A 72,089-nucleotide genomic window follows, 5' to 3' on the forward strand; every position below is an offset into this window, starting at 1 on the left:
GATGCCAGGATCACCAATCAATCCAGTTTTCGATAATTTCCCATCTACAGTTGGCCCAGGATTTGGACGGTTGTGATGAGATATAAGCTTGCCACGTGGACAGTAGAGAGAGAGAGATGGATGCTTACTTGCAGACGAGAGAGCAATGGATGAGATCGATGCAGTCGAGCTGTGAGAAGATGCGGTTTATGACATCCATCGGAGCTTGCAGAGCTGCCGGACTCGCGACGAATTCTATTTCTTCCATCTCTCTCTCTCTCTCTCTCTCTCGATGATTGGTTGAAGACTCCTTTGTTAGTTCTGCATCATTTTAAAAATGGTGGTGATTCTTCAATAGCATACATGGGATAGTTGCACGGCAATAGAGGACCGTTGACAATGAATGAACCGTACATGGATGACGAATGAAAATCTGCATTGAGCGAGACGACTATATAATCATCAGATTTTGGGCTACTAGCCTATTTGGCTTTTGAGTATATGCATTTATTGGATGGTTTTGATTTCTTTTATCAAAGTAATTTACTAAATATGACCCAAAATGTGGGTGTTTTGGATCGCTGTAGATCATTGCCATTTGGAAAGAGGATGGGTCTTCATCGTTTTAAAATGGTGCTAAACTAACATTTGAGTATTAAGTAAGAAGGAAGCACATGGAAACCTATTAGGTTTGGCCTGACAGTGGGGCCCACCTTAACGTATTGTACTATATATCCATGCGGTCCATCCGTTTTTCCAGCTCATTTTAGGGCACAAGCCCAAAAATGAAGTAGATGCAAGTCTCAGGTGGAACACACTACAAGAAACAGTGGTGATTGAACACCAACCATTAAAACTCTGTAAGTTGCACTGTAATGTTTACTTGTCATCCAACCTGTTGCACCTGGATGAAGGATAAAACCAAATGTGAACTTGATACAAAACTTATTATGGCCATGAGAAGCCTTTAATGGTCAATTACCACTGTTTAATATAGTGTAGTTTACCTAAGATTTTTATGTGCTTCATTTTTTATCTCATGCCTTAAAATGATCTTGAAAATGGATTGATGGGAGTAGAAAAACTACACATATATCAAGGTGGACCCCACGCCAGGGCTACACTATTAGGTGAGGTCAGGTTGCACCTAATCCCATGTAAAAGTAAATTCAGGAAATTAGCAGCACATTCCAAGTGACCCGATATAGATTGGGTAGTCCATTGGATAACTTGCAAACATGCTTTGCATGATTCAGCACCGGCAACATCATGTGGCTCCAACAAATTTCAGACATGCTTTACTTTGTCAATGCTTGATTCAATCAAATCACAACACCTCTTATCACAAATATAATTAAGATAATTCATGCTTGACACAAAATGCTTGTCACCCCTTGTGGGAACTTTCAACTATGAATAAAAACTGATCACCGCCGTGCAATTTTTATGGAACAAATCAAATCAAAAAAAGAGTCTTGAACTTTAAAGCCATGAATTCTTTTTCTTTTGTTTTTTTTTTTTTTTTAAACATCAGAGTCCTTATAAGAGATCTATGGCCTTGTATAACTGCTTGTCCATGAGATTTCAAATAGCTATCCTGAATTCAACTTTATGTTTCGATTAGTTGTCTCGAGTTGAAGTTGACTATATTTGATTTCTTATGGGGAGAAAGGGATAAAAAGAAAAACTGATCAAGGACCTTCTTATTATGAGAACTCGGATTATGTATTGGCACTACTTGTATTTAGGGGTGTACATCGAATCGAACCGAGTCGAGCTGGCCTCAGCTCGGCTTGGCTCGGCCAGTGGCTGACCTCAGCTCGAACTCCGCTCGGCTCAGTCCTCGAGCTTGACTAGCCAACTCAGCTCGGTCCTCGAGCCTGACTGGCCAGCTCAGCTCAGTTCGATCAGCAGCTCGGGCCAACTTGGACCGAGTTTGAGCCAAGATCAAGCCGAGTTCACCATTGAGGCATTTCCACAAACACCCAAACTGCAACTTCAAAATCTCACTGTTTTATAAACAGAGGCAATGGTTTTATATATATTTTATCAAACACCTTCTAAGCAACATAAAAACCAGAAAAAACAAAGAGAAAAAAGGTATTTGTTTCTCGTACATACCTTCCTTGCCACCCGCCACATTTCGTTGAGTCATTTTATCAAACAGTTGGTGAGCAACATCAATGGCAAAGTAACCGAGTCACGATCCGAGTTCGATTCGAGCTGGATTTGATCCGAGTTCGATTCAAGCTGGATTCGATCCGAGTTGAGTCGAGCTGGGGCTGCTCGAACTCATTTTTGAGGTTAAAAAATCAGCTCGACTCGGCTCGAACTCAGCTTCGAACCGAGTATAATCGAGCTTTTTTTAGTCGAGTCGAGTCGAGTCAAGCGAGCTAACCAAGCTAGCTCAGTTCGTGTACACTCCTACTTGTATCGAGCTTGGTATAGACATGATATAGCAAGATTTGATTGGACAATAGAACATTGTCAAAGATGGGCCCAAGTAAAGCATGTTTGAAAGTTGTTCCCAACAACAGCTTACTATCCAATTACATTATGCCAAATCTTGCTTGTACCCAACTCAATACAAGCAACAACAATACTTGATTCAAGTCCAGCTCGGGGCCCCTCATCTGCCACATGCCCTCACAAGTAAGGTTGTTAACAGGTTAGGCCTAGGGTTGGCTTTGGCCTTGGTTTTTAATTGTTTGGGCCGGGCTTGATAGGCCATGTAATATACTTGACAATTTTGAGAGGTATAAAAAAATATTATGATTTTCTTAACCAAATTTGATCATTGAGTGGGTCATTTTACCATTTAAACTTAGATCTATGTTAATATGTCCGTTAAAACACTAATACACACCATGGATCATCCATCCATACTGAAGCTCAACCTTTGGATTGTCAAATTAACCATCAAAAGTTGCCAAGTTAATGGAAGGATCGCTTAGATTACTGGAATTGACCATTCAAGCACATTTACAGCTAATAATCACCATTTATTTCATTCCCTATTACATTAGTATCAAGATGATATAATTTTCATAATGTAATCTTAAGTACATATTCAGATATAGGGCCAAGAATATGAATTGATAATCTAGCTTGACGTTAACCAATATGCAAATAAATGATTTCATTATACTTTTTATGTTTAAATTATTGATTCATATGACAAAACATCTTGATTTCATTATACTTTTTATGCTTAGATTAGTGATTCATATGGTCAAACATTTCACCCATCACGCATACTTAGAACACTTAAATTAATTTTGTTCATAAACATATACATCATAAGCATCAAGATGACACCTTTTGGATTAAATAACTCACATATAGTGTACACATGCGTAGCATGCACACACTTATATATATACCCTCGCACATGGGAATTGAGGTGTACTCTTTTGGGTGCACCCTTCGTCATCCACACCTTATCTTTCGTATTTTTTTTTTTTAACCCCAAACACTGGAACCACTGTGGGTAGTCGAACTTATGACCTCATGTTGAAACTCACATGAGTCTACCACTAAGGCATGAGTAAGGACCCCATCCACACCTCATCTGACTAATTTTACATTGTATGCTCACTTTGAGTCTTAGTGTGAATGGCCCAGATCTTGTGATCAAACTGTGGGACTCGTGGGGAGGTAGAATGTGTACCAAACACCATCCACACCCTAAATTACAATGCGGATTGCCTACTAAGTAGGCTTCGCGTATTGAGTGTACTCTTTGAGGTTCACCATGATTTAAGTAATTCATCCACTTCGTCCATCCATTTTACTAGATAATTTCATATCTTAAGTCCAAAAATGAAGCATATCCAAATCTCAAATGGACCACACCACAGGAAACATTGTGAATTGAACATCTACCATTGAAAATTTCTTAGGGCCCATAGAAGTTTTGGATCAAGCTTATATTTATGTTTTCCCTTCATTCATGTTTGTATGATCATATGAACAGGTTGGATGACAAATAAACATCATTATAGTGCCTAAAAAGATTTTCAACTGGGGAAATCATTATTCTCACTGTTTCTTGTGGTATGATCCACTTGATCTTTGGATATGCTTCAAGTTTGGGATCAACCCTTAAATTATCTTTTAAAAAAAAGGGATGGACGGTGTGGATAAACCATATATATTGGGCCCAATTGAGTTTACTCAATATGATAAGGGCATACTGAGTAACTCAGTACACAATTCGATTTCCAAATCCTCTCTCCTCCACATTAGGGGTGCACACCGTTTGGTTTGGTCTAGTTCTGGGGTGAAACCGGAACCGAACTATTCCTTGCGGTTCCAGGATTTTCAGAACCGGAACCGGACTATTAGCACCCTAGAAACGGACCAGAACGGGACTGTGAAAACCGGTTCGGTTCCGGATCAGTTCCACGGTTCTAGGCTTTTTATAATCCGGCCTAATTGCATGTTCTATTTTATAATTTAGCCCATGTCCATTCGTGTTGTGATCCACTTGATGAATGGTTTAGATAATGTATATAGTGTGAAAAAATACATTTATGAAAACAAGCAAAGGATGCATTGTAAACCATAAATCATGAGTCAAATATACAATTAAAATATATTATAAACTCACGGTTCCAGGTTCGGTTCCATGGATCGGATCTATGGTTCGGATTCACGGTTCAGATCTACGATTGGGTTCGGTTCTACATACTCCTAAATCGGAACCGAACCGAACTAAATAGTTCTTTAATTTTTGGAACTGATGCACTGTAGAACTAGACCAAACTGGACCGTTTGGTCGGTTCCACGGTTCTACCAGTTCGATGTGCACCCCTACTCCACATTACCAAAAGATCAATTTTTCAAAAGAGGTGTGCGGAAACCCCCGTACGCTACCCATTTTCACAGAAGAAAGAAAGAAAGAGAGAGTGATAGGATTCGATGAGGCCCACCTCGTCATCACGGAATCTAAGCCGTCCAACGTCATTCTTGCACCCATCTAAGATATTTTTCTAATTTGGTTTAAGATTTAATGATTAGAAATTGATAAAATCACTACCGTCGAAAGATACGCAAGTGGGCCCTTTTGTACATCAAATAAATAGGAGGGCCTCACCACGTGGGACCCACGCTGCTGCATGGCAGACATGTGGGCCACCACATGCTGGCCACACGCTGTCCACGTGGGCAACGTTGTGGGCCCCACATACTGCCATGTGAGCGGCAGCGTGGATCCCCATGCTCCCACATCAGTGTGGTAGGCCCCACGGGGGTGTTTGCTCGGGCACTATATGGTGCAAATCAGTGGGCCTGACCTTATGTACACTGCACACGAGTTTAACCAAGTCAAGCTTGGCTAAGCTTGGCCCGGCTCAGCTCCGGCAATAGCTAACCTTGGCTCTAACTTGGCTCAGCTCAGTCCTCAAGCCTGACTAACTTAGCTCACTTCGGCAAGTCAATGTGACATTTTCTCCAATACATAGAATGCATTTTGGGTGGCTAACAGTGAAGTGTGAACTGACAATGGGGTGTATTAACAAGCTAACAAAAAAAACATACACATTTTTAATTTTTCATAGAGTGTAAAACAATAATAATAGCATACAAGTATAACATGGAGCCGACAACATCAAAATCATGATTTGAGGACAATTTTATAATGTAAATGTTTTTTTTTTAGTGATTTGTTTCATATCCATTTCTTCCTCGCCGCTAGCTTATCTCGTGGAAAATGTATGAACCCGAAACAACACTTTGAGTCATTTCATCAAACACTTGGTGAGCAACATCAATATCAAAATAACTAAGTCACCGAGCTGATTCAATCCAAGTCGATTTGAGTTGAGGTTCGATCTGAGTCAAGTCGAGCTCAGGCATGCTTGAAGCTCAAAAACGCAACTTGACTCGGAAAACTTTGTTTCCAATAGAGTAGAATCAAAGTTTTTTGAGTCGAGTGAGTTAATTGAGCTAACTCGGTTCATGTACAACTCTATCAGTTACATGTTCGTTGATTTAGAATTTTTCCTTTTGATATGATTTAAATTTATATAAATCTATTTCTTAAATGTGTAGTTGGACCCATCTAGATTCATGCCCATGATAATGGCCCTACACATTATCTTATACCTATCTTTGGCTTAAATCAAATTTTTGTAACAGAAGAAATCAGATATGCTTTTGATGCATGGGGATTCACCATTATCAAGGGTGAGATTTTTCCCAAATCATTAACTACAGAAGTAAATCAATGATATAGATCTGATAATATATGGTGGGCCCCACATGTTAAAAATAGATAATGTATATATCTTATCAAATAGATCCATTCTAATGGGTTGTGGTTACGATCAAGGTTGGTTCATGTATTAGTACAATCATCATGAGATGTGGCCCACCACCACAAAATCAAGAAGTGTATATGGCGTAGTGATATGGACCTCGAATGTGGAATAATATTAAACTTGATGAGTGAAAAAAGTTTATAGATAGATCATATCATATAGTGGGCCTTACCAACAAGTGTTCCCGATCAATCAAGGTGGGCCCACCATGTGATCTGGATTCAATTGCTAGAATAAGATTAATGTGTATAAAAATCATGATTACGAGAATTGTTTTATACGTCTAACATTTTGGGTAGGACCATGTGTGGAAACATGATTCTAAGTGGACTCCACCCTTTAATCAACCTTTATGTATGTTTAGAGATCTACTCTCATATGGAGTTTCGATATTCTTTAGAGGTAAGAATAAGATCCAATGATCACAAAGTAGTATCGCGTCGAGTCCCACCAAAATTAAAATGAACAGCTTTAAGTGGGCCCCACCTCCTACACTTAGTTGAACGGTAAATCTTACCCATTAAGATATTGGATTAGATTTAAAAAATAATAATAATAATAATAAAATCTTGTAAACTAAGATCGTTATGAGTTGATCATAATCCTTAAGTCAATCTTAGATCTGAACCATTAGAATTTGGGAAAAGATCAAAATAATGATTTAGATCATTAAATCATCAATCGGGTCCAATCTAATCGTTGATCAAATGTCCGATCATTTAACTGAGGGATTAGACTTAATGAAATTGAGATCCGTTCAATCCATTGTTAAATTATACTATCCAATTAGAGATCAATCAACATCATTGAACCAAAACTATAAATAATAAGAAAATGAACAATCAGATCGGATGGATCTTAACATCCAAGTATTCCAAAGGTAAATTTTGACCATAAAATGGATTTAATATAGCCTATATTACCTCACACCATCATCATAGCTCATAAAAGTGCACTTCTTAGTGCTTTCATTTAGCTTATTTTTCTCGATTGACGGTATATGAGGGTAAGCGTCATAACCGAATACTCGCAACCCTGGGTAGTCTACATGATGACTATTCCACACTTTTTCTAAATATTTACAATCTATTGGAGTAGATGGAGACTGATTCACTAAGTAACAAGTCATATTAACGGTCTCAGTCCATAGGTCCTTGCCTAACCCAATGTTGCTCAACATACTTTGGGCTTTATTTAAGAGATTCCGATTCATTCGTTTTACCACATCATTCTCATCTGGTGTGTGCCTGACCGTGTTATGTTGTACGATCCCCCATATTTACAAAACTGATTGAATTCTTTCGAAATTAATTCTTTACCATTGTCTGTCTTTAACGCTTTCAATTTTCGCCCTGATTGTTTTTTACCATTGCCTTCTAGACCTTAAAGGTGACGAAAACATAAAATTTATACTTTATAAAGTAAACCCACACATTTCTACAAAAATCGTTGATAAATGTAACAAAAAATGACAAACCTCCCCTAAAAACCGCAAGTGACGGCCCACACACATCAAAATGCACATAATCTAGAACACCATGATTGTTTATCATATATACAATGATCACATATATTAAAATTAACATTTTTAAATGCAGGAATCAAGCAACAATAAGAAAGTACCTTCATATCGCACTCACTTATGTGGTCTAAACGCATATGTCAAAAACGTGCCGATGTGAATTTTGTTATAAACGTTATAACTCTATTCATTTCGGTAATCTCAATCAACTTATAAAGGTTATCACTCCATCGTCCCTTCATCACAATGAGTCCTCCCTTTGAAACCTTCAAGACACGATCAAATCCGGTGAACTTGCACCCAAGTACATTAAAAGCCCCTAAGGATATCATATTCATACTCATCTTAGGAACATGTCTCACATCTGTTAGGATGCGTTCCATTTCATCAAATATCTTGATACATACCGATCCGATTCTAACAGCTTTACAGAAAAAGTGATTGCCCATAAACACATGGCCATAAGCACACTCGTTGTAACTAGTAAACCAACTTTGCTGAAAGGTCATGTAGTATAAATCTCCATAATCTAAAATCCACCCATTGTTGAGATACTTAAGTTTGGATACAGTCAGAACATCACAACCACCCACCTTCTCACTGGATTTCGTTGTGTCGGCCTCTTTCGACGTTTCATATGATTTTTCTCCCTCATGGGTTTTAGAATTCCAACAATCATTCTTCATATGCTCATGTCTTCTACAGTTCCAGCACTTCATCTTCCATTTGTCCTTTGACTTTGACCGTGATCATGAGTTTCTCTTCTCTCACTTAGAAATTCTTCTCCTAGCTACCAACACATCCATAAAGAAACCACCATTAATGTCTTTCTTTTTCAACTACTTCGAATGAAGAGCTAAGATGACGGTTTCTACGTCAATGGTCTCCCTACCATGACACATAGTGTCTACGAGACACTTTTATGACTATGGAAGAGAGTTCAACAAAATTAAGTCTTGGTCTTCCTCGTTAATCTTTACTTTTACACTCGTCAACTTGCAAAGTAACGAATTAAATGTGCTGATATGTTCATTAATATCAGACCCCTCATTTATTTTTAAATACACATGATTAGATAGAGATTTTGCCATGTACAAGCCTTCTAACTTCTTCTAAAGCCATGTGATGGTCTTTTGATCAAAGACAGTATAAAAGGCATTGTTGGACAAGCACAATTGAATCGAAGTTTTTACTCCCTCATCCAGTTCTTCCCACTATTCTTTGGCCATGGTTTCAGAACGTTTCGCTACACTAAAGAGTGCCCGTTGCAAGTATTGTTCAATTAGAAGGCCTATCGTCTTCACATTCTATAGTTTAAAATTATTTTTTCTGGTAAACTTCTCTGTTTTATACTTCACATTATATCCATTTATCAACATGTTTCAATTTAAACTCGAATATCAACGTATAGCTTTGATACAACTTGTTGGATAAACATAAAAACTAACCTTGAATTCGAATCAAACATGCAAAAGATAAACGCAACAAAGCATGTATAGGAACGCATGATTTTTACATGGAAAACCCTTACAGGAAAAAACCATGGCATAAAGCGACAACAAATCTACCATGATAAACGAATTACAAGAGATGGAATCACTTCCTGATACGAAATCCTTCAGAAAACCCTAACCTCCATTCAAAACCCTCTTAAAATATTAAAGCTCCCTTGATCATACCATAATCTCATATTACACTTATATTTACAGTATAGCAACCGGAATAGGAAAACAATTCGAGCAATTACGCAAAATCGAGCGCATCACAATCTAAGCATCTATTGATCGACATCAATTGAGCAACACTCAATTGATTGAGCACCCATGTTCGATCAATCAAACATGCTCAAAACTATTTAGAGAGTTTACAAGTATTTTTCGAATTGTGTTAACCAATCAAGCCCCCATGGTCAATCAATCGAACTTGTCCAAACTGTCTAAAGACTAATCCGTATAATATGGAGCTCACTCAATTTATTGATCAGTCTGGTCGATCAATCAAGATCCCTGTTTCATGTACAATTTGAAGACATCCAAACAAATAGCTTGCGGAGCTTATCATGGTGTATATGGCATTTAACTTATTCATAAGTGTTTACCTGTCATTAAAGTTAAATGTACAAAAACAATCCTGTCAATTAAACCATCATATGGGTTATTACATAAATTCCAAAGCTTTTAAGTGATTGTTACATATTTTCTATGAGTTTAATTATTAGATAAGCTAAACTTTTTGGGCATCCCATCATTATACTTGGGCTAACCAAATGCATGGGCTAGATGGCATAAACACAATATCACGAGCTTCATGGGAGTAATAATGTGCAAGTAGGTGTACGAATAGGTGGATACTCCTTCCACATTGATGAATAGATTTCACACACGGGTGAATTTTTAAGATAATCATATTTCGTAAGAACTTAGAGGAGCAACTTTTCAAGTTTTACTTTATAATTCAACTTGTAATTTATTTAATTTTTCTCGTAAAAATAAAAATAAAAACAAGATAGAATCGGTCTAGGTAGGGGCCTTGTGGGTCTATCGAGATATATGGGCTTTATCTACACCATTTATCTATTTTTTTCATATAATTTTAGGGTGTGAGCCCAGAAATATGCAAGCCTAAGGCTCTAGTGGACCACATGGTAGTGATTCAACACCCACCATTAAAAGCTTCTTGAGAGCCATAGAAGGTTTGTGTCAAGATCACATTTGTGTTTTCCCTTTATCCAAGTCTATATGGCTTCATGAACATGTTGGATGATGTCACACCCCAAACTCAGAAAACGGGCTCACAAAATTTCTGATCATCGAATCTGGCGCCGACAGCCTCCGTAGTGCCCCATTCTCAGATTCCAGCACTCACGTGCTCGATTCCGATCTTGGATCCTATAAGGAGAATTTTTAGTATGATTTTTTTTTGTAATGGAGCATAACCACAAGTATAACCAAGTCATAAAGGCAACATTATCATCACATATCCACTAATATAATCATTTGAGTACAATGCTGAAAGGGAAATACATAAATCAAAAATCAAGCTCCAGAAGACTGCTGCATGCTCCAAGCTCAACACTGCTGGAACTTAACATTACCTGCACGCATCTATCATGCATAAGCTTATAGAAAGCTTAAAGGGTGGTGTAAGTGTGTGCATAAGATAAGTGTCAAGTATACCATAAAGCCCATAAATCATACACAATCAGAATAAGTAAAAATACTGACAAGATCATGAATCATATGATATTGGAGTAAATGGAAATATATTGGTAAGTCCATGAGTGCGATCAGTCGTACCAAGGCTATGCGATGCAAAACATAATAAGATAATAACAGATGCTGAGGATACAAATGCAATATGCAAACCCTGACGAGCCACAAATACCATCAACCTCATCTAGGCTATATAAGTGCAAAAACATAGTAACACAAAATACTAAGTACTGCGTATGCAATGTAATATACGGTGCGAATGAAATGAGCATGCTCGAATATGAAGTCGGGATGATAGTACTTAGTATCGCAGGCTATAGGGTCCACCACAAGGGACTTCTATCCAAACCAGTCTCATACCTAAATTTGGATAGTCCGACTCAATGTGGTAAACTCCTGATCTCAGGTTAGTCGCGCGCCCAACCGAAATCCTGGCTATGCGAAGGTACATGTAACAAATAGTTACGCACCACTAGCCCAAGTGGATAGTAAATGAATGAATGAATATGCAATTTCTGCTCAATATGTCCACATATCAGTACGGTTGCTCTCTGGAGAAATCACCGGGGTCTATTACACTCCACTCCGACTGCCTCCTCCCTAGCTGCACAACCCAGTGAGTGGAAGAGACCTCACTATCCGCCTGCCAATATCAGGCCCGGCTCGTCGATAGCGGACCCATTTACGAGCTGGTCATACTCAGCCTAGCTTATAGCCCCCTCACTCAGGCAGATAAGGCCACACCCTCTCCCAACCGACCACGACATAGTGGGAGACGCGACCTACTAGTATTTGGCACTTGGGCTGGTTGTGCATAACTATTTGTTACGTGTACCTTCGCATGGCCAGGATTTCGGTTGGGCGCGCGACTAACCTGAGATCAGGAGTTTACCACATTGAGTCGGACTATCCAAATTTAGATATGAGACTGGTTTGGATAGAAGTCCCTTGTGGTGGACCCCGTAGCCTACGATACTACATACTATCATCCCGACTTCACATTCTAGTATGCTCATTTTATTCACACCGTATATTACATTGCATCCGCAGTACTTAGTATTTTGTGTTACTATATTTTTGCACTTATATGGCCTAGATGAGTTTGATGGTATTCGTAGCTCGTCAGAGTTTACATATTGCATTTGCATCCTCAGCATCTGTTATTGTCTTATTATGTTTTGCATCGCATAGCCTTGGTACGGCTGATCGCACTCATGGACTTATCAGTATATTTCCGCTTACTTTGATATCGTATGATTCATGATCTTGTCAGTATTTTCGCTTATTCCGATTGTGTATGATTTATGGGCTTTATGGTATACTGGACACTTATCTTGTGCACACACTTATACCACCCTCTAAGCTTTCTATAAGCTTATGAACGATAGATGCGTGCAAGTGATGTTAGGTTGCAGCAGTGTTGAGCTTGGAGCGTGCAGCGGTCTTCTGGAGCTTGATTTTTAATTTATGTATTTTCCTTTCAGCATTGTACTCAAATGATTATATTAGTGGATATGTGATGATGATGTTACCTTTATGACTTGGTTATACTTGTGGTTATGCTCCATTATAAAAAAAATATTCATACTGAAAATCCTCCTTGTAGGATCTTAAGATCGGAATCGGGCACGTGAGTGGTGGGATCCAAGAATGGGGCACTATGGAGGCTGTCGGCGCCAGATTCGGCGATAGGGAATGTTGTGAGCCCGTTTTCTGAGTTTGGGGCGTGACACCCGGGGTCTATTACACTTGACACTGACTGCTTCCTCCCTAGCTGTATAGCCCAGCGAGCGGAATAGACCTCACTATCCGCCTGACCAGTAGTCTGTTAATACCTACCTGGCTCGTTGATAGCGGACCCATTTACGAGCTGGTCATACTCAGCCTAGCTTATAGCCCCCTCACTCGGGCGGAAGGCCACACCCCCTCCCAACCGACCACAAAACAGTGAGAGATGCGGCCTACTGGTATTCGGCACTCAGGCGCTCATGTCCACTCGGTCTAGACGTTGGGGCACCTTCTGGCCTCAGAGATTCTGAGATTTTCACCTAAGGACATCCTAAGTGCCCACAGTGCTAAAACCAAGTATTTTCGGTGTCCCATTTTAGCCATCCACGATGTGCCTATGGAGGCCACGACCTTGATGTTGCTAGGGCGTACAATGATCAAGTCACATATATGCAAGATGCATGAGTCATAATATCCAGTCATGTAGCAATCCTGTGCGTACGATGCGATAATGTGGGCACTCCGTCTCATAAGGAGTCCCGTAAATAGTTTGCCCAATGGCGTATGCTATGATTAAACATTCCTCATATCAGGCATACATATAATGCGTATGGGTATGAATCATGGAGTTATACTAAGCATTTTATATGGTGATGAACTATCCTCACAACGAAGATGAGCCTTGATGGCCTACGTACAACAAGTATGGCCCTATTAATAGGCCCTAGGGAGAGTTATAATGTGGATATTTAACCAACATTATTCTTACAATGTGGACGTCAAACCAACATTGCTTCCAAGGCATAGCCTGCCATAAAGGTCTACACATAAACCTTGGTAGAATCACATTCAATGGGCCTCATGTACATCCCATTGAGCCTCGACTCATGAGCCTCCAATACATCAAATGGGCCTCACAACATGGGCCTCTTGTATATCAAGGTGGGCCTAAATGGATGGGCCATAACTACATCAAGGTGGGCCTCCTCAAATGGGCCTTATAAATGTCAAGGTGGGCCTCAACAACATGCCACAAATACATCAAGGTGGGCCTCCTCAAATGGGCCTTATGAATGTCAAGGTGGGCCTCAACAACAGGCCACAAATACATCAAGGTGGGCCTCCTGAATTGGGCCTTATTAATGTCAAGGTGGGCCTCAACAACGGCCCACAAATACATCAAGGTGGGCCTCCTCAAATGGGCCTTATGAATGTCAAGGTGGGCCTCAACAACGGGCCACAAATACATCAAGGTGGGCCTCCTTAAATGGGCCTGCCTTATGAATGTCAAGGTGGGCCTCAACAATGGGCCACAAATATATCAAGGTGGGTTTCCTCAAATGGGCCTTATGAATTTCAAGGTGGGCCTCAACAACGAGCCACAAATACATCAAGGTGGGCCTCCTCAAATGGGCCTTTTGAATGTCAAAGTGGGCCTCAACAACGGGCCACAAATACATCAAGGTGGGCCTCCTCAAATGGGCCTTATGAATGTCAAAGTGGGCCTCAACAACGGGCCACAAATACATCAAGGTGGGCCTCCTCAAATGGGCCTTATGTATATCAAATGGGCCATACCCAAGATAAGTGATGATAATTATTTCCACCATTAAAATTTCCAAGGCCCACGATAATGTTTATTTCCCATCCAATCTAATCAAAAGGTCACACTGACCTGAAAAGGGGTTTTAATGGTGGATGGTCAAACCCACTGTTTTCTATAGTGTGGTCCACCTAATCAATGGCCGGATGGTGTGGCCTTCTGAGAGGTATTTTAAGAACCAACCTATTCATAAATTAACATAGTGATGGATGAATTGAAAATAAAAAAATATAAGCTTTAGTGGAAACTGCTATGGCTCCTAAGAAGTTTGAATGGTGGAGGTCACTGTCCACTATTTTATATAGTGGGGTCCACTTGAACTATGGATCTAACTCATTCTTTAGCTCATGCCATGAAATGAGCGTTAAAAATGGATGGACAGTTTGGATGTAGAACATGCATTATGGTGGGGTCCATAGATGGATAGCGTTGATGATATAAGGGGGGGCCCATAGAGCCTAGTGACGCCACTCCAGCAGGTTGCTGGAGTGAGGTACACCAGCCGTCCCACCCAGGGACGGTGTGGGTTACAATACATGCATCAATGGGTCCCACATGGGGCCCACCATAATGTTTATAAGCCATCCAATCCGTTCATAAGGTCACGCAGACCTGAATGAAGAGTAAAAACAAATTTCATATTGATTCAAAACTTCTGTGCTGACCCAAAAGGGTTCCAATGGCAGACGTTAAATCTCCACTGTTTCCTGTGATGTGGGCCACCTGAGCATCAGATCGGCCTGATCTTTGGAGGGGGGCCACTTCAGGGAGGGGCCCACCAACTGAATGAGGTGGATACTAAAAATACATTATGGTGGGGCCCACAGCTGGGACCGTGGGTCCCTGTCCACCCGCCTACACGCGCAGGCACTGCCTGCGCCTATATATATATATTGGAAAACCTGTTTTTCGGGGGTTTTTCATACGTGGGGCTCACATCAGGTAGATCCACCCTATCCACTGGCTCCCATGGCCCTAGACAAGCTAAACAAGCCCAATATTGGAGGTGTTTTAGAGTATAGAAACATCAGGTAGTTTTTCAATGGTGAAAACGTCGTTTGTTATGCTATGGCCCACCCGAAAGCTAGATTGACTTCATTTTTCGGCTCAACACCTAAAATGGGCTGAGGAATGGAATAGACGGCATGGATTAAATACATACATCAAGGTGGGGCCTATACAAATGGCCCTTCCCAAAGCTTTGAAACAAGCTCATATTTGTGTTTTCATTTCACGTCCAAGGACGTCCCTGGACGTGGACGGTCTGTGCATAACACATGTAGCAAGGTGGGCTTTGCTCAGGTGGGCCACCAAATGATGGATGGTGTGGATACAATACATATAAAGTGGGCCTCACCTACAAATGACTTGGATCTAATACATGCTTCATGGTGGAGTCCATCCAAGTGGGCCACAAGGCCATATCATCACACACAAAAATAAATAATTAAAAAGAGAGGGAGAGAGAAAGAGAGAAAGAGGGATACATGTGATGGAGGGACCCCGGCACTACGTTTCAAGCATCCAATCATACATCAAGTGGGTTCCATTGCATGTGGGCCCACCAAATCAAAGATCAATGGTGGAGATCCCTTCTCCACCAAGATGTAAGGTCTAGATGACCCCCTTTTATACTAGAAAGTAAACATCATGATGGGGTCTATGGAGAATGGCCCCATCATGGAATAACAATAAAAATCAAAATGGGTCATCGGCCACATCTAGGGTCCCAAGTGAGATCCATACCATCAATCGGTAGGCCTTACTTGGCCCATCATCAAAACATAGAAAGATCTAACCTAATAAGCACCCACTGTTCGATCTTCTCGGTCCGTTGGAACGCCGGTCTCCTTATGCTTCACTTTAATGGAGGGTGATGAGAGTTGAATGGCTAGGATGAAGGTTTTTGAGATGTGAAAGGTGGGTCACACAAAGTCATTTTTCTCTCTTGGAATGCATGGACGTGCATTTTTTGCTAGCTTGGGAGTTGTGTTGAGAAATGAGAGAGAGAGAAAGGGTTGTAAGAGAAGTGAGGGATGGGTGAAAGGGTGAGTGATGTGTGATGTGTACTTGACATGTATGGTTGTTTAAGAGAGAGGGTGAGAAAGAGTTGACTTGGTGGTTGCTTGACTTGTGGAGAAAGAAAGCATGGGTTACTTTGTACTTGACATAAGGTGATAGATTGATAGATTGATTGATTGATGGAACATGTTGTAGAGATTCTCTTGGGATTGCAAACGCACGGCGTTTTCTTCGAAATAAACTCCAGCTCACATCTCCCTGTCAAGGTATCGGATCGGTGCGCGAGTTGCGGCGTTGGAACTACGGCGATGGTGCGGTCGCAATGGTACAAGTCTCGGATTAAGATGACTCAAATCTACAGGATACGACTTAGGGTCACACGCAAACATCGATTATACGTCGCAGGTTGCCGAAATTCGACGGGAAGGATCGCGGCAGTCGACGGAACAGTACGGACTAGGATACGGGCCTTACAAATGACAAATAAACACGACGGTAGTCCCTAGGAAGGTTTCAACGTTGCAACAATGAAAATTGAACTCTCACCATTAAAGTTTTATTAGGAGCCATATAAGTTTTGGAGCAAGCTCACATTTGTGTTTTCCCTTTATCTAGGTCTATATGACCTTATAAATAAGTTAGATGGAAAATAAACACGACGGTGGGCCCTAAGAATGTTTCAATCGTGAGCATCATTATAATTCCTCCTTCCTATGACTTAGTCCACTTGAACCTTGGAAACTACCTCATTTTTGGGCTTGATATGCTAGAATGACTTGAAAAAACTGATGAACTATATGAATAAAGCTCATTCATCGATGTAGGCATAAAGTCCTTTGTTGACACTCAATGTGTTTTGGTCACGTGTGGTGTGTGTGGGCATGTTAGAATCAATTGTACGGCTCGATTCAACTGAATAACTTGACCCAAAGCACCAAGATATGCAGATATGTCGAGTGCGATCATTTATGACCAATATCTGAAAAGATTTGTCACATATTCAACCACTTACAAGATAATTATGAGATAATCAAGCGATTATTGGAAGCTGGAGTTCTTCCTTCGAAGATGGTTACACCTTGCCTTTTGTATGAAAAGACTTTTATAAGCTGAAACCGTTAAACAAAAAGGAAATACTTACAATCCAGTTACACAGAGCAACTACAAGATGACTTTCTAAAAAATGAATTGATTATATTGATACCAGGAATAGTCCAACATAAGCATGAACTTGAATTATGGCTAAAGAATATTGCTAATGGATTACGACTAGAAATTATTGTTAGTAAATTATTGCTACTCTTATGATATAGTTAAGCTATGATAAAGAAAGAAAATTTGATTGATTTGATTGTTTTGGTGTGGGATAACTTACTTTGTTAAATACCTTGCTATTTGTATACCTCTTCCATGATTATCTCTTGGGCATTTTTTTTTTCTTTATTTAACGGTTATAGTAGTTGATTCGTTGTCACATTGGTTTTTCAGATCTTTTCACCTCTGGGCTTCTCGATCGTGCCTCATCATCATATGACCTGTATTATTATATTAGTGTCAGCTGTGAACGCGGATTGCGTCCTACCCCGCCCGAACAGTAATCCATCCGGGCAACGCTCTGTGGGGCCCACCACGATGTAAATGTTTTATCCACGCCGTTAAAAACTTTTATCAGATCATTTTAAGGTATTATCCTAAAGATGAGTCAGGTCCACATCTCTAGTAGACCACATCAAAGGAAGTTGCACTGATGATGGCACCGCACCGTTGAAACCTTTCTAAGGGCCAACGTGATCTTTTTTTACCATCCAACCTATTAATAACGTTATTTAGACATGGATGAAGTGAAAACACAAATATCAACTTGATTCGAAACTTCTCCAGCTCCTAAGAAGTTTTTAATGGCGGACATTAAATCCCCATTTTGTGGTCCACTTAAGCCTTGTACGTACCTAATTTTTTTTCTTACCTTAAAATAATCTGATAAAAGTGTTGAATGGTGTGGATAAAATACTTACATCACAGTGGGCCCCATAGAGCCCTGCCCGGACTGATTACTGTCCGGGCGGGGGTAGGACACAATTCACATACATCAACTATAATCCCACGGAAAACATTTTAAGTATCTTTAAAGATCTTTTGGATGCATTTCATTTTCCCTACAATGTCACATCCTTTTTTAATTGGATATTTTATGAATAGTGAACAATAAAGTAAAACATTCATTGGACTAATTTCCTCTTTGAGGGGGGTAGGACGGAATCTGCTTCCACAAAAATCACGCTTGATACACAGCATCCCAAAAACATGTGAACATGCGAACATGTGTGCAACCCTTCTTTCTATTTTAGCACATGAATTAAACTCGTACATTTGGCTAGTCCACCTCATCCAACCTTTATCATGAGTGGCTTATGTTTAAGAAATCGCACAAATTGATTAAATCTTATATACTACTTCACTTTCTTTACGGATTATCATTACAGATTTTACGCTTACACAATCATGTTTTTAAGGGCACTGATCAGATGGCTGGGGTTGTCCAATCTATGCTATTTTAAGCCATTTGAGATCTATAGTCGAGGCAACTGAATGGACGGTCCTAAATAATTGAGAGATGGCTATACCGTATTATTATACCATGTATGCGGCACATATCTGTGATGATTTGGACCATGCATTTTTCATGTATCTGTTGAGTGGGCACAAAAAATTCTCTTATGGAACTTGTTTTTACTAAATGGATGTAAGTATTCACTATCGTCGTTTGTAAAAGCCCGTGGAAGAATTTGGAGCGTCCAAACTCAATATTGTGATTCTTGGGCCATGGCCTACTCACTAATCGAAAAACCGTATGAATGCTCTTGATCTTGTCCGTTTTTGCTATGCACAAGCTAGGACCTGCTTATTACATGATCTCTTCGTTAGGAAGAACCAAGCCTATACATCTGAGCCACATGTACACTAAATTAAAAGAATAGTATTTGATCAACGGTCCTTATTCCCCGTATACGCATGACGAACTTGAAAATCATGAAAATACGATCATAAGGTGGGCCAAACGTGGGCATGGATGTGAACCATTGGTTGACTTATCCTCACCATTCATCTGTTTGGTACATGTGGGACCCACAAGACGATCATACAATCCTACGCGTGTGCCTACTTTCCTCGTGCGAGGTGGACTTTTCAATTTGTGACATTAAAAAGGAGGTGGTTAAGAAAAATAAATAAAACAACAGCTAGGATCTTCCAATCTTGGAATATTTCTAGGTCGTGGTCCACCAACAAATGTTCTGCGTTAGCAAGCCATGGTGTCACGCCCTAAAATTCGGTACCCGAGTTAGCCAGACCTAGGTCCGAATCCCAGGTCATGATTTAATATTAAACATTCACAACTACACTTAATCAATCTCATTACAATAACAACGCTCATCAAATATAACCTTTAACTATTACAGCCTAAACTCACTTCTAAATTCTTATTATACATTTTTTTTTTCCATCGGTACAAATAAAAGATAAGTAAATTGATGATTGGATCTTCACTCCACTTTGCCCTTAACTAAACTTTGATGCCCTGAAACACTATTATTTTGGGTATGAGCACAACCGCTCGTGGGATCTTATCAAACCAAATCTGAAATTTCTAGATTTATATTAAATAAATAAATAATAAAATTACTTTCTTGAAATTCAAAACATGAATCAAAATATTGAATATTAAATATGACATGAATGCGATGTTGGAATCATAAAGACGTACTGAATGCTACACTATCATGAATTCAATAATAAAATTAAATAATCATCACATCTTACAACACCGTACTTAGGTGTATGGTTACGTTGCATTAACGCCCACACACTGGTACCTCGTGGTGAGGAACCCATTTATACGTTAGCTGGTCAGACTACTGCTCCAGTTGTACCTCTGACGTATGTCCGCGCACACAATTGTACTCATACGCCGTACACAAAGGAGACTCCGAAGGATCCAACGGGTTCTAGGGTCTTTCACCCAAGGGACACGATTGCCCTACTTGCTAGCTTTAGGGTCTCTCACCCAAGGGACACGATTGCCCTACTTGCTGGCTTTAGGGTCTTTCACCCAAGGGACACGATTGCCCTACTTGCTAATACCACAATCATTTCCTCATTTTTCTTTCTTTTTCTATAATTCCGTAATCAGTAGAGATGAATGCATGTTATGAATTATTCTAAAATCAGTAGCGAAATAATTTAATTATTTAAATCCTGATACAACAATGCAAGTTCTATACAAATGTACAGAAATTCGATGCCGTAAAAATTCAATTCCTGAAATTTACTGAAACATCAAGATATTTTCTTTGCCCCCTTTTTTTTAAAAAAAAAAGAAAAACAAAATTTATAATCAAATTATTAATATTATTTTAAACCAATTAATTTAAATCAATTACTTTAACACAGATTTAAGGTCTAAATCTTAACACCAAATTAGATTAAAATCTAATTCTACAAGTTAATCAGATTCAGTAAATGCTAAAATTTAGAAAAGTAGATATTAGGTATAAAGAAATTTGACAATATTAATTTGAAGTCATTATGTCAAATAAATAAATAAATATTCTAAAATACATAAAATCAGAAAGTTTATAAATGGAGGAGAATCACCCACCTGATATTTGGACCGTCGATTTCTAGACTAAACCATACGCCGACGACCTACTTAGCGTCGCATGCTAGACCTGACCCATGCTTACGCTCTTAACGAGCTTCTCCCATTGACGCAACATATAGCATTAACTTGCTATCTACACTCGCTGGATGCGTGAGAAGTTGAGTTTCAGGACACCATCTACCAAAAGAAAATAACACTTGAGTGGTCTATTTAATGAATGGTTTGAATTTCAGGTTAGTCTATTTAACCATGACTGTTTCCAATCAAGGCTTTCTACTGTCCGTGTTGTTGGGCTGATATGGTATGTAAGATGAATCACTGTTTTACAATCGAAAATATCAACAATATAAATTTTTATTTCAAATTAATAATTTTAGATATCATTTTGTTAAAACTTTAATAATTCAAATACTTAAATAAAATATTATTTTTACTATTATTTAATTTAGGAATTATAATGAAATAATGTACAAGAAATTTTATTTAAATTCTAACTTTAATTAAATTAATTTTTTTCACTTAAATAATGTTAAATATTAGCATAAAAATATTTATTATTTTTATTCACTAAATTTTCAAAGTAAAATTTTTATTTTATTTATCACATCAACTTAACAAATACACACACACACACATATTGAAATAACTTGATTATTTTATAATAAATTTTAATTTCTTTTTGATAATTTATTGAGAATGTATATTTAGGTTTAATCGATAAATTATTTAAATTTTAATTTAAACAAAAATTTTAAACTATAAGGAAAATATATTTTTTTTTAAGTTTAAAAATCTAATATTATATTTTATTAAAATTTTAATTTAATAAAATTTTAAATACACATTAATCACTGGAATTCCAAAATATAGAAATCTAATCAATTTAGTTTCAATTCCAAAATTTTAAAAATTTTCTTAAACTTAAGTTCATTTAAATTTAATTTAATTAACTCTTCAAATTTTAGAATTAAAATTTGGATTTTAATCTTTACAGAACAAAAATTATCACACTGATTTATATAATATAACATTAATAATGTAATTAAATTATTATTGATAATTTAAAATTTATTATTATTATTATTATTATTTATCTAACTATTTAAATCTAAATTTAGAATTTTATTATTATTTATTTTTAAATCTAAATTAAATAAGGTTAAAGAAGATATTAATTTGAACTTTGAATACTATTATTATTATATAAATTATTTGTTACAACATTATGTCAGTATGATTAACCTTGTTTTATAATTGACTATCTAAATTAATAAATTTACTTTGGTTTGATACATTTAATATATTATTATATTACTTTTATGTTAAATTGTTAATATCATCATTTACATAATTTTTTTTAGAAATAATAAATTATATTTATTACAACTTTTATATATTATCAGATAACTTTTTTACTTATAACATAATCATATAAATAATATTAAATACTTATGTATTAATTATGTAATATAATATTATCTTATACATGTTTACTTTAATTATGTTATATATTTTGTCATTAATTTTTTTTTTGTAACCTACAATTATATTGTATTACTACTATATTATTATGAAACATAATATTTATATTTTACTATACCTTAATGATCTTATAAACCTTTTTATTTTATTTTATTTTATTATATATCTTATTATATATCATATTAATACTGATTACATATTACAATTATATAATTTATAATTTGTTATTATTATTATATATTTTTATTTTATTTTTATAATCATATTTGCTTATATATACTTATCAATCTTACATCACTCATATTCACAATTCTGCATAATAAATCATCAATACTTTAAATAATTAATTATATATTCTGTTTGTACTGTAAAATATTGTGGGATATTATAATTTATTTGAAATTTAATTAAAATTTTTTTTTAACAAAACATTTAAGAATTAATAAATTAATCTTAAATAAACTATTTATTTTATTCTGTAAATTTATTTTATTTTATTTTATTTATCTATAAATTATTTCAGTATTAAATATTTAAAAAAGAATAAAATAGAAATTCCTAAATGACTAGATTCCCTATATAAAAAAATAAATTAACTAACAATAATCTTTCTATGAAAATTTAGATTAAATAAATATAATAATAACTGAAAATGATAAATTTCATGTTAAGATCACCTACCTTAAAGTCTAATGATCCGACCCCGCTTTAATCTCTCTCTCTTTATTTACATAGATCTTTCTCTTATTCACTCAAATTTTATTTTTTTTTAATTTGATTGATTCCTTCGATTTTTTTTCCTTTTTTTTTTTTCTTTTTATAAATGGATAAGTAATGGAATGGAGGAGTGAGAATTATGGGACGGTTTCATTTAGTGGGAGGTTCAGCGGCCATTAACATACAAAAATGAATGAAAGTGGAGAAAGTGGTTTAGTTGTGCGGAAGATATAATTTTTATTTTTTTATTTTATTTTTATTTTTTAAGATATAGTGGGTTCCACTAACAATAATTTAAATCTACTCCGTACATCATCTCGGCCTGGCCAAGAGAAGATATAAGGAAAAAAAATGAGGCTAATCTGAAACTCAGGTGAGCCACACACAAGCGAACGGTGGGGTTGGTTCCTATAAAAAAATGGGTTGTTCTTGATTTTTATTTTATTTTTTAACAACCATCTAGTGGTTAAGATCAGATTAATCTCAGTGCACAGTCAATAGTTGATGTTGGTCAGATTTGAATTTGTTAATAATTAAACACGTAATCTTAAGTATATGAGTTGAGAGAGTGCACTATAAATAAACTTATATATATTCTACCAAAATCATGTAATCATTAATGACATTAATTAATAGTTCACACGAAGCAAAACGATCACACATCAACGGTCACAATTTATATGAGCCGATAGATGCATGTATGCATGGGTGCGTGGATGTATGCATGGGTCTATGTGTGTATACTCTAATGAAGGCAATTGTACATACATGTATGTGTACACATGTGTACCAAAATTCTGGGTCATTACACATGGGTTCACCATCAGAAAAAAAAAACCAAGGAGTGAAGATGTATGGTTCCTAAGGAGCTCGACACAACTGGAAACGACGGTCTACATTTCATGGTAATAAAGGTCCGATGATTAGATAGATGAGATTGTCTAACTGAAACATTTATGACCATTGCCCAATAAAAGGTGGAATCCGCATGATGAATGGCTCCGATCATAATCCACATGCACGGTACACGATCTACAAGTATAGGAATGCCATGCCTCGAGAGGCAGGGGAATAAGTTTCCGTATATACCCTTTTTTCTCGTGATTATACCGTAACCACACACCAGCTATATGGAGCACTGCCGCTCCTTGAGCTCGGAGTTGTAGAACGGTTCAAAGGAGATCAAAGTTACGTGGACCGATAGTGATGTGTTTATTTTATCTACTCAGTACATCTATTTTTAGAGATAATTTTAAAGTATTATCCAAAAAATGAATTATATCCAAAGATCATCTGAACCACACCACAAATAACAGTGTTGGTAATTATTTTCACTGATAAACAATTTGTAGGGCCACCGTAATGTTTATTTTCCATCCAATGTACTCAAAAGATCACGCAGACCTGGATGAAGAGAAAAAACAAATATCATATTGATCCAAAACTGATGTGACCCAAAAAGACTTTAATGGTAGACGTTCAACCTCCCACTGCTTTTTGCAGTGTAGTCTACTTGATAGTCATATCTGTCTTATTTTTTGTCTTAACTCTTAACACGATCTCGCCAAATGAATGGACGGTTTGGATATAACACATACCTCGTGATGAGACCAACGGAACTTCATGACGTCAATGCACTAGCTACATAGCTGGTGTCGGAAACACTCTCCAATCTGCTTCCTATGTTTTACAGGGAGCTCGCGGTTCTCACCGGATAATCAAACGAGAATCTCGCGCTTGGGAAGAATGCGTTTCTTCTAGAAACTAATGCAATGTGTCGTACATTTACAATAAAATAAATATATAAATTGTTAAATATTTAAAATGTTCATGCCTTATCAATTCTGTTGTAATTATTGTAATAAAAATAAAATAAATTATTGTTAATAAAAATAAGATTAAAATATTTGACTCTATTGATGGAACCGATCCGTAAAACTTAATTGAATTTCACACATGCAATGCGAAGAAACCTATCATTCTCACGCGAGCGAATCCAGTGTTGGTCTTTATTGATTTCTCCCTCGAGCGAATAGCCTGCGCTGCGGGGCGCATCAGATTTAGTACAACCCCCGCCGGTTCGTAGCTTGAGACATGCGAAGGCTCACAGGGCCACTGACGGGTCAAATTGATATATGAATTTTATCCACACCGTTCATCCATTTTTAAATATCATTTTAGGTTACAAAATGAAAAATATTAAAAGTAAAAATTCAAATGGATCACAAAATGAATATTAAATTCCTACCGTTGAAAAATTCTTGGGGGCCACGGAAGTTCTGGATCAAGATGATATTTATTTTTTCACTTCATCATGTGTATATGTACATATAAATAGGTTGGATGGCAAATAAAAAACACAGTAGACCCTAAAAAGGTTTCAATGGTGGGCATCCATAGTACCGCTTCTTCCTGTGGTGTGTTCCACTTGATATTTGGATCTATCTCATTTTTGTTCTAGTATTTTAAAATAATATGAAAAAATAGATTAACGGTGCGGATAACATTCGTACATCACGGTGGCCCCTCAGTGGTACTTGTAGCCTACGCCTGTACGGAGCTCTAAACAAGTGGGGTAGTACCTAATCCGGGCGCCTGAGCTGCGAGGCACGCAAGCCGAATAAAACGCCACGTCATTTCTCTAGTCAGTGGCCGAAAAACCCCAAAAGAAATCAACGGCAGATGCAGCAAAGATTTTTCCATGTTTTCAATTGAACGGCCTAGATTCCCCTCTCGAAATAAACAAATCCCTTATAGCCCCTCCCACGACCAAAACAGGACCTGTATAGATTAGGGTTTTCTTCTCTTGCTCTCTCGCTCTCGCTCTCTTTGCGTTTTTTCTCCTCGTTTTTGTAAAAAGGAAGGAAGAAAATGTCGAAGGGTCCGGGTCTCTACTCAGATATTGGAAAGAAAGCGAGAGGTTTGATTTTTCTCTGAAAATGTTTTTTTTTTTCCTTATGATTTTCTGTTCTTGAAATGCATTTTTCTTGATTTTTTTTTTTCCTTTTTTCATTTGATAGATCTTCTGTATAAGGATTACCAGTGCGAGCAGAAATTCACCGTTACCACCTATACTTCCACTGGCGTTGTGAGCTCTCTCTCTCTCCCTCCCTCTCTCTCTCATTATGGAATTTGTACGGGTGGGACCCATGGTTTTGTGATCCAAGCCGTTGAAATGAGGATCCTCACTTTGGATGGCCCATGCACAGAAACCTCCCCCGATTGGAAGATCCTAGCTATATGATGTTTTTGTGGCCGTTCATTTTGTGTAAGTGTAATGGGAACCAATGGCGTGTTTTATTTCTGAATCGTGTATTCGTTGGCCGGATATTGTAGGGTTAGGATTTCGTATATCTGGAAGGTTTTTGCTGTGTGGATGTTCGGCAGTAGGGCCAGCAATGGTCTTGATTGCTAAACCATGGGCCCCACTTGCCCGGCGCGCTGTGCAATGGATTTTGTTAAGGAGTTGTGTTTTTGCGTTTTGTTCTATCACGCGCCGGAATTTTGTATTTTGGAGGTGGATGTATGACGTCGTCTGTTATTCAGAACCGTCTGTTGGATGGGTCCCAATGTGGTGGACCACGGTTGGAGAATTTTTAGTGTATGAATGGTGGAAAATAGTTTGAGGCCAATTCTGACATGTCGCTCAACGAACCATGCATCTACAGTTGCCTCTTCTTGGTGCATGGGGTTGTACTGTAGATGATCTTGACTGTCTGTCTGGTGGGTCCAAATGCACTGGCTGAAATCCCAGCCGTCGACTTGGGGCATTCAAATGGATGGTGCAGAAGAGAAAAGTCTGTTGGTAGATGCTGGAGTGGGTTTTGTACCTTGGGCCATCTGTCATAGCACCATCACTTTGGCATTCTGGATTCACTAACTGTATAGCTACTTGTACGGCAGAGTCACAGCAAACCATGTTTGGTTCGCTGCACAATGATCTCGCAAGCAAAAAGTCTAGTGATTTGGATGGGTAGTATTGTACCATCCAACTCGTGCATTTTGTGATGGTGATTCAACCACTGTTTGAGACTGATGGTTTGGATGGTCTGAATCATGGTCCATTATTATGCATTCCAATTTGAGTGCAGTGCACCAGATAAAGAAGAAAATTTGTATTCTCAGACTTCTCCCTTTTTAATAGACAATGCCAGATTTCACCTTGTGTTAGTAAATGCTGATCATGTTAAGGGCCAGTTTGGATAGAGAGAATCCAAGACGTCAACATCGAAAAGCCCTGTGGAATCCACAATTTGTATTCTCAGCGATCAGTCAGTTGTTTTTTTTTTTTTTTTTTTGAGAAGTCTAGATATCCACCATTTAACTTTCTAATTCAGGTATTGTTTGAGTTTTATTAAGCTTCTGTTATCAAGGGCAATTATAAGTCATTTTTTAGCTGTTTTGCCTTTTCTTTTTTGGGCCGTTCTTTTATGTTTTGAAGTTTTCATTATGTGCTTTAAGTGATCCAAAGACTGGAATGCTTAGTTGCAAAAATATTGGACCATTTAGGTTTCGATTGTTTAAATTAGTTAAAAACTTTGTATTGTCACATTGATGTTGTTTATAATTATGAATGTACTTTGTATTCGCCTCTTTTCTTTTTCTTTTTTTTTTTTTCCAATTTTAGGAAGTTTATGTTAGATGATACATGCCTGTACAAAATGGATATTAACTTGCAGCTAAGTGGCAAACAGATTACAGATATCAGCACTCAACACTGACACATTTCTGGTTTTCCCTGTGATTATGCAGTCCATTAGCCTTTTTTTTTTTTTTGTGTGTGTGTTTCCATTCTATTGTGTTTCATCTATTATCGTTTGGTTGAGTATGTGTATTTTTCTATGGACAACACAAAAATCAGTTGCACATGGAATGAGAAAAAAAGGAGATGAGTTTGCAGTGCAAATACTGTGCACTGAGCACTACGAGAGCAGTTATATTCTGGCATGCTCATGTTTTGACAGTCTCTTTGTTAAATTGCAGGCAATTACTTCAACTGGAATAAAGAAAGGTGAACTGTTTTTAGCTGACATCAATACTCAGCTGAAGAACAAGAACATCACAACTGACATCAAAGTGGACACAAACTCTAATGTAAGAGACATCTGTTTCAGACTTTCAGCGGACCTTATCTTTTTTTTTTTTTCCTAGTGAAATGTATACATTTCCTTCCTCCTTGTAGAGGAAGACTCCAGATTGTCCCATTGCACTATAAGTTCCAGTAGTGAACCCGAAAATAAAAAGAGATTATGTTACTAAGGCAATGATGTCGACGCATGTGTTAGACATGGATGTGAGGTGCCCAATAACTTTTCTCACTGCATTCTTTATGAACCTTACAAGGGCTATACAACCATTAAATACAATGTGTCCATCCATTACCTTTTCTCATGGCATGGCAAGCATGCTAAGTGTATGATGTAGGACACTAGTGTATTATATTATATTATTTACAATATAAGGTTCTTTTGATTGACTGTTATAATATATTATTTGTTCTGTGTTCTTGTAAGTACCGTCTTTCAATTCCGCTCTGTTGGACCATATCTTTGAACATAACTGTTGACATGTCATCTGGCGATATGCATCCATTTCTCGGTACACGTTTAAATTTTATATATTTATTTATTTATTTATTTATTTTTTGTAATACTAGAAAACAGTTCTTAAGAAATGACTATGTGATACTCACCTTTCCACTGATGCTCATTTGGGATTGAATGATATCTTATGTGATGCCTTAGATTGTTTGGTTGATAGTGTTATTGGATTTTGCTCCAGCTTTTTACAACGATTACGGTCAATGAACCTGCGCCCGGGCTCAAGACAATTTTTAGCTTCATTGTTCCTGATCAAAAGTCTGGCAAGGTAAGGGATTTTCTTTGCACTTTTCCTGACATTTATAAGTTCTAATTTCAGTGTTGTAAGGAGTGATTTTTTTTTTTTTTTTGTTGCTTTTATGAACCAGAAGAACACCTCAACAGTTTAGCTTATGTAAGGTTGTTGCTTGTTAATTTGAATAGAAGTTTCCATTCATTTATGTGGCTGATATGAACATTCCTAGGAAGTAAGACTTTTATCCATAAATTGCACTGTGATGTCAGTTGTGGCTATTCTGGTCCTTCGCAACCTTCTATTTACACTTAGTATGTTTTCTTATTTTTGGGTTGTATAAAAGACTATCTATGCATTCTTTGACTGGAATGATATGCTTCTGTATTGTTGTTATTGCATGGTTAACATTTTCCCATTTGCTACTACTGGAAAAAGCAGAGCATGTCACCTTTTCTCTTCGTGTTCCTTGTCAAATGTGAAATGGTTCACAATTTCTTTCTTGGAGGATTGCAATATCATATTGTTTATTGTTCATTTCCTGGTACTTTTCCTTCCAGTTGCATCAGATGCATTATTGTTTTTGTTATTGTTTATTGTTCATGTCTACTTCATACTCTCTCAATTCCAAGAATGGTTACTATCTCCAAATGACATTCTTATAAAATGTCAGTTTTTTTTAGCATTCATGCTCAGTATTCCTCAAACCAAGTTGAATGTTTTGATTTGTAACGGTTGCAAACAAACACCTTTATGCTCATAGTAGAGATTAAGAGAAAATGAAATAGCAGCAGACTGTTTTAAATAGCGGTAGTGTGTTGCGTAGCGTTCAACCCTCAGTAGTGTGTAGCGAAATAGCGTAGCGTGTAGCGTAAGCTACACAATACTTATATTTTTTATTTTTAAAAAAGAAAAATATTATAAATAGTAAGAAAAAAGCATGTGTGTGTGTGTGTGTGTATAAATGTCACATTCTTCAAAATAAAAATCCCACAGTTAAGAGCATCAAGTACAATACAAATGTCGCATTCCTCAGCGGGCCTCACGTGGGCCATACCATAGAAAACAATGGATAGCCACAGAGATATTTAAAAATAAATGAAAAAAATGATAAAGAACAAAAAATGCACAGAAACCGGCATTCGGCATTTTAAAAAGGGAAAAATTAGAAAAAAAAACTCAAAATAACAAGTTATTTTCATTGCATATCGAAAGAAACTCACCAAGGGGAACAAACGTACCTATTGTTGTCTCAAGATGAGATTCAATTAATGAAAACTCTAAAATTTGAAGCTTCATAGTTGACGGGAACCGGAATTGGGGAAATCTGATTTCTCCTTCATTTCTTCTCCAATGATCATGAAATTGCACCAATGGACCTCCTTATAGTCTCTGCCAATTGGCCAAAGAAGCCCCTTCGATGGACTTTTGGATCGCAAGATTGAAGAGGGGGGAGAGGATGTTGTGTTCGGCGTAGGTTTCCAAGGGGTTTTGAATACCCTATTCGACTGTTTTTATTTATTTATTTATTTAAAAGTAACTTAAGTAGTTGTGGTGTGAGTTCACAACTATTTATAACAAAGAAAAAAAAAAAAACTACAGCGTAGCGCACGCTACTTGTGCTACACGCTACGCGACCGTAGTGTACGCTACGACGCTACAGGGGATTTACGCTATTTGGCATGCTACGTAGCACTATGGCAGAGCTACGCTACGTAGCACACGCTACCACTACGCTACAAGCACTACTGAAAACACTGGCAGCAGATGATCAGTTATTGAAGAAAGATTGGTTGATGTCTAGGCCAACGTGAATATGTAAATGGATGTGCTTTTGTACCACTTATACTTATGATGGTTTAAACTGAGTGAACTGATTAATCACATGAGATTATTTAGCTTCATGGTGGAATTCGTAAATTTTATACTGTTGAGGAGTTACCATGATACTTTCATCCTTAAGAAAAACTGCACCATGCAGTTTGGGTACATGTATGTTTGATAATGACAAGAGATCCCCCTTCTTTGTGTCTGGAACTGTAGATCTACCTGGGTTTAGAACTCCAGATGCACCAGTCATAAAGAACATAGGATGAACTGCACCAATGTGGCCACAAGCCCATAATCACAATATTTTTGGGGGTTATTTTAACATGATTACACCTTTGAAATGCAATTAAACCTAGCCCAGACACCACCTTCCAAGATTTTGGATTTAGATGGTCCATTGTTGTCAATCGTTTCCATGTTAGATACTTGTACCCATACTAAGCTAACAGCCGTGTAACTTCTAACCAAGCAAATATGGTTTTGAGATGCATGTGAGTGGAGAATATGAGGCCTACACTAAGAAAATAGTTACTAAATATTCATTCATGAAAGCATAAAGTATGGGCCCATGAGATTAGCGTATAATGCATAACAACACTGAGCACTTAATTTGTCATGCAAATGGGTGAACCAAAGGAACAACCGAGGCTTCAGTTGAACGGTGCTCTTCGTAGGGCTCCAAATCCCATTTATTTTTTATACTTCCAAGCATGAATGTATCATCCACTATTTTTATTTTTTATTTTTTGTATCATCCACTATGTTCAGGGTTTTATTAGTTCTCTTGTCGTGCCTCATCTATGGGTTTGAGTGCATCCATCTATGTTCAAAGTTTTCATTTCTTGTTTGTCATGCCTGCTATCTGGGTTTGAATGCATCCATCAATGGTAGGTTTGGCATTAGAACCTTTGTTCACGTCGATTTGAAACCTTAGCGTTTGTGGTTGCAGGTGGAACTGCAATACTTGCACGACTATGCAGGGATCACCACAAGCATTGGTTTGACTGCAAACCCCGTCGTCAACTTTTCTGGTGTGGTTGGGAGCAATGTTCTTTCTGTCGGAGCTGACCTCTCTTTCGACACTGCGTCGGGCAACTTCACCAAGTACAATGCAGGGTTGAGCTTCTCCAATGCCGATCTCATTGCTTCTTTGACCTTGTGAGTGGATTCAATCCTTCAAGAAGTCTCCTTGTGTTTTTAGGAATAATTAAGGGGACACAATTCTCTGCCTTGTGTTTGGTTGTCATTTGAATTCACAGTTTTGGTCTGCTATGGATGGAGCATAGTGTCAAAATTATTTTCATTGAATGATCACGTCTGATTAGTGCCCCACCAAATGAATGGCTAATAATAATTTGGGGTATGATCCAGATTAACTGGGATGATCAAACGGAACTATGATCATCTTATGGGGCTGATTTTTGGGCTATGCTTGACTGACCGTGAGGCTGATAATTTGGGTAGCCTGGGTTGTAATACCTGTATGCCAATTGCTAGGTGTATGAGTAACTGTCATTTTGAAAAATGGGGTGTGCTTGGGTGGTAGATTTGGGGCCCATGTGATGTTTGGAGGCCACCCAACCCATCCATCAGATGTGTCACCTCACTTTAATCCCATATGCCAAATCTCAGCCCGGTCACAAAACGGAACAATGGGAGGAGGGATGCCCACCCTTGATTTACACAGGGCCTCACATGAATTTCAAAACAGCCGGATTTTCAGCCTGACCCATAATCCAGATGAGACGAATGGTCGAGTGGCCCATATTTTATCTATGCAAATAGTGGGCCCTCCACACAAATCAAGGCTTGACATCCCCTCCCAAGTCCAAACTTGTTTGCTGTGGGTTGGATCACCTGATTCATGGATCAACTTGATTTTATGGTCGTGGGATTCTAAGCTTGCATCACATGGGACCCACATATGCCCAGTACCACTGGAGCATGTCCTTCAAAAAATGATGGGCATTTCAGACTTGCCCGGTCCAAACAACATTAGAAAATGAGAAACTAAGCCTGCTGGATGTGGGTCCATATTGCAGGAATGACAAGGGAGACAACCTGAAGGCATCCTACTACCACACAGTGCGCCCACTGACAAGCACGGCTGTGGGTGCGGAGCTGTCCCACAGCTTCACAAGCAACGAGAACACCCTCACAATCGGTACCCAGCATGCCCTGGATCCCTTGACCAACGTCAAGGCCCGGGTCAACAACTACGGCAAGGCGAGCGCCCTCATTCAGCACGAGTGGAGGCCCAAGTCACTCTTCACCATCTCCGGAGAGGTGGACACCCGGGCCATTGAGAAGAGCGCGAAGATAGGGTTGGCCTTGGCACTCAAGCCCTAAAGAAAGACTGACCATGGGACACAAGGAGAGAGACCTAGCTTAGGGAGAGAAGAAATGCCTCCACCCATTTGCATATGGTGCGGAATGCAATAAGGTAAACGAAAAAAAAAAAAAGAAAAAAAAAGGGAGACTAGATCAAGAGCTCTTTTTTCTTTGGTTGCTTTTTTGTCTTTGCTCTTTTGAAAGCAATGATAATGATGATGCTGGACACTGCGTGATTTGGTCTTGATGATAGGGGCCTGTAAAAATAACTCTGGCCAACGGTCAGGACCTCTGCCTGGACCTCTCTTCTCTTAGACTTTCCTTTTCCCTCTTTTGAGGTGTGATCAACGCTGGCCTGGATCATTTTTTTCCCCCCTCTGGTGGGGTACCAGCGATGCTGGTTTTTAAGTAGTCTTATTTTGCCCCTTTGTTGTATTCTTTTTTACCCCCTTTAGTCTGTGTTATATCTGCATGACGTTGAACACTCAGGTGGGTCTGATGATTAATGTGCTCTAGCCCAAACATCAAACCAATCCACTCTTCAGCTAGGCTGGGTGTGGTATGAATGGGGTTGTTAAGGATAACTCATCTGGAGAATGGACCCACCTGTACGGTGCCATTTGCTTGATGAACGACCTATCTCTTGCACATGGGTGTCGATGTTGGCATGTTTGGTGTTTGTGTATGGTTGTCCTGTCCACTAGTATCATGTGTGAGAGGTTTGGTAGCCTTGCTCACAGTGGAGAAAGCGTCTATTTGCATGGACACATGGGCAAGCGCCATCATTTGCTAGTTTTGATTGTGGGAGCTGGTCTACCATTCACCCTTTGGTGATATGGGATGTTTGCAAGTCCCTGCTATTCTTGGGCTGCCTTCTAGGGTCCATGGCAACTGTCTGGGCCGTTCTTTTTTTTTTTTTTTTTTATAAAAACCAGGTTGATTTGATGAACTTAGCCCAGCAGCTGAATGTGATTCTTTAGCTTTTTGGCGCATGAAATTAACTTGAAATGCTGCTGATAGGATAGCTGGGGTCAGAAAATCAGTCTGTATTAATTGATTATTTACAGAAGGGTCCATGATAATGGTGATATCAATTTTCAGCCCCTGGCTGCATGCGAGGTAAGGCAGCCACTCCTTAAAAAGGTGGGTGTTTTGGAAGATGGTTTGTGTTTATAAATGCTCAATTTGGATTATTTTTGGTTATTTTCTTCTGGTGGGGTCCATTTATGGATGGAGCAACGGGAAGATACCTATAGAAATTAGAACAATGGAGAAAGTGAAAGCAGCATGCGGTGCTGATCCAGTAGTCAATTGCGGAGGGATTTAACACGCCCAGCCCAAAATGTGGCTGGATTATGCATCAGGTGGGGGCCAACAGGTGGGTTGAAGAGGTCATAATGGTTACTTGGTTTATGTGGAGGGGATGATGGTCTGGTCTGGTAGAGTTGTGCAAGCAGGATGTTGGCAAGAAAAGATGGGGTCAGGTACCACCAGTTGTAGTATGATTGCTTGCAGGTGATTAGTTATTATCATCTAGAATCGCAATAATGCATTGTGCTTTATTAATTCTATGCATATGGGCAGATCATGTTTCAGTTAAGAGGGAAGATTTATAAAGTCGGACCCTCCTGATGGATGGTTTGGATATTGCATCTGTGCCCCCACTGGCACGTACTGTGGGGTGTAAATGTGCTGCCTACCACACGTGTGCATTCACTTCACGTAGGCGCGGGTCTAGCAAAGAGATGCATGGATGCAGTAACAATTACATTCCTAATTGCGCAGACTGTTTCGAGTGCACCTCTTTGAAGTGCAACCATTTTCAATCCTCTTCACATATTGGCTGTGCGTGCAACCCATTTCAATTTAAAACATTTTAAATATTAAATGAGACTTCATCTAATGAAAAATGAATATTTCTGAAATATATCTGAATTCCACATGCACGCAAATTTATAATAATGTCCCAGCTAAGAGAGAGAGAGAGAGAGAGAGAGAGAGAGAGACTGCAATACAAGCCTGTTGTATGCTAGTTTTGATGTACAGCCCACTTTTAAAAGCATTTTGCACAGAGAAAAAATATTGTGAAAATTAGGTTATATAGATAATCATACAATGACAGGTCCTAGGTAATCTCTTCTAATGATTTTTTTTTTTTAAAGCAGTTTGGATTGCTGCAGTAATACTGCAGATTTCGGTCTCTGATCTCTGAAGTCACAACATTGTGGTTTCTCAGTCACCAATCACTACCAGTAACACTGCAGTTTCATTAACACCAAGGTGGTGGCTTTGAGACCATGTCAAGAATCCAAAACTGCAAGCTTGAGCACTCCATTTTTCGAGAGACGATAAAAATGATTCTACACAAGGAAATCAACAGCTACTTCAGCAAGTCCACTTTTATCTTGAGTTGATAAGAGTTTAGGTCGCATTTGGGAGTGTCCCCAAGCAAATCACCTTTGGGTTGAAAATGTTGTGAGAGGAGAATGCTTTGAACTTAAACACAGTGACATAACATTTCATCTGTTTCAAGTAAATGTATGAGGCCTACCTGGTGGAAAAGAATTATGTCAACCTCGAATCGATGTACCTCAATACATACCTTTTGATTCTTGATCCCTCATGGGTGCATTTGGTTGCACCAAATATCACAAAATATCATGATAACTAATCATATTTGTTACAACCAAATGCAACCTAAGGGCCTGTTTGGACGCATGCTTTTGCTACTCAGCATTTTAGCGCTACTTTGTCAAGTGGGAGATGAGATGGGTTTGCAAAGTGCATCCAGACACACATCTTCAATTGCTGCTTGGATCAAAATGGACTTTAGGACTCAAACACCCTTTTGAAGGTCCAAAGGAGCCCTAAGCTAGGTAGAGCAGGTGTACTGAAGAGGCAAGTGGATGAGGATGAGGATGAAGATGCAGAAGTTGCAATTAGTGATAAAGCTGAAGAGAGTGAAGCTACTATATCAAAAAATACAAGCAAATGGGAGAGAAGCCACATATACAATTCTACAGGTTTTTACGTCATTAAAATTGGGAGAATATAAACACATATTCAGGCAAACGACACATATACTAGACCTTGCAAAAGCAAAGGAAACAAACAATCACCATCTGAAGAAAAAACCCACAAAAGACTTGGTAAGAGTCTGCGAACACATACCCCACAACATAGTTTGTGCCAAAACACTAAAATTTATTGGTGGGGCGCGGATCCCTGTAGCAACCCGTCACGGATCTGACTGGCAACATCACGGACAGCTCCGGGTCCATGGGGAATGAATACGGCAGAAGACTTGGAGGACGCACCAATCTCCTTCATCGTGTCGAAGTACTGAGTAACCAGAACCATATCCATGACGTCCTTTGCCGTTGTCCCTGGCACATTGACAGAGAAGCCGAGGACGCTGTCTCTCAATCCATCCACAATTGCTTGGCGCTGACGGGCAATGCCCAAGCCTGACAGATACTTGGATTCTGCCTCACCCTCAGCTCGCTTGATTTGCAGGATTTTCTCGGCTTCTGCCTTCTCATTCGCTGCCACCCTAAGCCTTGCAGCTGCAAGAAATTAAACGAGGTTTATGAGATGAGATAAAGAATATACATTTAACATAAAAGGCTCGGATGCCCACATGCATCAGGCATTAGCCTGTGAAACCAGGTTGAGTGTTAAGCTAACCAACAACCAGTTGTAGGTGCTGATTACTCAATGAAGAATATATTAGGACAATTAGAAATGCATTAAAATCACGAGCAATTATGAGGAAGGTCTCACCCACAACTATTAGGGGTGTGGGGCACACCAAGGTGTATGTATGGTAGCCAACCGTCAAGTGGGCCACCACGCAAATTTCAATGTTTTTGGGTGGTGGTCCAGTGTTCTCTCATGTGGCCCACGTGAGGATTGGATCGGCGTGATTTTTGGGCCATCCTATTTTCATGATAAGGCACGCCAGTTGGATGGATTGTATGTCATACATACACTACGGTGGGCCCCACAGATAGTTGCAGAATTTTTTAATCTAGAACTAATTGCATGTGAGACCTTTCTGCAAATATATGATGCTCAAGGGAGCTTTTGTTTCCATCCAAGTCAATCATAGGGTGGGCACATGGTGGACAGGAGAAACATCTCCACGTCTCTCAAATCAGATGATCCTAATCATTCGATTTAGGTCCCAATAAATTTGAACCATTGATTGCAATTGTCCAATTTCATCAGATGGGGATAGGATCATCTGGAGGAGATATTGGGGCATGGCATGTACCATGATAGCTTCCACTGTCATTGGAAGGTGGCCCACCTATACCATAGCTGGGTTGAATAAAAAAAGAAAGAAAGGAAAGAAAAGTTGATTCTCTCCATTGGGCATCATACATGCAATACATCTAAAAATACATCAGCAGTGTATAAATAGTAACAAGAGGAAAGTAGGATTGCAAAATAAACGTTGCAATTTTTAAAAGCGACTGAATCTTACAGTCAGGGCCACTTTGGATTGTTCGAATCTAAAAAGCAACTGTGGGAAATAAAACGTTTTCCACAGATGTGATGTTCCTGCCGGTTGTGAGTCTTGCAACAATAAAGTAACCAATGGAAAATGGTTTTCCTTTCCATGGATTTCTCTAAAAAAAGGTGATTTCCCTTTCCTACCAAAAGCCTAATGATCCTGTTTTCCACATTTTTTGAGAGATAATACTCTTTGACCTTTGACCTTTCCACTTTTCCATGAAAATCACATTAACAAAACCAAACAACCTTTTTAGGATTCTTTTCCATGGTTTTCCTCAAATGTGATATTTTTCTTTCCAAATCTACTTTATAAATTCCGCTAATCCAAATAGGTCCTTACAAGAAAATACTTGCATTACCTGCATTGATTTCATTCATGGCTCGCTTCACGTGCTCATCTGGCTCTATATCAACAATGAGGGTCTGAACAATCTCAAACCCATAAGCAGACATGGCCTGTGGAACAGAGAGGAAAGCAATGGCTTTAATGAAGTTGCAGTCAATATGCATGGAGATGTCTAAATAATTATAACAGATCGAGCACCTTCTCAAGTTCATCTTCAACTGCTTTCGCAATGTCATTCTTCTGCTCGAAAGTATCGTCCAGGTTGAGCTTTGGGACGCTAGCTCTAATTACTGAAAAATAATATAAGCAATCTCAGTTCTCTCCACACAAATGTTAGCGATCACAAGCACATGTCCAAATGTAAAATTGTGTCAACCCTCGATTACTATCACGAAATTCTATGTTTTTTTCCCCTTCTTTTTTATCAGACCCAAAGTAATTCTCTCTGATAAAACTATAAAAGGGAATGACAAAGAGACATCAGGTGGTTGTGATTGTAGATATTTCATCAGGTTGATGCACAATCAACAGGAAGTTATTTTTGTAGATATGAGAGTTGCTATTTGAGAGGCTCACTAGCCTTAACCAAGGTTCAAAAGAAGGCATTATGAAACTGCAACAGCCATATACTCTAAAGCCTGCTCCTAGTTTTGCTAGAATGGGCCAATACACAGTTGGAACCAGTCAATCTGAACCACTGGATCACACTGAAATCCAAAGCCCACATAAATCACATATCATGGTTCGTGTAAGACAGCAATGTTTCAACTAGTTGAGGTTTTTCTACCAAAGGAGATGGCTGAAGAAGGACGAACCAAAATTCTATTTTCATTCGAGAAAAGCTAGCATGTCACCACTTTCTTTCACTTACATTATTGGTGGATCTACTTTGGTACACATGGAACACCTATACAAGGGTCTGAAATGTCGACTCTGTGGGACATCATGGATGGGCATAGGCCAAAACTCACATTGATTAGACAATCCTAACATTTCAAATGGAGGTTCTTTTTACAATGAAAGCAATGTACCATCAACAGAACTTTGGTAGATCATTCCTCACCTTCCTAAAAAGTCCTCCAAACTAATGGTATGGATCATCCAGTCTATGATTTTTTGGCCATCTAAAGTGGGTCCTGTCACATGATTGGCGACTTGGAACTCGACATGTGCCATGTGTACAAAAATCCAGCCCCTGATATGTAACTTGGAGATATGCGCTCAATACAGTAGTCAATCTCTACATATGCATACGCAAGGAACATTTGAAGTTTCCAATTCATACCATCAAACACGTATGCCTGGATTTGACTCCTTGTATTGCTGAGTTTATAGAATGCATCATTCGCCTTATCAGCAAGGGCACGGTATTGGATAGATGCAACGACATTGACAAAAACATTATCCTGCAGAGGAAACAAAGAAGAAGAAATGAGTACTACTACTAACTGAACAATGAAGACACAAGTCACATATATGGTACCCTTTTTCACTGTAAATTTGGAAGTGAATAGCATGTGCATTTTCATTTAGGATATGAGAAAATACACATTCTGACTGATAGACATGAAATATGGCTTCTGTCAAGCAAGGTAAAAGGATAATGTTCCTTATCTTGTGCACACCAGGATATTCATATATAGTGTAAATGTAACTGTTATCCAGACTATTTATATTCAAGATAATATGGTATCATAGAGCTTAGCAATATTAAAATTACACAGCAACCAAATGCTAGTGATCTCTATAGAAAGAAGAAAGATCGCTAGGGATGCTACAAGGGCAGGTTGGGTTGGGTTGAGGGTCCCCGAGCCCGACCTGATCTCAAAAGGACCCAACCTGAATTCCGATCTGAGGCCACCCAAACCCAATCAGACTTCCTCCACATCGCACCCAACCCGACCCAAATACATGGGTTGGTTCCAAACCCAACCTAACCTGACCTGAATTTGCTCAACCTGAACCCAATTTGATTTCAAATTGGGTTGGCATTTTCCAACCCAAACCAGAGAGGACCTTGACAGCCCGACCCAAACTCAGGTTGGGACAAAGAAGCTAAACTGGGTAGCCCAAAATTTTAAAGTGAAGCCACAAATCATGACGTGTGAAAATCACTAGTCAAATTATGTGATCCTGCTTACAAGGGCAATCAAGTTCCTTCAAAATGTATGATTCGGGAGCCATCTCAATAATTCATCCAGTTCAAAACAGTTTGCTTACAATGATATTTTAAAACCTATCATTTAAGTCCGATCAGAAGCCACATCATTGTGATTTTGTTTATTCAACACACAGGATACAATAAGAAATAATTGAGCTCCATGAATTCTCATTATCTCCTCAAGCCAAACCATATGAAACTCAACTTTTGACATTAAAGCACCCTTCAGATGCAGAATCACCACAGATTACTAGAGATTTCATTTCTCCATAGTGTGCTGAATAAAAGAAGAGAGATGATCACATACATCCCATGCATGCAACTCCTTAAAACGTGCCAATCTGCCACGTGTTTGACATTTGAGCTATGCAAAAGGTAGTGGTCCTTGAAAATCATTGAGTGTAATAAATCGGGCCAACCCACACACAAGGTTGGCTACATGCCTTTTGGATCACATCGGCAGGTAGGCATACTCTTTTCTCTGGATGATCTCGATGGTGGGGCTCACCTCTTGCACAACTCAGATGTCAAACACATATGACATTGGGGCACTTTTTTTTACTGGAATGCACGTGATCATTCCTTGGTAAAGAAATGTCATGGGACTAAGAATAAATAGATTGAAAAAAAAAAAACACAGGCTTATGCTAGGTAGTAGGATCCCTTAAGATACTACTAAGCACCATAGAATACAACCATGCAAAACAAAGGGGATCTAGAAGTTTACAACTGACGTTACTAGGTTATTGGTACCGCATTTTTGTGTGGTACATCTCAGGTTGTTAGGCTTTACAACTTCAGAGTAAGGGGATAAATCCAGACACTCATGCTAGATAATAACTCTACGGACCTTTTCTTACATAAGTAGAGCAAGACAGACACACCCAACCTCAAAAAGATGGGTTTCTTGCAAAAGATATGATCAATATGCATAGCACTGCATATAGCACAGGCTTGGGAGAAATAGCAGACGAAGCTATGATAAAGCATTGAATATTGGCACATGCACACAAATACCACACATGCACATGGAATTTATCAGATACAAATACATAGCCACATATGTTCAACTTTTATAAGCAAAAGCTCATGGTGATTAGCCTTTCCATGATGACATCACTGTTTCAAATGAAATGTTGGAGGAACATAGGAAGAATGGTGTTGGAAACTAAATCAGATGATCACGAGCATTGGAAGCTTGACTCCAAAAATTGCATCTCCCACAACAGTACGAAAACTGTATCATACTTTATAGCCCCCAAATGCCATAGGAGTCAGCAAGAAACTGAGCAATGCAAATATGTATTTATAAGTACTTCATAGCAATTCTAAAATTGTTTGAAGTGCATTATACACTACCAGTTCATTTACACATCTACTCCCCAGATAAAGCACTAGGAAGAGTATCTTGCAATTTTATTGGCTTCCAACACGACTATGAAAAGTTTGGCAAAACAATGTCAAATAATGTGAGGAAAAAGATTAAAATTTCATGCAAAAGAAGCCTAAAAATAGCAAAAAGAAGTCACTGTCAACGAAGATATAATCTAATCTCTGAGGCACTCAGCCCGCTGGATCGTTACCCTTCTTCTATACTTACTCAAATTCACTCTCACGGAAATCCACAAAGATGTGATTGCCCGCAATTGATTTTACATGCAAAGATAAAAATAATAATCATATACCATTCATCTTAGGCAAGCGATTCAAGCCAACTTGAATTGCTAGCATAAAGCTGCATGCAACTTGGACTAGGCAGGAAGCTTCTCAATCAGACAAAATTCTCACTAAAAATAAGAGCGATAACTTGGTGTAACCATATACTGCACTAATTTTCTAGTCAACTCAGCTCATGCAAGTTACTCCACTAGTTGCTTACTGAGTTTCTGGTCAAGAAAACTCAGCAGCTTTGTTTAAAAAGAAATTCTTAGGCAAAACACTGACCTGGCCTATATTATTATGAACCCAGCACTGTCTAAACTTGGGTCCATATTACACAACTCGACAAGGCTGTGATAATTTTGACTCACTGTTTCACTTTTCATAGATATTATCTAAGAGCTCTGCTAAGCAAAAATGTGTGTGCAATAACGCCACACATGTGCCTGCATGAAACATAGGTGTGAGATCAAATCCATCCATCAGGTTTGTCTGAACTTGCACATGCTTTCCCAAGAAATAAATCTGGTCCACTCAGCATATGGGACATAATATTGGAAACATGTGGATGGGTTAAAAACTTCAGCCAATTTTTTCAGAGCTGTACATTTGTTTTGCAAACTATACCCCACCTGACCAGTAGATCAATCTGATTCTTGGTCAAGGGCATCAATATAGTGGTGCCATTCTCATGGAAGGATTGGATCTCCAATCTATCATGACATGCTGGCACGTGTGGCAAGATCATGAGCTTATTGCACACATGTGTGGGCTTAGCAGGGCTCTATTTCTAATTTGGTTTACACTTTTTTCCCTTGGGTTTCTAAAGATGGTTTCAAATACATATCCTATTATCAGTTTAGGTTCCAACCCATGGCTCACTAATAGACAATGAGTTTCAGCACTGAGGTCATGGGTTTGAGTACCCATGTGGGGTGTGTGTGCGCATTAAAAAAAAAACTATTATCAGTTCATTTACACATCTTTTCCCCAAATAAAGCACAATGAAGAATATCTAGCAATATTGTTGATGTCCAACACGACTATCAAAAGATTTGGTAAAACAATATGAAATCATGTGAGTAAAACATATGAAAATTTCATGCACAAACAACATACAAATAGCCAAATGAAGTCGCAGCCAACAAAGATACGACCTAATCTCTTACCAATGGAATGTATAAATACATCCGAGGGATATAAGAAGACAAAAGAATAAGGCTGACCTGGGAATGACTGAAATACATATTTATATTTCTGACAAATTGGATTAAACTCCCATGAGAACATGAATTTCAGTAACAAAATGTATAAAAACGCAGATAGAACCGCATAAGCACTAAAGGGCATGCCCATAATGGTAAAGGAATATCACTCAGAACAAAAAAAAATCAGATCTCAGAAAACATGTATTCTTGCATATCTAGTATTATCACACTCAGAGAAGCGACAAACCTTTGTCTTTGTCTCGCATCGCACATCCAATTGCTGCAGCCGCAGTGATAGATGACCAGCTACTTGACTACCAAGAAACCACGGCAAGCAATGACATCCTGGGTCGAGAACTTCGTCAAACTTACCAAACCTTTCCTTGATAGCTACAGTGGATTGATCAACTTGTATACAGCAAAGCAACTGACCCATTTTCTGTTTTCTACCATCCAAAAGAAAATGTCAATTAATGTTAAGTGTGTGCTAAAAAAACAGATAGTTGGACAGGCATAATTGGTGCAGTAAAACCTCATTGCAGTTGAAGAGGAAAAGCAAACACAGTGAAACCAACATATATTCAGCAGGCTTGTACAAGCACAGGGAATATTGTGGTCTGGGTACTAAAAGTCCTCACTGAAAAATGGGAGCAAGCAGGATCACATGTGCAAGGTCGTATTGAAACTGCAAATATTGTTGCATTATAATGTCAGACTATTGATCTGGTAAGCCACAGCATGGATAGGCAGTGTCCCAAAAAGAAAATAGGTTGGACTGTGACAACCATAAGCTTAGGTGGTACTGGGAAGAAGTGGAGTCCACGTGACGAATACATGACATCCAACTTGTCCATCAGGTGGGTCGCCTCAATGTTAACCCCCGGTGCACAAAAATCAGCCCAAACAGAAACTCAGGTGGGCCACATAACAGGGGACAAGTTGAGAGAGGACCCCAAGCCTTCATCTGTCATGTATGAAGGGTCAGGAAAAAAATCAGGCTGCACTGCAACTCAGGTGGACCCACTGTTTGGAGTATCCCCGATATTATTGAAATATTCCTGATATTATCCGTATCTCCAGCTCGGTGATACTGATAACATTGGTAGGCTCAGAAATTCCAGGTATTGGAGATGTATCGCTAAGCATCTCCAGTGTATCGATATCACCAACGTATCACCAATATTTTCAATTGTATAAATTCCAAGTGTCGCTTGTATCACCAATGTATTGCCAATATTTCAATAATATCGCCAAAATATTTTTAAAAAAATCTATTTCAAAATATATTTTTTATGTGTGCATGGTCGTATACAATGTTCAAATTATTGATGATAATATCGATCCTATCGCGATATTATCATTATCGCAAATATGAAAGATATTGAGACCATAATCTTTCATTTCCTTTTCAGTTGTTGACGATATCTCGGTGAAACATCACGTGTTGTTGATATTATGAAATATCAATGGATGTTTAGATAGAAGCAATGGATGGGATGGTCGGACTGGTTTCTTACGACAACACATGCTTTTAGACCCTCATAAAATGGAAACTTATTGTGTATGCATTTTTTTTTTTACAATTTTTTTATTCGTAAATATGAAATCCACATTTTAGCATTTCGTGAAGTTTCACTGAAAAATTCTATAGTTTTCCCTGTGTTTCCCCAATGTTTCCCTACATTTCCGGTTATCGACGATATTATCGGTGAAATCGATACTGTTTCTGTATCCTCGAGCAGCAAAATTTGTAGCAATACCAGTACTTCGAAGTGGACCTGTTGACATCATGTGACGTCTCCTGGTAGGAGGGATGTCCAGGAATCTCCTACCAGGAGACCCTCTCTCCCCATTTCTCTCTCTTTAACTCTCTCTCTCTCTCTCTCTCTCTCATACGGTTTTTTGAATGGTCGTACATACGTACGTGTGGTTCCCCACCTCTAGTGCTTTGTGAATCTTAGTTTCCCTAGGTTTTCGTTAGGGCTTTCTCTTGCGGTGTTATCTATATAAGGAACACAGGTTTAGAGAGAGCAATATTTTTCTATGGCATCTTTTGGGGTTTTTTGGGTGACAGATTTTTTGTGTGGTAGGAGTGAGAGGTAAAAGCCTTGTAATTTGGTTTATCTTGTTTTTAGTTAAGGATAAAACTCTATTTTGCTGCCCCATGGAGTAGGCATATTGCCGAACCTTATAAATCCTAAAGTTTTGGATTGTGTTGATTTTCAAGCTCTGGGGTTCCTGAGGGGATGCATCTGATAAAAGGTTGGATGTGATACACACACCATGTTAGCCCCACTTCGGCCAAATACCACCATAGCTTATGGTCGTATTGGTAGGACTGGAGCGCTTCCAGTTCAATAAAAACTTCCTAGAGAAGGGTGTGTAGCACAATATGTTCGGAACTACATATGCCCTAGAAATAACTCCGAATTGAAAACTGGCAAATAATCATGGAAGAAGGGTGAATTGAATTTCAGCTTGCCTAGGTATAGGAGCATGAAATTGGATCCAGCTGGAACTAGACAATGATGTATGGGCTTTGGACTAGAGAATAGACATAAAAAACATTAATGTCATTTGGAAATATTGATGCAATCGCCCCATATCCTACACATGCACTCTCCACATGTGTGCATAAGAAAAAGGCCCACTTTCCTTTCATATCTCTAATTTCCTTTTCTTTCATTTCTATATTAGGAAGATTTTTTACCTTAATGTTCTTTCTTCTTTTAGAGTTGGCTAGCTAGGAATCATATTTTTCGATTCCATAGATTACGTTGAAGAATGTAAGCACTCATTATAAATGAGGCTTAGGCCTATGGAATAAGACATAGTTGAATGGTATTCTCTTTGAGCAAATTCTTTTGTTCCTCTACGGTAGTCATTAAAGGGGGAAGTGATCTATAATATAAGACTAGAGGACTGTTGAGCTTGCTCCCAGTCATTGCATTCTTTTTCTCTTTTGTGGTTCGAACTTCAATCTGGTATGTTGAATTTCATTGCAATTAGTTTATTCCTTGATCTAGTTGCATTAGATATTCGATTCTATACTGCATCCAAACAAAGCTGCTGACTCATATATGACCCTAGGTTTTGGCATTGTACAAATATGTTTCTTTCAACGATCTTTAGAAACATGTAACATGTGGTAAAAATATGATATCATGCCCACATTTACTGAACTCATATTCCCATAAAGGAATCTGATCTTGACGGGTTTGGTTAAAATCAACCTTTCCCGACCCAGGCCTCAAACTGCAGGAAACCAACAGTTAATAAATTAGAACCTCATACAAGAAATAAGATGCACCACAATTCCGAGATTACCAGAAGGAAAAGGAATTTTAATTCTGACGAACTTAGCTAATTCAACTCATGAATTACCAATTCCTAAATTCACACAAATTCATTTCTTAATTTGGCCCAATTCACTAGTTGCATTCCAAACAAATTAATCAAAATTCGTGAATTGTTGAGCAACAAATTTACCCAAATTCCAAAGCTAGCAGGTGTGATCAAAATAGGAGTTCAAGATTATTTGAATAGAAGAACTAGGATTTGTAAGCAAAGAGAATGAATAGATGCTGAGAATTCAAACAAATCCAATCTGGAAACTCAGGAATTTATGCAATGAATCATATGAACCAACACCAACCAAGGCAAATTGGATTCACTGGAAACCCTACAAACTACAACTGCCTATGAAACTAGTAACTAACAGTGGAATCTTCTTGCAAGCCCCAAAGATTATACTCAGGAGGTCGTTATCAATAACAGAAACATTCAGCGCTAGAACAAAGAACTCTGAAATATTTATGAACGTTTACAACTGTCCCGTTACATTTCTATGACTTGCTGCCTTCAAGTGCGTATTTAAGTTTCTGCAAATTTTGCTTTACGATTTCCCAAAAGATCCCACTGCATAAACATAAATGTTTTCATTTTTTTTCTGAAAGGTGTGTTTCTTAATTCACTGTGTTACATGATATATCATTTGGGTATTTACCATATTCATAATATTCCGAGAATTTCCATGCCAAACATCAGACACCCATGTTCAGTATTTGAAATTCGAACAAATACAAAGCTTCCAGCAATGAGTATTGTAACATTTACAGATCACCATTTTTATGCACTAACATGTTATATAATAACTAGATATCCTCAATTAATTAAAATTCAACAATACCCAAATATAATAATCCCATAACTAAGGAAGCTTAAAATATTTGTAAACGAACCACCTATGCTAATGGTATTTTCACAAATATACCAATAAAATCCACCTCTTTCCAAAGCCAAAAACACACGTATTTTGGAAAACCCAGCTGGGATCTAGCATCAACATTAAGAAAGAGCTCATAATTGAAGCAATCAAGCTATAGAAAAACTACTTACTACACGAAAGCTCCTCTTCAACAAACAAAAGCACCAAACCTGACTTGCCAAAAACAAAAGTGAGATGGGTTCCCCTTCAAAACTCAAGTTATATAGACATGTAAAGTAAAATTTAAAAATAGAACAGCTTGTAATACAAGGCAAGTTGCTGCCTAAAATATCCTATCTCTAACTCTTTCGAAGAATGTAATTCAATATAATGTATTTATAATCTGTTACATGAATTGATATATATGGACAAGCTGGATGCGGAGCCTTTGAGAAATTGTATGAAAGATACATAGAAGATACAGATAAGAACAATACAAGAAGAATGTATGCACAAGTCAACCGAGTGATCCGGATCACACGTTTGTATGAGATATTACCTTATGGGTCTTGAATTATTGTTTTGAGTGTTGGAACCCACAGAATTGAATATGAAAACAAGAACAAGGATACAGATCCCTTGATAGGTACATTTAACAAATGATGGTATTGATGCATACACCCCTTTCTTCTACTTTTTGGTGTTATAGTAGTCCCCATTCAAGTACACCAAAAGTGGAAGAAAGTGGTGTATGCATCAAAATTAGGGGGTGTAAATATCAGCTTATCCACCTTTTAGGGTCTAGGATACAATGTGCGAATGCAACAACTCACATAAACCACGGCAGCTCATTTACCCATTCATATCCAAATCGCGGGCCCCACTATAGACGCAGCATACGACTGAAACGAGACAGCGGCAGTGATCAGATGATCCTGACCGTCAATTGGCGTTGGCCAATCGAATGGATGGTCGGTGGTCCATACCCAATTGGCAAAATCAAACGATTAAAACCGCCAGATCACCGCTCGCCAAACGCAAAAGGGCCCAAAATTTGAACGATCCAGAAATGCATGCTATGATCCCAACTGTCAATTGGAGTCTGTCCATCGAATCGACAGTCGGGAGGAAAATGAAATCAGGCAGCAAGCAGTTCATACCCTAATTGAAAAAATCAAACAATCAAGCTCGTCAGAACACCGAGATCTTCAGGAGATGATCCAACCATGAAAGGGCCCACAATTTGGACGATACAGATAGGTGTGAATGGATGCGATGGTCGAGATGGATGAGTTACCGCAATGTACTGAAATGAGTGCAAACGCACATTGTAATCAGCTCAATAAGATAAGGATTGCAATTTTAAAAAGGAAAGAAAAGATTAAAAAAAAAATGGTCGATTCTTTCGTTTTCTACCCACCCAAAATAGAGCATTATTCATAGTAAAAACCATCACCATCACATTCGATGTAATTTCTTCTTTTTTCGCTCTCTAATTGGAAAAAAGGAAAATAACAATAAATAATAATAATAATAAATAAATAATAAATAATAAATAATAATAAAATAAAAATAAAAATAAAAATAACAGAAGGAAGAAAATAGAAGAAAAAAATGCTTCTGAAATTATAAAAGGAGAGAAGAAACTGCCTCTTTCGAACTTCAAAGTTCTTCTTCTCTTCTAAAGCAGATGAGAAAAAGGCCAAAGAGAATAAATCTGGTTTTTTTTTTTTATTTTTTTTTATTTTTAATATAAAGGTTTCGTGGATGTATTGGGAAGCGGATTGCGTCCTGCCCCCGCCTGGACGATAATCTGTCCGGCAGGGATGAGTGGGGCACACCGTGATGTATCGGTTTTATCCACGCCGTGCATCCATTTTTTAAGATCATTTTAGGTTACCAGCCCAAAAATTAGATAGATTCAAAGCTAAAGTGGATCACACAATGGGGATTTTATTCCCACCATTAAAACGTTCTACCTCCCCATAAAATTATCCACGTCAAAGTAACCTTATGAATATCAAATAAACATTATGCCCCCCCATGGGAAGGTTTCAATAATCAATGGTGGGTGTCATTGAAATAGTTGGCTCCTGTCGTATGGTCTGATGGATTTCTGGATGTGCCAAATTTTTGGGATCATTCTCTAAATGATCTTAAAAAATGGATGGATGGCGTGGATAAAGCTCATACATCACTGCGAGTAGAGTGGGGCATCGTGTAGAGTCGGATCGGATTGGGTTCAACTCAACTTAGTCCGAAATCGAGTCTGGGTCATCTGACTCGAATCGATCTGGACCACTACGGGCCTAATCCAATCCGAGTCCGACTCGGTCAGGGAAACTGAGTTGGATCGGATTGGGTACAATTCAGATCGGTCGTGATTTTATTTTTATTTTTTATTTTTGAAAATTAAAAAAAATAAAAAATAAAAATCTAAAATGCACTCATCAACGGACTACTAGCGGCACATGGCCGGCCAACAAGCCACGACTGCACAACAAGCCAATGCGGTCCACCAACGAGATAGGGTAGGCCACCGCTCCAAAATAGTACAAAATACAGGCTAAATTTTAAAAAATATATATAAATAAAAATGAAACCTAGGTACCTACCTGATGAATGGAGATGAGGAGTGGGCCGGGCTATAGAGTGGCTGGATCGAGATGGCTGGGTGCAGTGCTCGTTCGGGTCTGCTGAGTGGAGTGACCGGATCCGGGATCGGGATCAGGAGTGGTCTGATGAGTGGGCCGGGCTGCTAAGTGGAGTGGCCAAATCGGGATCAAGATGACGAGATGGCTGTTTGCTAGTTCGGGTAGAGAAAGAGATTTTGGACATTTAGGGTTCAAGCATGAGTGGTAGGTAGGGTAAAAAGTAAAAGAGAAATACACACACACACACACACTCTAGATCGATTCGGATTGGATTGACATTGATCCGAACTCGATCGGTAGAACGGTTATATATATACTTATTAATAAATCTGGATCGGATCGGTCCAGATTGACATTGATCCGAACTTGATCCGATGAATGGTCGGATCTCACTGATTCTACTCGAAACGCATCGATCTAGGCCATCGGTTCGGTTTCTGCTCAACTTTAACTGCGAGCCCCTAGAGAGTCTCTAAGAGTCTTTGCCTAGACCTAATTAGGTCTAGGCAAGGGCAAGATACAATCTACTTTCGATGTGTTGATATATCATGGTATGATCCGTGTTATAATAAATTTTGAATTATATTAAATAGTGTATAAATGAGATGATTTTAAAGTCATTTGAAAGTTTATCAAATTATCATTTCAATAAATATAAGATCATTAAATTGAATATATAATTAGAGAGTTATGATTATTTTTGTGAGATCGATAATCATCATTCATGATGAACTTTGAGCTTACGTTTTGACTATTAAATAATGTTTAAATGAGATGATTCCAAAATCATTTTAAAGTTCATCAAATTAGCTTTCCAACGGGCTACTGAGTGGCCGGATCGAGATGGCTGGGTGTATTACTCGTTCGGGTCTGCTGAGTGGAGTGACCGGATCGGGATCGGGATCGGGAGTGGTCTGATGAGTGGGCCGGGCTGCTGAGTGGAGTGGCCGAATTGGGATCAAGATGATGAGATGGCTGCTTGCTCGTTCGGGTAGAGAAAGAGATTTTGGAGATTTATGGTTCAAGCACGAGTGGTAGGTAGGGTAAAAAGTAAAAGAGAAATACACACACACACACACACACACACACACACTCTGGATCGATTCGGATTGACATTGATCCGAACTCAATCGGTTGAACGGTTATATATATGCTTATTAATAGATCTGGATTGGATCGGTCCAGATTGACATTGATCCGAACTCGATCCGATAAACGGTCGGATATGACTAATTCTACTCGAAACGCAACGATCTAGGCCTTCGGTTCGGTTTTTGCCCAACTTTAATTGCGAGCCCCTAGAGAGTCTCTAAGAGTCTTTGCCTAGACCTAATTAGTTTTAGGCAAGGGCAAGATACAATCTACTTCTGATGTGTTGCTATATCATGGTATGATCCGTGTTATAATAAATTTTGAATTATATTAAATAGTGTATAAATGAGATGATTTTAAAGTCATTTGAAAGTTTATTAAATTATCATTTCAATAAATATAAGATCATTAAATTGAATATATAATTAGAGAGTTATGATTATTTTTTTGAGATCGATAATCAACATTCATGATGAACTTTGAGCTCACTTTTTGACTATTAAATAATGTTTAAATGAGATGATTCCAAAATCATTTTAGAGTTCATCAAATTAGCTTTCCAACGAGCACAAGATCAGGATTAATGACTCACAATATTTATCTGTAATTTACCGTCAATATCAACGATCCTCACTGATATCGGCAAGGCACCCTACAATATTCATCCAACTCAATATCTTTCATTACAAATATCAACTTTATCTAAAACTTTTGTAGCCTACGATAAGGTTTTAATAGTGGGCATTCATCGCCATTATTTCCCTGCGGTGTAGTCCACCTTACATTTAGATCTACCTAATGTTGGGCTCATACAATAAAATGATTTGAATGAACAATGTGGATGAGGCCGAAAAGCACATACGCAATTCAGGTTAGGTGTCGATGCAGTCATGCAGATTGCTTGTGATTAGCGGTGGGCATCGAGTCGAGTTGGACCGGATTGAGTCCAACTTGAATCGGTTTGAAATTTCAATGAATTGATCCGAACTCGATCCGATCTGGGACCGAGTTCAGGTCATCTGACTTGATCCGATCCGTTACATTGCTGGCCTGATCCGAACCGAGTTCGACTCGATCAATAAAATCGAGTCAGATCGAGTTGGGTATGGTTCGGATTGAGCCTTTTGCTTTATTTTATTTTTTTTTGAATTTTTTTTAAAATATGATTTTTGCCGTTAAAAAAATTGTAGGGCCCACCATAACGTTTATTTTCCATCCAATTTATTAATAAGGTCACAACTATATGGATAAAGAGGAAAAACAAATTTCACATTGATCCGAAACTTTTTTGACCCCTAAAAGAGTTTCAATGGTATATGTTCGACCCCCATTGCTTTTTGCAATGTAGCCCACTTGATTTTTAGATCTATCTTATTTTTCGTCTCAAGCCTTAAGACGAGCCCAACAAATGGATGGATGGTTTACATATAATACATACCTCATGATGGGACCCACATAACTTGCTGACAAAAATAACAACTGTACACCTACCAATCTGCTTCCTACGGATTTCCTACGAAACCCTTTCTAATGAAGTTCCTTTGAAAGGATTCTAGGTGGGGCCCAATGCGATATTTGTGAGAAATAAAACCCGTCCATCCATTTTTTGACCTCATTTTAAGCGGTGCTACAAAAAATGAGGAGGATCCAAAACTAAAGTGGGCCACACGAGAGGAAACAATGAAATATTTAGTGACCACTGTTGAAACATTTATATGGCCATAAAAGTTTTGTAATGGTCTAATTTTTTTTTAGTGTTTTCACTTTATTTGTGTGAAAATGACATTATAAACGGTTTAGATGGCATATAAATAACAAGGTGGATCCTAGGAAGGTTTCAACGGTAGGCATTCCATTCCCCACTGTTTCATCTCCTATGGCCCACTTGAGTATTGGATCCTGCTCATTTGGTAGCATGTCTTAAAATGAGGTCTAAAAACAGATGGACGGGTTTGATTTCTCACAAGCATCACAGTGGCCCCACCCAATATCCTTGCTCATGACAGGAACTTCCTGCGAAAGGGTTTCAGGAAATCCACGTCCATCGGGTATTTTTATAGATCATTTTATGGTATTTAAAAAAAGAGGTATATCCCAATCTCAAGTTGAAAACATTATAGGAAATAGTGTTGAATGAACGTTGTGCGAACCGGATCAAATCGGATCGGATCCCGAATCGGATCAGTCCGGATTAGCCACTGATCTAAACTTGACTCGATGTATGGTCAGATCTGAGTGGGATGACTCGATCCGACCCGATCCTAGCCTTCGGATTGGATCGGTTCAGATCTGTCGGATTGAGTCATATTCTACCCAGCTCTACTTGTGATTAAGTGAGAATAAGTTACTATAGTCAGAAAGGGCTCACATATACCATTACAAATCCACTCCGTCCACCAGTCTTACAAAACACTTAAATCTAATATTTCAAAACTCAAGTGGGCTACACCACACAAAAAAGTGGGAATAAAAACATATATCGAACTGTTTATGGTTATTATCACTTGGATAAACGTAGGCGCAAATATCATTCCGATACAAAACTTTCCCATTCCTCACAAAATTTCAAATGGTGTGTGTTTAATTCTGACCTTTTGGCGTGGTGTGGCTCACATGAGTTTTGAATTGCCTGTTTTGTTGAAGGCTGTTTTGAATGGCCTGTTTTGTTGAGGACTGGAATAGCAGTGGGCGCGGATTTCCTGCAAAAGCCTTTCGCAGGAAGTTCCTGTGCTGGAAACCTAGGTGAGGCCTACCATGAAGTCTGTGAGAAATCCACCCCGTCCATACGTTTTGTGAGCTCATTTTAGTACAACGGGTCAAAAATGAACCAGATCTAATACCCAAGTTGGCCGAAAAAGTGAGGATTGAACTTTCACGGTTGAAATACTTGTGGGGCCACAAAAGTTTTGAGTCAGGATAATATTTGTTTTTTCAATTCATCCCAGTAATAATGATGTTATGAACGGTATGGATTTCATTTAAAAATAACTGTTGACCCAGAGAGGTTTCAACGGTAGGAATTTCCCTGCCCACATTTTCTTTTAGTGAGGCTCATTTGAGTATTGGATACTGTTCAATTTTGGTCTCAAGTCCTAAAATGATCTAAAAAAACGGATGTACGGGTTAGATTTCTCTCAAAATTCACGGTGGGCCCCACCTAGGTTTCCAGCGCAGGAACTTCCTGCACAGGCTTTCGCAGGAAATCCGCGTCCAGGGATTTTCCGATTTAGGCACGGCCTACACGGTGTCTTTCTGGCCGTGTAGCTTACCCTGAGGTGTGTATTGTACATCCATCCCCGTCCATCCATTTTACCGGTTCTTATTCGTGCATGAACCCAAAAGTTAAGCAGATCCAAATCTCAACTGAACCAGATCACAGGAAACTGTGAGGATTGAATGCCCACCATTAAAAACTTAAGATGCCGCTACAATGCCTACCATAATGTTTATTTTTCATTCAACTTACATATAATGACGCCTATACCTGGATGAACAAAAACAAAAATCAGCTTCATCCAAAACTTTACAAGCCCACATGAAGTTTTTAACAGTAGTCATTTAATCATCATTGTTTCCTACGGCGTTGGTGCACCTTAGATTTGGATCTTCCTCAATTTTTTCTTATGCCCTAAAATGATATATAAAAATAGATGGACTGCTCTGATTAAATACATACATCGTGGTAGGGCCCATGGAGCACTGACTGGAAGTCAGGTACCTACTATGCAATCCAAACTAAGAGAAAACTCTTGAATTCACACTACCAGCTTGATATTTATATCTAAGTACCTATTGAATTCTTTTTCTCATTTTAAAAGAAAATTCAAACCCTAACTGAAGGTACCCATGATGTAAATAGCATATTAGTGAGGTACTAATTTGTAAAAATCATTTTAATGCTCGCATCAAAACATGAGCTGGTGAAACGGACTGAATCGGGATTAAATTCCATTGGTCCAAAGTCCATATGATGTTTCTCACTTTGTATGATGGATAGAAGACAAACCAGAGCTCTCAGTTGGATTACTTTAATTCTTTATTTGGCTCTTTTGCTTTGGTTATCGACAATATGATATTCTCCGTACAATCAATGGATAAAAATATTCAATCTAAATGTTATTTCTGGAATCAATCCCAATCCAAGAAGAGCCCTATCACATGAACGGCTTTGATTGCTAGTAAAAATAAAAATAAAAATTTAAACAATTAAAGTACCAACCTATCCTATATTTTAATAGAGGCCGGATGGCGCGGATCCACTACATAACTATAACTATGTAGGATAAGCTAAAAGTACAAAGAGGTTACTTTTGACTTTTCACAAATGAGACCGAGGAAGAAGAAAAGGACATTCGCGCACTATGTGTTCCTTGGAGTCTTTATCGGTCTGTAAATTGACCTTGCTATCCTTACTTGGTTCTTTAATTACAAATTTAGCCCTGAATTTGGTGGGGGCATTGAAATGGGGCCCACCTGCATTAACTTCATTGATCATTACTGTCCATCAGTTTTCCCATCTCCTTTTATAACATTAGACAAAAAATGAGGCGGATCCGAGTGGTAAGTGGGCCATAAAAAGTCTTAGTTGTGGGTAAACTATGGATCATTAAATGGAATCTAAATGGTGTGGACCACTTGATTATTTGATCTGCTCATTTTTTTAGACTAAGCACAAAATAATATGTATATTCAAATGAACGACATTGATCATCAATAAAAGAAATATTGAGCCCACCTTGACGTATAAGTAATTCCGGTTGAGACTCAACCATTAGGTGCGACTGCATGCAACCTTACCCAAGACGGTGCAACCCTTTCCGTGGGGCCCACCTTACTGCATGTATTTTATATTCATGATGTTCGTACCTTTTTTCAGAAAATTTTAGGGTATTATTAAAAAAAAATGTCACAAATCTAATTACCGATGGACCATACCACGTGAAATAGTGGTTATCAAACGTACTACCATTAAAAACTTCTTAATGCACATGAAATATATACATTTTTTATTATTGTTAATGTCTCATTCAATCCGTTAATAAGGTCACATAAGCATGGTTGATAAGATCACGTATGCATGGATGAAAGGAAAAAACAAATATGAACTTCTCAAAACTTTTGTGGCACATTAATAGTCAATCACCATTGTTTCCAACAACATGGCCCGCCTTATAATTAGATCTTGAGTTTTTTAGATAATACGGTAAAATGAGCTAGAAAAATGGGTGGACAACTTGGATACATAATGAATACATCAAGATGTGTCCCATGGTAAGGGTTGCACCGTAGTTATTGAGTCTAAGGTTACATTGTCTTTGGGGAGTCTACGGGAGATACAGATTATGTATAACTCAACGTGCTGAGTAAACTGTGCGGGGCCTACCTTAATTTATATATTTTATCCGCTCCGTCCATTCATTTTAGAAGATAATTTTAGGTCTTCAACTAAAAAATGGAGCATATTCCAAGCTCAAGTGGACTACGTCATAAGAAAAAGTGCATTAAAGGTATATTGTTATAATCATTATTTTAATTGTTTCCTTTAGTGTGTTCCTCTTAAGCTTTCATAATGCTTCCATTTTGGGTTACCCCTATAAAAGAAGTTGAAAAAAATAGATGGATGGCATGGATACACCATACGCATTCACTGTGGGCTAGGGAAGGACTTCAATGTACGTTTGAATGAGCTACAGTGCAAGTCATTGTCAACTGGCGTGTGTTGATGTGTGGCTTGTAGGTACCTGGAGTCTCCGTGCCCTAATGTAACGTATTCACAAGTGGATACACACCTACTCGTAGTTTAGTGAAAGCATTTGATGTGTGTTCAAAGGAGTTGTAGTGCAAGATGAAGTGGATCGGTATGGGTCGGTGTTTGTCGGTATGGGGTTCGAGCGTTTCCGAAATCTTCATACCCTGACACAATGTCTTCTTAAGTGAATACACAATCACTCGTAGTTCAGTGAAAGTATTTGACGTGCATTGAAAGGGGTTGTAATGCAAGTTGGAGTAGATCAATACTATTTTAGGTGTTAGGTGTGGGTTGGTGTGCGTTGGTGTGGGGTTTAATTATTTCCGGAGTCTCTATATCTTGATGAAACATCTTCTTAAGTGGATACACATCCACTCATAGTTCGGTAAAAGTGATTGACATGCGTTCGAAGGGATTGTAGTGCAAATTGAAGTAGATTGATGCTATTTTAGGGGTTTGGTGTGAGTCGGTGTTCAGTGGTGCGGGGTTCGATTATTTTTAGAGTCCATATACACTGATGTAATATCTTCTTAAGTGGATACATATCTATTTATACTTCAGTGAAAGCATTTAACGTGCGTTCGAAGGACGTTGCAGTGAAAGTTGGAGTAAATTAATGTTATTTTATGGGTTCGGTGTGGGGTTTGAGTGTATCCGAAGTCTCTACACCATAATGTAATGTCTTCTTAAGTAGATACATACACATTCTTAATTTGATGAAAGGGTTCAACGTGCGTTCGAAGGAATTATAGTGAAAGTCGGAATTGATCAGTGTTATCGGAGTGGGTTGATTGGTGTTCATTGGTGTGGGATTCTGGTGTTTCCGGAGTCTCTATATACCCACTTGTAGTTTGGTGAAATCGTTTAACATGCGTTCGAAGGGGTTGTAGTAAAGTTGGAGTGGATTAACACTATTTTAAAGATTTGGTGTGGGTCGGTGTGCATTGGTGTGAAGTTCAAATTTTTTATGGCCATATGAATGTTCGAACAGTGGACATTAAATTTCATTGCTTCCTGTAGTGTGGCCTAATTCAGTTTTGGATCTGCCTTATTTTTCACCCTATGTCCTATGATGATATGGGGAAATGGATGGACACGGTGAATTTCTCAAAAACATCATGGCGGGCACCTAACTTCCGATGGAAATAAGTTCCCCCCAAAAAACATATGGGCAAGGGTAGACAAAGGTGAATTTTATTTTTAGAGTATCTTGTTTTTTTTAGATAATGACAGAAATACCTATTCAATGCGTAAAGAATGGTCGGGGTGTTGTCCCCTATGGGGTGGCCCACCTGAGAGTTGAATTGGAATGAATTTTGGCCACTATAGAAAACATCATTAGACGTAAGTGATGGATAGATTAGATTGTATACATGCACTAGTATGGGACCTACATGTTACAGTGTACTTTTACCTTAACCTACAAGCGCTTGTAGCAGATCCGACCTCATTTTAATAAGTCTGCGATGTGTTCTATGGCTTTAAAAGTCCTGCCACCCGTTAACGTGCACACTTTTCATCGTGTATTATCTTCAACACTTGTTTTATCGCGGCCTCTCTAGACCCACCCTAACTTCATAGACCCATGTTGTTTGTGTCACATCTATTCCGCTCATCAGGTGTGAGCCTTGATGATAGACTTTGGGGTAAAAAATTAAATCACATAGAGAACTTAGATGGACAACACCACGTGGAATAATAGGGATGTAAAGACAACCACAGGTTGGTGTGTGTGGTCATTATAGTATGTCTTTCATCCAACCCATTCGTTATGTGTGGATCACAAGGATGGAGTGAATGTACAAATATCAGCCTCATTCAAATCTCTTGTGGACCACACCACATGAAGATAGAGATTTTAGGCACTATTGTACATTTTTTTATTAGTGTGGCCCATATGAGTCTTTTATCAGGGTGATCTTTTATATCTAAGCAGAATATAAGTGAATTCATCTGATGGATGGAGTAGATTTTACATATACAACATAGTGGGCCCCACATAGCTTGGGTGTTCTTGTTGGGATGGCAGCTTAAATAAAATTGTAGGACATTCTTACTAGGATGGCAACTTGGTCATTAACAAAAAGTAATCCAATCAAAAGAAAAATCTAACGGAAGGTGCCTTAAGAAAAAAATATTTAAAAGCTTAGGAATAACCTTTTAAAAAAAAAGTCCCAAGTCCAATAGGTTGCGCCACAAGTTACAATCCACAAGCAAATAACTACTAACCTTTTATGTGTGGACAACATCTGATCCGTCCAATAGGTTGGCTCCATTATGAGGATCATCTTTTGAAAAAAAAGATAAATCAGCCACTGAGCAGGCAACACTTGTATTGTTATATTTTTCAACGGCTACAAATCATTTTCTATAATATAGTGTCTGGGTTCAGCTCCATGGCTCGATGGTAGACTCTATCTCAACACCAAGATCATGGGATGGAGTGCTCATGTGGTGTGGGTGTGTATAATGTATTCTATAGTATAGGCCAACCAATAACTATTCAAAGGGTTTGGTGTGGCGTGCACTTTGTGTTTGAAGATATTCCTGGGTTGACCGTTTGTGGGCGGGTAGGATGTGGTCCAAGCTCTGGTAGATGCACTTTATCTGTACCATTTATTAGCCATGAGCCCAAAAAGTAGGAGAAATCAAAAGCCAAAGTGGACCACATCAGGAAACAGTAGGAATGATGATGCCCGCAGCTAAAACCTTCATAGAGCAACAGTACGGCCCTTACCGTGGGGCCTGCCATGATGTATATATTCTATATCCATACTGTCTGTCCATTTTTTCCATATCATTTTATGGCATGAGCCAAAAAATAAGAAACGGTAGGAATAATAATGCCCACGGTTAAAACCTTCGTAGAGCAACAGTGCAGTCCTTACCGTGGGGCCTGCCGTGATGTATATATTCTATATTCATACTATTTGTCCATTTTTTCCATATCATTTTAGGGCATAAGCCAAAAAATAAGAAACAGTAGGAATAATGATGCCCATAGCTAAAACCTTCATAGAGCAATAGTGTAGCCCTTATTGTGGGGCCCACCATGTATATGTATTCTATATCCACACTGTCTGTTCATTTTTTCCATAACATTTTAAGGCATGAGCCCAAAAATAAGCAGATCCATCTCTCAAGTGGACTAGAACATAGGAAACAGTGGTGATGGACCATTAATGGGCCACCAAAGTTTTGGGTCAAACTGATATTTATTTTTTCTCCCTTCATCATGTTGATGTGACCTTACCAATAGTTTTCAAGGAAAGTAAACATTATAGAAATATTATTATGATGCGTCCGTGGAAGCTTTTAATGCTAGGGCATTCAATCATTACCTTTTTTCCTATAATATGGCTCATGGCTCATATCTTAAAATGATCGGGCAAAATGAATAAACGGTGTGGATATAGAATGAATACAACACAGTGGGCCCCATAGTAAGGGCTGCACCTAATCTGCTCCCAAATTTTTAGTGATGGGATCTCTTTTCCCACGAATTTCCATGATATGTTATACTTGAGCTTTGGATCTAGCCCATGCCCTAAAATGAGATCCGGCTCATGCCCTAAAATGAGGGGAAACGGATAAAAGAATAAACACCTTTCACATGTGGAGCCCACTGTATTCTATGATATGGGTTTTATCCACCCTCATCCATCCATTTTTTAAAGATCATTCTAGGTTCTGAGCTTTTTAAAAAAACAAGAGAACAAGAAAAAGAGAGACAGACCCAGGCTCAAGCGGATCACACAGTGGGATTCAAATCCCTTCATTAAAAACTTACCGAGAGGCGCAGCGGTTTTTTTTTAATTTTTTTGTTTAGCTTGTTAGTATACTCAGCTGTCAGTTCACACTTCACCATTAGCCACCCCACTGGGGATCGAAACCAAGACCTCAGTGTTGAAACGTAGTATCTGTAACTCGGTCTGCCACTTGAACTATGGATCTTAAGCTGATATGTGTTTTCCCGGTTCCATGTTAAGGTGAACTTATGAACATGTGGTCCACCTGAACATTCGATCTGCCTTTTCTCTTGGTATGATCTGTCAAAATGAAAGGACGGTGTAGGTAAATCACATAAGTCACGGTGGGCCCCACAGGAGACGCAATCCGCGCCCCACAGTAAGCGTCCCTGTCACGCTCTGCCCGAGGATTATAAGTTTCCTCGAATAGAAACGCTCCCCCGCTCCAGTCATGCCCGTACCACCGTTACTTCGGGCTCCACGTAGTGCTTGGATAACATCAGAGCCGACCAAAGTGGTAGCGTGATGATTCCATTGGCCTAGTTTTCAAAAGCTTAGAATATCATCGTAAGACGCACATTTTGGACGGATTAGATGGCATAAAGATAGCACGTAGACGCCACCACTCAAATTTGGAGGGTTTTGGGCGGTTGTGCATTGTCGCGCAGCACCCGTGATAATTGAATTTGCGCATCAAGTTGACGTGGACATTTTTGGATGGATTAGATGTCATCCATGTGCTACATGGGGCCCACAACTTCTTAAATAAGTACTTTTTTTAAATCGTACTTTCCTATGTTATTTTTCAGGCCACTGTGGGAGGATGGAGAATATGCTTTGGATATTGTACTATTTAAGTTGTTTCTTTTAGAGCGTACATGTCTGTTTTCTATGCCTTGTACTTTTAAATGTTATATGGTAATGGTTTTGTTTTGGGGGTGGTGTGGTGATTAGGAGAGAGCGATGATGTCATGATGACACCACTAGTTGTGGATCGCGGGTTCTCTATGAGGCCCACGGTGATACCATCCATCAATTTTGCCAGCCCATTTTCTGTTGTAATACTTTTTAAAATATATATATCTAAATTTTAGGTAGACCACACCATAGAAAATGTATGAAAACGCATGCGCTCATCACTCTCTTGGTATGGCGCAATGTGTATGTGATTTGTTTGGCTAAGTTATATATGTTTTCTTAGATGTGCAATATCTTTCCTAAGGCAACCAAAATGATGCGTTTAGATGTTTGGATCCCGCTAGCTGGTCAAGCTTATATATGTACGCGATCGGCTAGAGTTCTTGGGCATGCCTTAAAGTATGAAAACCATGAAATTCCCCTACCTAAATGACTCTTGTGGGTGGTTTGTGACTGTAAAATTTTGAGTAAGATTCTCGATTACGAGAGAGGAAGTGATTAGGCACCCTATCTCACCTGTAGTACATATGGTCTCTACTTTAAAGGGCGCATGGCTTTAAGCGGAGTATGATATCTGTGAATGTGTTATTCAGCTGGCTATGCTTCGCATAACCGTTCAAGAGGGTTGTGGATATAGAGAAGAATAAAATGAGTCATAGCCTTGCTTAGCAGAGTCATGCGACATTGGGCAAACGAATAAAATAAAGAGAGTATATAAATAGGAATAAATGTAGCTAAAATACAAATGATAATAGTTTTTACGATGGGATGTGGAGAGTGCATCATGTTTTGAGCTTGAGTGAGACATGAGAAAGAAAAAAAAAAAAAGAAAGCCAAACACCTTTTTGGGTAAAAAGGAATTGTTGGACGTCCCTAATTCTGACCCTACTCTTGAACCGGCCTACCATTGCTAGCAAGTTAGGCTTTTTTGGTTGAACAGAATCTAGGCATGGGTGTGATGTTTGTTGAATTTCCTAAATGCCAAAGTTTACCTCTTGGATGGGCAAGCTAGCCTAATCTGGGACTATCGGGATCCTACACTATCTTTTTGGTCTCTAAATTGAATGTTGGGGGCTAGATTTATAAGAAAAAATCGTCAACTAGTGGGGGACCGACGGTGGACACTTGAAAATTTTTTTCCATGCAAGATTTGCCAAAAGACATTTAAATCTTAAGCCGGTGCAAATGGGTGTAAAATGTCCGTCGCCTAACGGTTGGCCAACGTTTGCTTCCCTTAATTTTAGTCCAACAACAATGCTTTCCTCCTTTCTTTCTTGAATTTTCGTAGTTTTTCTGGCTTCAGTGGCAAGGGGTCGGGTAATCTAGGTCATTCATTTTATTTGGGAGGAAAATTTGGCTTATGTATTCTTTTTTGGTGAGCTTTCAACAGCTCCTTTGGTGGATAAATGCAGTTTTATTGGGAGCAATGAGCCCTGAAGATGGTTGCCTAAGGATTTAAAAAATCCTTGGATCAGGTCTTAACATTGTTCAGGATAGTTGGAAGTTCTGCCTCTGAATTTTCCAGGGGTGTGGATGGTGGTTGAGAATTCCAAGTATAGTTTTATCGAGATACAGGCAGCCGGTTCGAAAATAGTGTCTTTGTAATTTAAATGGGGTATCTTATATTTGTATTTTCCCTCCATCCATGTCTCTATTAACTAATCCATGAGTTGGATGGCAAATAACATGTGCATGACATGGATCTTGGAAAGTTTTAAAACTTGTGGGTGTTCAATCATTATTCGTAGTGTCATCCAACTGAGATTTGGATTTGCCTTATTTTTGGGCTCATGCACTAAAATCAATTATCAAAATGGATGGCCTGGATAAAACACATATATCATTTGGGGCCCGCATAGCACAGATATTGTAGTGTCAATATTAGAGCTATGCAGCGAGTCGAGTCGGACCGAGTTAGGGCTGACTCGACTCGATCCGACTCGATACCGACTCTAGCATGCCCGACTCGATCTGAGTCCGGTCTGGCCTGGACTGATCCGGATCGAGTCCGATCCAGTTAGAAGTACCGAGTCGGGTCGAGTTGGCACCAAGTTGGATTGAGAGATGAGGGAAGGAGAGATCGAGATAGTGGAGAGGAGAGAGATGAGGAGGAGGGTGATGGTGGTGGCTAGGGGTGCACATCTAACCGTTGGATCCGTATAACCGGACCGAAACCGTTGGATCAGTCTGGTTTGGTCCGGTTCTAGGATGCTAATGGTCCGATTCCGGTTTCGAAATTCCTAAAACCATTGATTACGGATTGGTTTCGGTTTAGGGCCTTGTAGAACCGATCCGAACCATTGAACAGAACCATTGATCCGAACCATGCAACGAACCGTAGATCTGAACCGTGGATTTGAGCATTCGTTTATATAAAAAAACCCTGAAGTTCCACCTTTAGCTTTAGCGCCGCCCTGCGGCCCTGCCTCTCCCCCCTCTCGCCCCTGCAAAAAACCCTAAAGTCCCTCTGCCCTCTCTCTCTCTCTCTCTCTCTCTCTCTCTCTCTCGCCGTCCCAGACGCCGGCAGCCGTGCAGCGCCCTCCCTTGACGGTCCAACCCCCCCCCCCCCCCCTCTCTCTCTCTCTCTCAATCTGCATCTCTATCTCTAATGTTTCTTTTTCTTTTTCTCTTTTTTGGGTCGTTGCAGAAATGGGCAAGGGAGGAAGAACATGCTCGGAGGAGATTACTTGATGCAAACACAAGGAGGGGGATTCATCGATCAATCTCAGGTACTATTTAGAAATGGAAGTGTCATGGGTTTTCTCTATTTTCCATTCTCCCTCCCATTCTAGCTTGATTTGGTCGATTCTAATGTGCGGTCCCTCGTGCTTCTTCGCAGCTGGCGATAACCCACGGAAGAGGGGAAGAGAAGCTGTTGCCTCTGCAGCGGCAACGGCAGCAATAGCGACGCCTATCAATCTCTTCTCATTGCAGAAACGGGCAGATTTTGCTTATTTTCTGATGATTTGAGGAGAGGGTTTCGTTCTGTTTTGGGAAAATCTCAAATGGGTTAGCCTAGAACCGTGGAACTGATCTGGAACCGAACCGTTTTTCACAGTCTGGTTCCGGTTTGGTTCTAGGGTGCTAACGGTCCAGTTCTGGTTCCAAAAACTGTAGAACTGTCAGGAACGGTTCGGTTCCGGTTTCACCCCAGAACTGGACCAAATCGACTCGTGTGCACCCCTAGTGGTGGGTGGTTGCCGGGCTTGGAAGATGAGGAGGATGAGGGAGGGAGAGAGAGAGAGAGAGGTCAGACTTGGAAGATGAGGAGGATGAGGGAGGGAGAGAGAGAGAGGTCGGACTTGGAAGATGAGGAGGATGAGGGAGGGAGAGAGAGATTTTGGGATCGGGTTAGGGTAGGGTGCGGCGGGTAGAGTTAGAGAGTCGGGTATAACTGGATTGAGTTTCGGGTCGAGTTGGGTCGAGTTACTAAGTAACTCGAACTCAACTCGGTTTAAGTTTGGATTGGGCGAAGCCTACTTGGTGTGGACCGACTCACCCATTTAGTTCGAGTCGAGTCGGATCTAAACGAGTTGGATGAGTCGAGTTAGCTGGATCGAGTCGTCCAGTGCCCACCTCTGGTCAGTATGCAATGAGCATCCATCCGGTGGAGTAAGAAGAACTGCAATATGGTAATGGCCTCTCTCCACGTGTAAGCATGGCAGGGTATGTGCAAATAAGTTCCTCCCATGTGCAGGGCCTAGCATGGATGCTATTAAAGAATCCTATCCATCTGATCCATGTCCATTACCATGACGGTGAAAAATAGATCTTCTGAAATATTCCATGCTATAAACGGTAGAAATATAATTGATAGGGTTGTATCATGAGTGTCCTATGTAACATCAGTACATGAACTTGCCACATTTCCTGTGTAGAGATGGCTCCACCATCTTACGGTTGTTCCGGTTCCAACGCATCATCTCCCCATTGAATGAGGATGCGGATTACCCATGAATGCCTTCCGCACGAACTTTGGAAAGCTAGGTGGGGCTTACCGTGATGTTTGTGAGAAATCCACTCTGTCCATCCATTTTTAAAGATCGTGTTAAGACCTGGGCCGTAAAATGATGAAGATCCAAAATTCAAGTGGGCCACAAGATAGGGAAAAAGTGGATAGAGAAATGCCTATCGTTGAAATCTCCTTAAGGTCCACCATGATATTTATATGCCATCGATATCGTTCATAGGGTCTTTCTTACTAGGCAAACTGGAAAAACAACAATATTAGCCTGATGCAAGACTTGTTGGCCTACGAATGTTTCAACGGTGGATATTTAATCTTCACTGTTTCCTACCATGCGACTCGCTTGAGCTTTAGATCTTTATAATTTTTGGGCTCAGGTCCTTAAATGATCTGTCTAAATGGATGGTGAAATTCTCACAAGCATCACAGTGGGCCCCACCTAGCTTTTCGTCTCTGGAAGTTCATCTGAAAGGCACCCACGAGGAATCCATTGAATGGATGCGGCTTCCTACTGCGATGGCTTAATCAACTTTATGATGACACGGAATGAGTCTTACCCTGCGAGGAGGGATTTGGCATGGGTATGTGGGGCCCACCACCTCATGTATGCGTTTTATTCACGCCTTCCACCTATTTAATAGGACATGGAAGTGGATTAGCTACCTGTTAAGTAGCGAGATGACGTCACGGAGGTTCATGTGCCCACCATGATTTATGTGTTGTATCTAACCCATATATCTATTTTGAGAGTTCATTTTAGGGCATGAGTCAAAGAATGGGAAGCGAATCGCCTAGTGAGTAACTCACTACGCTTAGTGTACCGAGTAAACTCTGTGAGGTCCACTATGATTTATGTACTTTATCCGCTCTGTCCATCTATTTTACCAGATAATTATAGTACTTGAGCCAAAAAATGAAGCATATCCAATGTTCAAATGGACCACACCATAGGAAACAAATGAATTGAACATATACCATTGAAAAATTCTTGAGGGCCACAAAAGTTTTGGATCAAGCGTATATTTGTGTTTTCCCTTCATCAATGTCTGTATGATCTTATGAATAGGTTGGATGACAAATAAACATCATTGTGGGGCCTAGAAAGGATTCAACGGTGGAAATCATTATCCCCACTGTTTCCAATGGTATGATCCACCTGATCTTTGATATGCTTCAATTTTTGGCTTAACCCCTTAAATTAGATGGAAAAACGATGGACATCGAGGATAGACCACATACATTCAAGGTGGGCCCAACTGAGTTTACTCGGTACGATAAGAGCATACCGAGCAATCTGATTTCCAAAGAATGGGGGCAGATCCAAAGATTGAGTAATCCCACTGCAGAAAACAGTAGAGAGAGTGACACCAATAGTTGAAACCTTTCTAAAGTCCACCGTGATGTTTATTTGAGATCCAACTCGTTCATAAGTTAAATGGAAAACACAAATATCAGGTTGATTGAAAACTTTTGTGGCCCTAAGAAGTTTTTAATGGTGGGCGTTACTCTCCCAACTATTTTCTGTGGTGGGTTAACTCTAGCTTTGGATTTGACTAATTCTTTGGCTTATACTCTAGAATGATCTCTCTAAATGGATGGACGGTGTGGATACAAAACATACATCATGGGCTGCTCACATAAGTCGGTGACATCACTTCAATAGCAAGTCTCCCTACCCAACCTATCAGTAGCTTTTAGGGGTGTACATGAACCGAGCTAGCTCGGTTGGTTCGTTCGACTCGACTCGAAAAAGCTCGACTCGACTTGGTTCGAAGCTGAGTTCGAATCAAGTCGAGCTGATTTTGGGAGCTTGAAAACGAGTTTGAGTCGAGTTCGAGCTTGCCCCAGCTCGACTTGACTCGGATCGAATTTAGCTCAAACTCGGTTTGATTTGGCTCGACTCGGTGCAGAGGTATATATACCCTTACAAAAAAAAATCATACTTACCTTTACTCCTTTTCTCTCACCCTGCCGCACGAACCCTAACCCCTTTAGCCCTTTTCCTTACTCAGCGCCCCTAAACCCTAACTCGAGCTCGAGCTCCCCTCCTCCGGTCTTCCTCCCTCTCTTTCACCAGTCTCTCCCTCTTCTCTTAGGCGCTCACCTCGGTCTTCCTCCCTTTGATATTGATGTTGCTCACTAAGTGTTTGATGAAAGGACCCAACAAAGTGTGGCTGGTGGCAAGGAAGGTATGTACATGAAACAAATACCCATTTTTTCTTGTTTTTTATGTTGCTTAGAAGGTGTTTGATAAAATACCTGTAAAACCATTACCACTGTTTTACAAACGGTGAGATTTTGAAGGTGCAGTCCAGGTGTTTGTGGAAATGCTGCACAGGCGAACTCGGCTCGATCTTAGCTCGAACTGACCCGAGTTGCTGATCGAACCGAGCCGAGCTGGCTCGAGGACTGAGCTGAGCCGAGTTTGAGTTGAGGTCAGCTAGTGGTCAAGTCAAGTCGATCTGAGGCCAGCTCAACTCGGTTCGACTCGATGTACACCCCTAGTAGCTTTCCTTCTAACATGTTAGTAGCTAATCCGCGTTCATAGCACGCTGGGTTTCTTGCTAAAGCCTTTAGTAGTAAGTTCTCAGGTTGGGATGCTAGGTAGGGCCCATCGTGATGTTTGGAATAAATCCACCCCATCCATCCATTTTACGAGATCATTTTAGGAAATGTGATAAAAAATGAGACAGATCTAAAACTCAAGTGGGCCATTCGAGAGGGAAAATTGGGGAAACATTTTCCTACCATTAAAACCTTTTTGGGCTCCACCTTGATGTTTATATCCCATCCAAACCATTTATAAGATCATTTCAACTGAGATGAAGTGAAATCACAAAAAATTAGCTTGATATGAAGTTTTTGTGGCTGCATAAATGTTTCAACAGTGGTCACCAAATCTTTACTGTTTCCTCTCGTGTTATGTGTACGTAGAGCTGGGCAGAAACGGGACCGATCCGATGGATTCGACCCGATCCGATCTGAACCGAAGGCCATGATCGGATTAGATCAAGTTGGCCCAGTCAGATTTGACTGTAAATCAGATCGAGTTCGAATCAATGGTCAATCTGGACCGATCCGATCCGGAATCTGATCCGATCTGTACAATGTTTATTCAACATTGTTTCCTGTAATGTTATCCACTTGAGATTGGGATATACCTCATTTTTTTTTAATACCATAAAATGATCTAAAAAAATAGATGGATGGCATGGATGAAATAAATACATCATGGTGGGGTCCACAAAACACCGACTACCATCCATTGGCTAGTGGCATGGGGAGTAGCCAATCCGTCTTCTCATCGACTACATCCACTGCCTCGACCACTGAGCTCGCTTTGTGTCAACGGATTTCGAGGGAAAGCCTTTCATGTGAGGTTCCTGCATGGGATGCTAGTTGGGTTATCGTGATGTTTGTGATAAATCCACACCGTCCATCCGTTTTGGGAGATCATTTTAGGACGTATGGCCAAAAATGAAGTATATCCAAAACTCAAGTGGCCCTTACGAGAGGAAACAGTGTAAATTCAATGACCACCTTTCTCGGTTTTCCCTCTCGTCCAGCACACTTGAGCTTTGGATCCAACTATTTTTTGGTATCATGTCCTAAAATGAACTCTCACAACTGATGGACGGTGTGGATTTCTTACAAATATCTCTGTGGGCCCACATAGCATCCCAATGCGTGGCTGCAGAAAATCCTGAAAAAAATTAGAATGCGGATTGACAGGCCCAACTGGTTTGGCGTGTTGCCTTTAGCAAGTTTTGTGGATCCCAATTGTAACGTTGTCTGATGTGAACATACACCCAATTGTAACTCGGTGAAATCGTTCAACATACGTTCGAATGAGTTGTAGTGCAAGTCGGAGTTAATTAACGATATTTTAGGAATTTAATACGAGTTGTAAGGTTCAAAATTTTTATGGTCATAGACTCGTATGAATGTTTAAATAGTGGATATTCAGTTTCATTGCTTCCTGTTGTGCGGCCTAATTCAATTTTGGATCTGCCCCATGTCCTATGATAACACGGGGAAATGGAGACACGGTGGATTTCTCACAAACATCATGGTGGGGGCCACGGCCACCTAACTTCCCTTAGAAATAAGTTCCCCCAAAAACAACCTTTGGGCGGGGACACTGTGCATGTAGGGGTCGACAAAGGTGAATTTTATTTTTAGAGTACCTTGCTTTTTAAGAAGATGGCGGAAATGCCGATTCAATGCATAAAGAACGGTCGGGGTGTTGTCCCCTATAGGGTGGACCAGCTGAGAGTTGAATTGGAATGAATTTTGGCCACTATAGAAAACATCATTAGACTTAAGTGATGGATGGATTAGATTGTATACATGCACTAGTATGGGACGTGCATATTACAGTGTACTTTTACCTTAACCTACAAGCGCTTATAGCAGATCCGACCTCATTTTAATATGCCTACAACGTATCCCAGGACCTCATTTTAAAAGTCCTGCCTCCCTTTAACGTGCACGCTTTTCATCGTGTATCCTCTGCCGCACTTGTTTTATCCGGGCCTCTCTAGGCCCACTCTAGCTTCATAGACCCATGTTGTTTGTTTCACATCTATTCCATGTACCAGGTGTGGGCCTTGATGATAGGCATTGGGGTAAAAAATAAATCACATAGAGAACTTAGATGGACAACACCACATGGAATAATAGGGATGTAAAACCAACCATAAGTTGGTGTGTGTGGTCATTATAGTGTGTCTTTCATCAAACCCATTCATTATGTGTGGATCACAAGGATGGAGTGAATATACAAAATTCAGCCTCATTCAAATCTGTCGTGGGCCACACCGCACGAAGATAGAGATTTTAGGCACTATTTTATATTTTTATTAGTGTGGCCCATATGAGTCTTTTATCAGGGTGATCTTTTATATCTATGCAGAATATAAGTGACTTCATCTGATGGATGGAGTAGATTTTACATATATAACATAGTGGGCCCCACATAGCTTGGGTGTTCTTGTTGGGATGGCAACATATATAAAACTGTAGGACATTCTTACTAGGATGGCAACTTGGTCATTAACAAAAAGTAATCCACTCAAAAGAGAAATCTCACGGAAGGTACCCGAAGAAAAAAATAATTAAAAGCTTGGGGCTAACCTTAAAAAAAAAAAAGTCTCAAGTCTAATAGCTTACGCCACAAGTTACACTCCACAAGCAAATAACTTCTAACCTTTTATGTGTGGACAACATCTGATCCGTCCAACAGGTTGGCTCCATTATGAGGATCATCTTTTGAAAAAAAAAAAATTAAAAAAATCAGCCACGGGCAACACTTATATTGTTCTATTTTTCAACGGCAACAAATCATTTTCTATAATATAGTGTATGGGTTCACCACCATGGATCGATGGTAGACTCTCTCTCAACACCAAGACCATGGGATGGAGTGCTCATGTGGTGGGGGTGTGTATAATGTATTCTATAGTATAGTTTAACCAATGACTATTCAAAGGGTTTGGTGTGGCCTGCGCTTTATGTGTTTGAAGATATTAATGGTTTGGTTGTTTGTGGGTGGATCATTGGAGTTAAAAGATTATCTCTAAAAGTAATAACAAATGAATAACTAATTTATAAGTACTGGCACGACATGAAGAAAGGATTACCTCAAGCATTTATCTCATAAATATTCCTGGAGTAGGATGTGGTCCAAGATCTAGTGGATGCCTTTTAACCATACCATTTATTAGTCATGAGTTAAAAAAGAAGGAGAAATTAAAAGCTAAGGTGGACCACATCAGGAAACAAGAGGAATAATGATGCCCACAGCTAAAAGCTTCATGGAGCAACAGTGCCGCCTTTACTACGGGCCCACCGTGATGTACATATCCTATATTTCTCCCTATCATTTTAGTGCATGAGCCAAAAAATAAGCAGATATTTGTTTTTTCTGCCTTCATCGAGTTGATGTCACCTTATCAATAGGTTTCATGGAAAATAAACATTATAGAAATATTACTAGGATGCGTCCAGGGAAGCTTTTAATGCTAGGGCATTCAATCATTGCCTTTTTTTTCCTATAATATGGTTCACGGCTCATATCTTAAAATGATAAGGCAAAATGGATGAATGGTACTGTGGATATAAAATAAATACAACACCGTGAGCCCCACAGTAAGGGCTGCACCTAATCCGCTCCCAATTTTTTAATGATGGGAGCTCAATTCCCACAAATTTCTGTGATATGTTAAAAAGTCTTAGTTGTGGGTAAACTATGGACCATTAAATGGAATCTAAATGGTGTGGACCACTTGATTATTTGATCTGCCTCATTTTTTTAGAGTCGGCACAAAATAATATGTATGTTCAAATGAACGACATTGATCATCAATAAAAGAAATATTGGGCCTCCTTGACGTATAAGTAATTCCCGTTGAGACTCAACAATTAGGTGCAACTGCAACCTTACCCAAGACGATGCAACCCTTTGTGGGGCCCACCTTACTGCATGTGTTTTATATCCACGATGTTCATACCTTTTTTCAGAAAATTTTAGAGTATTATTAAAAACAATGTTGAAAATTTAATTACCAATGGACCATACCACATGAAATAGTGGGTATCGAAGTACTACCATTAAA

At 39.1% G+C, this 72,089-nt stretch overlaps 2 protein-coding genes and 1 long non-coding RNA gene across 7 annotated transcripts in view; 1 reads left to right on the forward strand and 2 right to left on the reverse strand.

Annotated features, from left to right (window-relative positions):
* LOC131233112 (uncharacterized) overlaps positions 1 to 394 on the reverse strand; it is a 4,990-nt gene extending 4,596 nt beyond the window's left edge. The window contains exon 1 of the long non-coding RNA XR_009165096.1: positions 129 to 394. This is a non-coding gene — a long non-coding RNA (uncharacterized LOC131233112). The remainder of the gene's footprint in view (positions 1 to 128) is intronic.
* A 25,602-nt stretch (positions 395 to 25,996) lies between these two features.
* Positions 25,997 to 33,673, forward strand: LOC131232558 (mitochondrial outer membrane protein porin of 36 kDa-like). Its single transcript, XM_058228870.1, has 6 exons — positions 25,997 to 26,168; positions 26,269 to 26,336; positions 28,232 to 28,342; positions 29,030 to 29,116; positions 31,860 to 32,068; positions 32,953 to 33,673. Exons 1-6 carry the CDS (start codon positions 26,120 to 26,122, stop codon positions 33,257 to 33,259), a joined length of 831 nt encoding a protein of 276 aa, XP_058084853.1. The 5' UTR covers positions 25,997 to 26,119; the 3' UTR covers positions 33,260 to 33,673.
* Positions 33,674 to 36,187: 2,514 nt separating this feature from the next.
* LOC131233340 (hypersensitive-induced response protein-like protein 1) lies at positions 36,188 to 49,053 on the reverse strand. 5 transcript variants are annotated; one of them, XM_058230028.1, is made up of 7 exons: positions 48,994 to 49,053; positions 47,535 to 47,573; positions 43,384 to 43,582; positions 39,394 to 39,514; positions 38,307 to 38,398; positions 38,122 to 38,218; positions 36,188 to 36,807 (listed from the first exon to the last, which is right to left on the reverse strand). In XM_058230028.1, exons 3-7 carry the CDS (start codon positions 43,570 to 43,572, stop codon positions 36,446 to 36,448), a joined length of 861 nt encoding a protein of 286 aa, XP_058086011.1. In that variant the 5' UTR covers positions 43,573 to 43,582; positions 47,535 to 47,573; positions 48,994 to 49,053; the 3' UTR covers positions 36,188 to 36,445. The 5 variants fall into 5 exon arrangements, with proteins under 5 accessions (XP_058086011.1, XP_058086010.1, XP_058086013.1 ...); XM_058230027.1 differs by lacking the exon at positions 48,994 to 49,053 and adding an exon at positions 47,587 to 47,831 and having other exon boundaries at positions 47,535 to 47,553; XM_058230030.1 differs by lacking the exons at positions 47,535 to 47,573; positions 48,994 to 49,053 and adding an exon at positions 47,903 to 48,048.
* Positions 49,054 to 72,089: the final 23,036 nt, after the last annotated feature.

The sequence above is a fragment of the Magnolia sinica genome, chromosome 18 (assembly GCF_029962835.1).
Source record: "Magnolia sinica isolate HGM2019 chromosome 18, MsV1, whole genome shotgun sequence".
NCBI classification, from domain to species: Eukaryota; Viridiplantae; Streptophyta; class Magnoliopsida; order Magnoliales; family Magnoliaceae; genus Magnolia; species Magnolia sinica.

Excerpts from the sequence above, each read along its gene's own strand:
- LOC131232558 (XM_058228870.1), top strand. The coding sequence starts at position 26,120 with ATGTCGAAGGGTCCGGGTCTCTACTCAGATATTGGAAAGAAAGCGAGA. Across the intron at positions 26,337-28,231 it reads CCTATACTTCCACTGGCGTT|GCAATTACTTCAACTGGAAT; the intron begins GTGAGCTCTCTC and ends GTTAAATTGCAG. Across the intron at positions 29,117-31,859 it reads CTGATCAAAAGTCTGGCAAG|GTGGAACTGCAATACTTGCA; the intron begins GTAAGGGATTTT and ends TTGTGGTTGCAG.
- LOC131233340 (XM_058230028.1), bottom strand. The coding sequence starts at position 43,572 with ATGGGTCAGTTGCTTTGCTGTATACAAGTTGATCAATCCACTGTAGCT. Across the intron at positions 39,515-43,383 it reads GATGCGAGACAAAGACAAAG|GATAATGTTTTTGTCAATGT; the intron begins GTTTGTCGCTTC and ends TTTCCTCTGCAG. Across the intron at positions 38,399-39,393 it reads CCAGGCATACGTGTTTGATG|TAATTAGAGCTAGCGTCCCA; the intron begins GTATGAATTGGA and ends ATTATTTTTCAG.